The 60,948-nt window shown below is 40.4% G+C and overlaps 1 protein-coding gene across 1 annotated transcript; it reads right to left on the bottom strand.

The window, feature by feature from the left end:
- Nucleotides 1-744: 744 nt before the first annotated feature.
- On the bottom strand, nucleotides 745-27,991 carry kcnk5a (potassium channel, subfamily K, member 5a). Its single transcript, XM_061968502.1, has 5 exons — nucleotides 27,350-27,991; nucleotides 7,990-8,101; nucleotides 4,249-4,415; nucleotides 4,009-4,177; nucleotides 745-3,547 (listed from the first exon to the last, which is right to left on the bottom strand). The coding sequence occupies exons 1-5, from the start codon at nucleotides 27,533-27,535 to the stop codon at nucleotides 2,616-2,618; spliced, it is 1,566 nt and encodes a 521-aa protein (XP_061824486.1). The 5' UTR covers nucleotides 27,536-27,991; the 3' UTR covers nucleotides 745-2,615.
- Between the last annotated feature and the right edge of the window lie 32,957 nt (nucleotides 27,992-60,948).

The raw sequence follows: 60,948 nt of genomic DNA, 5'->3' as shown, positions 1-60,948 counted from the left end.
TGAGATGTATCTTTCTATTGTCACTTTCTAAAATTTGATCTTTTTTTAAATGTCAGTCTATTTTAGGTTATAATATTTTTTTTATTTTTACAAATCTGTTTTCAATGTTGTTTGGTTGAATGTTTCTGTGCTTTATACATTTTTTAGAATACTGTACTCTACCAGTTCAATAGATTTCAATAATTTGAATATTGGGTTTGTGGGTTCCTTGTATCCACTTCCACCAATGACTATTACAGCATATTTTCTGTAAAAGCAATACTGGATATAAATATGTTAAATGTCAACTACGATCAATTAAAATTAATCAAAATGATAATTTATCTGATTTAAAAAATGTATCGTTTGACAGAACCAAAACGAGTGCTAAACTATGACAGTACAGTAGTTTGATTACAAAACCAAAAGGGTCATGAGATGTGCTGCGATACTTGAGGTGACACTTCTTTTTAGACTGAAGACATTTCATTGTATTAGGTTTTTATCCAATCCATCTTCAACCTACATGTCTATTCACGTATGCGTGAAATGGCGGCATCTGTGGGGATGAAAGTACAGCACACATTCGGTCTTTGTAAAGAATGTTGCCTGCAAAAGGGGATCCGCAGTAAAAATTAGTTAGACAGCAAAACACAGGAAAGAAACAGCAAAAGCCTACATGGTCCAAGGAGAAGATCTCAAGACTTTGTTAGACAACACAAATGTTTGCATAACTAGTTCTTACTAGGAGTTAAATCATCAAGCCAAGTTTCAATAATGTTTATTTTACACAAAGAATACAATCATATACAAACATTAATAATTTAATCATAAAAAAGTCAACCACACATACCGGTAAATAGCCACAGTGGAGTTCTTACACAAAGGAGCGAGGGAAAATGTAGAAATGGGTTTAACCTTTAGGAAGTAAATCATCTTAGTATATGTTGACAAGCACTAGGAAAGCATCACAATCCACCAGAGAAATGCACATTAAATGTGACCCAGAAATGTCAGCGGAGGGAAAAAAACCTAAAATATTACACACCTTGGTCCTTCAGTGAAAGATTTTACAACTTACGTGATTTACTATAAAGTTGCACTGTATATCGTTTCCTCTAATTTAAGACAGTGTAAGGCAGAAGGTGATCCATGTGACACAACAACTTCAAACATCACCAGATATTTACATTACATTGACTTGAAATGATTCTGAGACTTCAAAATTGACAACAACCCTGCTGTGTGGCACTGGGATCTCATAACTTGCCGTTCACAGCAACACCGTTTCAAGTTTTCTAAGGCGTGTGCAAAAGGCAGGAGGAGAGCAAGTAAAGGCTATGGACAGGAATTCTTAACTGCTTCCCTCAAACTGTTTCAAATAACGTGAACAGAGAGGAAGATTTCTGCTGACTTTGGCACATGACTGAAACACACACACACACGTCACCAGATCATTGATCTGCTCCGTGTTAACCTCGCTGGGTGTCATTAGCATTACTACAGTCATTTCTGTCAGTGCAAGCCCCCAAAGGCAAATAGTAGCAAGGCCATGTCATCAGAAGAGGTGTGTTTGTGGCTCCTGATGGGCTTTTGGCCAATATTTACAAGATAAATACAACGCAATGAAGTGGGGCTGGGTGGGGAAAAAAAGTGTACCTTAGTAGGTAAATATCAAATGTCATATCATATTCCCAAAATAAAAAGGGCAACACAAATTGTATTTGATGCGGTCAGATAACAAAATATATATATACAATCAAAATTGTATACAATAATAATAATATATGTATACAATAATACAGTGTGTGTTTACTTCAGGAATAAAGTGACTATATTCTCAGAGTGTTTTGGGGGTGGGGGGGTTTACAAGAAAACACTTGCTAATAATATATATTGTGATTTCCTCGCATGGCTATTTCCAATAACCAGCAATGCTTTTCAGCTCATAATGTTTGTTTTTCCTTTAAAAATTAACCTTGGGTTAGCTGTGAGTTTTTTTAAGTCACCAGTGCAGACTTGATGACCTTAGTGCAGCCACAAGTCTGTTGCGTACAGTCAAAACAAAAAGCAATCTCAGAATAGACACCTTTCATCAAGGACTGAGGAACGAAACGGAAAGAAAAACGTTCTCTTTGGACAACAGTTTAACTTGGGTTGGAAAAAAAACAACTTAATCTGCCCTACAATGGACTTTGTCTGTCCTCATTTGGTGGAATTGTGCAATGAGAGACACATAAACCCATTTGACTATACAGACTACTGCTATGCCCACCTTTTGAAATACTCTAAAAACACCAATATGGTGTATGTAAAAACTAATATGTTCAAACATATACATTTTCTAAATGGACAACGCACAGAAGAAAACAGTTGATTTGATCATGATTGAGATATGAATAAGACATTTGGCAGACATTACATAAATAGAGCTGATGGCAACAGGATCACAGGAAGCTCAAATACTCTGGATTTTCATTTGTAAGAAAAAGAAAACATTCATTTGGCTCGGTGGTTTATCCTTTTCCTACCCTGAAAGCGCAATGGGGTGTCCAATCTTTTTTTTTTTTTTAAACAGTTCACATTAGAAAAACTTCAATACCGTCACAGTTCATAAAACACAGTTCTTTGTTCTTTCAAGGTTCTGTATTGTTCTCCTTTGAATATTCCTCGACAAGCGTCTCATAAGAGTGGCTGTGTTCAGATACATCGCTGCTAAAAACACAGAAGTCTGACACTGAACTCTGCTCCTCTTTGGAGTTGCTTTCAATGTTCTCATCACAAGTTGTTATAGATAATTTCGCTTTGGAATCGTCGTTATCCTCCTCCTCCAGATTGCTCAGAAAGTTTTCCTCATCGATGAAAGTAATATTTGCATTTTGGAACGTAAGGGAATGGTAGTCTTTTGAATCCCACCTCCTTCGACTACTTCCACAATCTCCCAATCCTGGATTCTCCAAGTCCACATCTTTGTCAAGCTGGTTCTCATATATTTGGTCTTGGTCAAGTTCGGCATCCCTGTCGACATGATCCTCCGTTAGCAGCAAACCGCTGTCAGAGCCCAGGAGGTAGTTCTTGGACTTTGAGAAAGCAACAGTGACACGGTCACTGAAGCTGTATCGTCTCTTGTGCCGTGGTGAACGCTCTAAACTAAGAATCGTGTGGCCGTTAAACATAGGGGCGTCATTGCAGCTCTTAGATCTAGACATGTCTTTGGCATCGCTGTTGGCGTTCCCTGGGCTACTATTGTCTCGCTCATCACTTTTTGTGCCAATTTGTTTGATTAGGTCATTGTAACCTTCTTGCTTCTTAGACAGGAATCCAAAGATGTTGACATCCTTAGGAGTGGGTGGCAGGCGAAGTGCGGCCTTGTGAGACTCTTTGTAAAGCCGTAGCTCATCGAGAGATAGCTTGCGTAGCTTGCGTCGTTTCTTCAGTGCTTTGTGGGCTTCGACCACCATTCGTACTTTCCAGTTGAAGAACAAGGAAAGCCAGGCCAGCCCAAGATAAATCCACACTTCCACAAAGTAACGATACAGCGTTGGGTAATCTTTGGTGGGTTCCACACCTGACAAGACAATACAATGCAGGTTATTGTTGCTGTCCGATGACAAGGATTTTTCATCATTATTCAAGTATTTTAAAACATACCGAAGTGACTATTTTTTAGACAGATAAAGAACAGGAAAATTAACCTGTTAGGACAGTCAAAATCAATCCAGATTAATCAAATTGCATTATTGATTTAATCAAAATTGCAATGCATGCGCAGCCTAGTGACTCATATCCCCACAATTCCAATCACTGGTGGGCCAAATGCTATCTGACGGCAGAACCAACTTGATCAATAAGGGGAATTGAAACTGAATAACTTCCCTCTCAATAGGAAGTCTACAGTAAAAGTAAACAGTACAGTTTTAACAGAACATGCAAGATAAAGTCAAAGTCAAAAGTATATAAAATGGATTTATGAGATTATCATAAGAAGTGATTATGTTTAGTAAGGTAAGTTTAAAGGTGGAACCTTACCTGCTACCAAGTCACCAAAACCAATCGTCGTCAAGGTGACAAAGGAAAAGTACAAGCCTTCAATATATGTCCAACCCTCCTGGGACATGAAAACAAAAGGTGGAAGGACCAAATGGATCAGCAACCCCCAGAGAAGAAAAATAGCTGTGCAGGTAAACTGAGCCTTTCTCTGGAATAGAGCGAACAAAACAGTTCAGATGACTTTTTGTTCACGAGATGTACAAGCCAATATCAAATTACCAGTGAAAATCCTTTCTTGGTTAGATATTGGCCAAAGTGCTTGGCTCGTCCACCAAAGAACTTCCCGAGCTCGCTGATCCAGGTAAGACACAAAGGCACACCAAAGAGCCCATAGAAGATACAAAATACACGTCCAGTTGAAGTTTTTGGGGCAATGTTTCCATATCCTTAAAGAGAACAGTGAATGAAAGTGAACAAACAATTTACCTCAACAAGACAATTTCAATTTATTTTCAAAGTCTTTACTAAAACAAAATATCGATATGGCCATTTATCACAATATTGCAATTCATGTTTTGATTATTGATGCGCTCTTGCGGCATATTGTTTTTTTTGGTGCTTTAAACTTCTTTCATCGTTCCTTCCGAGTGAGACGAGTCACCGTTTTACATGTCATCCAGGACCTGATACAAATAATTTGGTACCGGTACCAAAATGTATATCGATACTTTTTGATAATTTTCCAAATAAAGGGAACTACAAAAAATGTCAATATTGGAATTATTTTAACAGAAAATCTTACAATACATTAAACATATATTTTCTATTGCACTCAAATAACAATTTTACAAGGTTAAACTATAAATTAAGGGGCATTAAACGCATTGTGTTTTTCTTGTTGCACTCAAAAAACAATTTACAATTTTTCTATAGTACATACAGCCAGCCATAATCAAGAAATAGGTTAGAGTAGAATGAAAAGCTTTATTGACATTACATTAAATGCTTCATGATTTATGGTTGCCACATGGTCTGTGCTTTAAGAAAAGCCCCTCGACCCCAAAAGGGACAAGCGGTAGAAAATGGATGGATGGATGGATAGTAAGAACAAGTAAGTAAGTAAAAACAAAACTATGGCTAAATGTACACAGATAAGCCATGTAGCAGGTAAAACCCATTTGTTAAAGGGGAACATTGTCACAATTTCAGAATGGTTAAAACCATTAAAAATCAGTTCCCAGTGGCTTATTATATTTTTCGAAGTTTTTTTCAAAATTTTACCCATCACGCAATATCCCTAAAAAAAGCTTCAAAGTGCCTGATTTTAACCATCGTTATAAACACCCGTCCATTTTCCTGTGATGTCACATAGTGAAGCCAACACAAACAAACATGGCGGAAAGAACAGCAAGCTATAGCGACTTTAGCTCGGATTCAGACTCGGATTTCAGCGGCTTAAGCGATTCAACAGATTACGCATGTATTGAAACGGATGGTTGTAGTGGGGAGGCAGGTAGCGATAACGAAATTGAAGAAGAAACTGAAGCTATTGAGCCATATCGGTTTGAACCGTATGCAAGCGAAACCGACGAAAACGACACGACAGCCAGCGACACGGGAGAAAGCGAGGACAAATTCGGCGATCGCCTTCTAACCAACGATTGGTATGTGTTTGTTTGGTATTAAAGGAAACTAACAACTATGAACTAGGTTTACAGCATATGAAATACATTTGGCAACAACATGCACTTTGAGAGTGCAGACAGCCAATTTTCATCAATTAATATATTCTGTAGACATACCCTCATCCGCGCTCTTTTCCTGAAAGCTGATCTGTCCAGTTTTGGAGTTGATGTCAGCAGGCCAGGGAAGCTAGGGTCGATAGGGGGTTTAGCTTGCTCGTCTGCGGGAACAAACTGCCGCCATTGCTTGCCGTGCTACCGAGGTCTTTTGTCCCTGAATTGCTCATACACTCCGGCAGATTCAATGGGGGTCTGGCGGCAGATTTCTTTGACTTTATCGTTGGAAATGCATCTGCTTTGAGTGTCGCAGGATATCCACACATTCTTGCCATCTCTGTCGTGGCATAGCTTTCGTCGGTAAAGTGTGCGGAACAAACGTCCAATTTCTTGCCACTTTCGCATCTTTGGGCCACTGGTGCAACTTTAATCCGTCCCTGTTCGTGTTGTTACACCCTCCGACAACACACCGACGAGGCATGATGTCTCCAAGGTACGGAAAACAGTCGAAAAAACGGAAAATAACAGAGCTGATTTGACTCGGTGTTTGAGAAAATGGCGGATTGCTTCCCGATGTGACGCCACGTTGTGACGTCATCGCTCCGAGAGCGAATATTAGAAAGGCGTTTAATTCGCCAAAATTCACCCATTTAGAGTTCGGAAATCGGTTAAAAAAATATATGGTCTTTTTTCTGCAACATCAAGGTATATATTGACGCTTACATAGGTCTGGTGATAATGTTCCCCTTTAAAGATAAAACACAAATTGTTGGAATTTGTTACAAAATCCAATTATTTCACTTGCATTAGTTGACATGGGCAGTTTTAACTCCGCTAATATTTGCCATTAAGCCAAGCAGCTGTGTGAGCATCTACATATCTACATGTGCACAGCAGGGGAGCTGGTTAACTTATGAGAGTATCGTATGTGTTTGCGAGAATGGCAACGTGTTGTCTGAGTGACGTCAGTGAGTGAGTGGGCAAGTAAAGCGAGAGAGAAGGACCGCTTGCAGTGCGCAGTAGAAGGATGTGACCTGCAAAACTATTAATAAAGCAACCAGATTGTCACGACTCAGCGGCCTCGTCATTCTGACCCAAAAGCGGAGCTTAGCAGACCATTTGCCGGGTAAAGTGAAGAGTGTTACGCCGACGAAAACATCGACCCTAGAAGGAACGTCTGCCATGTGATCCTTGACTACGGTCTGCACCGGAGCCGAACAGCAGGACAAGTGTAACAACTACATTGTTACCTGTCACTCTTTATAACTCCTAGTGCACATCTGAATGCTTATTATTCAAAAGTTTACCTAAGTTTGAAGCAACGGTGGTAATACTAATCGGCACATTTGGCGAGGCGTGTTTTAGAGCAGAAATTGCAGCGCGGCGCCTCCCTGTTTAAAGTTAGTTAGTTAGTTTTGAAGCCCAAAAAACTCCATATTGTGCTTTAAGCACCCTCTTTATTAACCAGTACAAATTAGGTTTTTTGCCACTCTTTTGCCATGTTATTGCTTGTATGCCCATTGTGTGTGCGTTTTGACACACTCAACATCATGCGTCTCGGCTCTGTAGTCACCGATTAATCGCGGTACTTTATTAGTACCGGTATACCGTACAACTCTAATGCGCACATACATACGTCTTTCACACACACATATTGCACAACCATACATACACAAAAATACATACACTCAAGCTCTGTCTTGTCCCCCTCTTGTCCTCACAATTTCCCCCTCATCTCAGAAAGTAAAAATTGAAAGACACTAAAGTGAACATTATTGTTTTACACCAGGTGTTAACATTGTCACTTTAAAGAGATACAGGTGTAGTTTTTTAATTATATTTTCTTGAAACAGTGGATGTCCCTGAACAATTATTTGCACTTAAAAATAGTAATATATATGCTTAGAACATTTTAGAATTATGCTTGTCTTCAATTATAGTAAGTGTTTTATCCGAAACATTCCTGTCACTTCATTTTTCATTTTTTTGGACATACCACAATGATATCGTATCATGGCCTTAATTCCATAATATCGTACGGTTAGATCCTTAGTTTGAACTACTGCAGATTGTAATCTTGTTAAATAATGCTGTAAAGTAAAAAGTATACATTTTTGTTTGTTTTTGTTCGACCATAAAAGCACACGGCTTTAATGTAGGGTATTAGAAACAATATATCAATAATCGTAGTATCGCCATATCGAGATATAATTGTTATTGTGAGCCTTGTTTGTCGTATTGTATTGTGAGGTAGCATGACATTCCCAGGCCTAGTACTTACCTATAGTAGTTATGACAGTGGCGGCAAAGATGACAGCGTTGGGCCAGTTCCAGTTGTTGAAAGTCTTGTTGCCAGTTATAGTAACCCCTTGGTCAGCAGCATCGGAGACTATCTGAAGACAATCGAGATAGACTTAGACTTAGACTTCCTTTTTATTGTCATTCAAATTTGAACTTCACAGCACAGATAGGAACACAATTTCGTTACATAAGCTCATGGTAGTGCAGGATAAAAAAGCAATAAGGTGCATATATAAATAAATAAATATATATAAATAATATATAAATATATATATAAAATAAATAAATATATATAAATAAATAAATGGATTACTGTACAGATAAATATATTGCACTTTTTCACATGCGTCCACGTTTATGGATGCATGTTATATTTTATTTTTTATTCCAGGGAGTTAATCCATTGAGGGGGGGAGTTGAGGGGATAATTTAATTATGATGCGTTCAAGAGTCTTACGGCCTGAGGGAAGAAGCTGTTACAGAACCTGGAGCTAAGTGAATTTAGAACATTCTAAAATATCACTTTGTGTTAATTGTCTAGGCTTAAATTACCTCCCCAACATCCTCCCTGTGAAAATGGTGATGGTATCTAGTAGCACAGCCGATAAACTGAATTAATGGTATGGCACATTAAACTCCAGATCTTTATCGTTCTAACCACTGCTTACACACAGGAAGGCAAGTATTACTGTACATCTCCTTGAAGATCTGTTTGATTCCAAAGCAACATGGAATGTGTACATCAGTAAAAAAAAACAAAAAAACATTTGCATTACTTCGTTCTATTACCCCTATCTCATGCTACACTGAACTTATTTAGGGTTTGGCAGGTGTATTACTATAACTTTTCTGACTCTGTGAATTATTTTGAATCAAGCTCTTTATATTGTGCAAGGTTGAGATTATTATTTATGTGCAAAATGATTGATCTCATTATTTGTACATGTCCAGGTTTTGTGCTGCATGTGCTTCCTTATGAGCAACTGCGGCAAGTTCTGGCTAAACTTTTTTCTACCAAACTGGGGCCAGGGAAGCGCATTGTGCTTGAAGCACAGATCATCCAACAAAGCAGACTTCAAGTGTCAAGTGTACCCAACCAAAGTACACATTGCCTAGTGTAAGTGTGCGCAAAAAAACAGAATTACCCAATTTAAAGAAAGACGGTGCAGTACGTAGCTACAATCTTGCTAAAGAAAGACGGTGCAGTACGTAGCTACAATCTTGTTAAATGTTTGATGAATTTTTGATTCTTAATATACTGCCTGAGACACATTACACTTACATTAGGTAACATAAGGTGAAGTACTTCAGTAATTATAAGGTGAATTCCCTGGTCAAAAGAAAATACAGTAAATAAAGAACCAACTGTATAATAAAATACGTTTTTAATTTGGCCGATTCATCGATTTGTTAGAAAAAAGCATACTGTATTTTTCAGACTGTAAAGGCACACTTAAAATACTTTCATTTTTTTTTTAAATTACAGTAAGCCTTTTAACCCGGTGCGCCTTGTGTATGAATTACTTATAGTTGTGATGACTTCGAACCAGTTTTACATGGTGTAATGACAAGTGTGACCAGTATATAGCAGTCACACATAGGAAATAAGTGTGGACTGCAGGTTGAATGAAGCCATTTAAATAAATGACTTGAGCTAGCAGTGGTAAGACCAAACCTTTGATGTTTGATTGAGAATATAGAACATTACAAACGGCGCAAAACGTTTGATGCACATTTTAAACGAGTTGTTTGGCGGAAATGTGAAGGAAGGCAAGAATATCATAAATATACTGCCTGAGACACATTACACTTACATTAGGTAACGTAAGGCGTAGTACTTCAGTATTTATAAGGTGAATTATGGACTGGACTTTCACAATACTGTCAGACCCACTCGACATCCATTGCTTTCGGTCTCCCCTAGAAGGGGGGCGGGGGGGTTACCCACATATCCGGTCCTCTCCAAGGTTTCTCATAGTCATTCACATCGACGTCCCACTGGGGTGAGTTTTCCTTGCCCTTATGTGGGCTCTGTACCGAGGATGTCGTTGTGGCTTGTGCAGCCCTTTGAGACACTTGTGATTTAGGGCTATATAAATAAACATTGATTGATTGATTGAAATATCTCCACAATACCTCCACGGTTTGATTTAACATTTTTGGGACTTATGCAGATCCCAAATACGCAACAGCAGGTACCAATAGATAAGAAAAGTTGGTTTTGCATAATAGGGCCCTAAAATACTGAGATGGGGGGGTTAAACAGATTTATGATGGGTCTAACGCTCCACCTAAACCCGGTGTAGCGCAGTCCCTGCATCCTGTACACATGGGTGCGGCCATTTCCAAGGGCTTTGAAAGCAAGTGGCACCTCTGAAGTGTTTATTTCCAAATTTGTCGTATCTTGCGCTGGTCAGAGCTGTGCCAGCCTGTCTTAGAGATCACTTTGTGTGATCAGAAACGCTTTAAATGTATCCAAAGTCTCGTAGTCTCACTGTATAGTTTGAGCTAGTGTTTTAGCTAGTTAGCCTTCAGCTTGTGGCACCTTCAATTGAGGATTTTATCAGATCCACAGCAAGTCTTTAATTGTGATGAGACCGAAAAAGATGCAGCACCTGACATTTATTACAGCGGAAGAGAAGGCACTACCGGCACACAAGCCGATGAAGCATCACCTCACACTGATAGTATGTGCTAACACTAGCGGTGACAACGTGAAGCCACTGCTTGTTTCCTACAGTGTTCAAGAATGGCACACATTTGCAGACGCAAGGTAAAATGATTTTCTTTTTTTTGTTTTTTATTGTAGCAACATGGTGGTTAAGGTTTTGGAGTGCACCAACAAGACTTTTGTTTGTGTCTGCGTGTTGACATTTAAGCTTGCTGTAATGTTGTGTTGTTTGGACAAAAAAATAGATTGTTGAGCAATTACGATTACAATTAAGGTTCCGCTGTATTGTAATTGGAAGTTGAATAACTTTGTTATCCTAAGTAAACAAAACATGTACTCTCAATTCTGTATGTAAAACATTTAATTAAAGGATTATTGAACATCTTAAAGTGTATTTATTCACATGTGAAAAAACTAGGTTAGACCATGTCTTTTTGTTTGTTGCTATCACGTGATCACTTAATTTTCGCTCATTTGTCCGTGTTGATGGGTTTATATTGCCTATCCGGTTTGAAGCTGAAAAATTCCCGCAAAGGGACATTTGGCTTTGTAATCATATTTTTTTCCCTCTTAATTTTTGTTACTTTGCAGAACTTCTTACTAGCGAGTCGCAAGGCTCTCTGTACATGCTTCCTGTGTGTGTAAAGCTGGCGGTCTCGGTCTCAGCCCACCGAGACAAAGATTGTGGATGACTGAAAAGAGGGCTCACTGCGTTTAATTCTACAGTTAAATAAACACGCTCAGGTGTTTGAGTGAGAGTGAGATCTCTTCCTGTCTGTTTGAAGCGAGGAAGAAAAACCTTGAGGCTCAACAATTCTGATTGGCGAACAGGTCTCATTCAAATTCAAGATTCAAGATTGTTTATTGTCATATGCACAGTTAAACAGACAGTTAAACAGACAGTTTGACGTACAATGAAAATCGTACTTTGCTAGTCCACCCTTCAACAAGTCACAAGGTACTTAGCTAAAATAAAATGCCGGTGAAGAAACAAAAAAAACTGCCACCTCTGGCGGTTACATTATCGTAAGTAATAAAAGTTATAAAAACGTTGATGTTGATTTGATGTCAATTAGTCTGGTTTTTAACTTGTGAAGCAAATACTGTAAAGGCTAAACCCCAAAAACTAAAGGAACTAAAGTTTCCAGGAACTTAAAGTTCCCGAAGTTTTGGTGAAAAAAGGCCAATAGCCAGACTGCAAAACTCTGAACAAAGAGGCATCCAAAACTGTGTGCAAGCTCATGCCAAAATGCATGAACCTTATGTTATGATGCTCTGGTATTGTTTAAAAAGATTAACTAACATTGCAACAACATTTAGGAATCAGAAAATATGAAATGTATCATGTATTTCCTGCTTTTGCACTACAAAAGCGACTTGTTATTTAAAAACAAACTCACTCACTGATTGTGTTGTTCTAATTCTTAATCAGAGAGCCTTTCTGTTTAATTTGGTTCTTCATTTACTACCTGGTTTTAGGCTACACTGTTTTTTTTATTGTTTTTTTTTTTAAATACTTTAAAACGTATTTTTATCTCACTCATTTTTATACACTTCATATCGATGCTCTTATGGTAAAGGGTTCGTATTATGCAAAACCAACTTTTCTTACCTGTTGGTACCTGTTTTTGTGTATTTGGGAACCCAATAAGTCCCGAAAATTTGAAATCAAACCATGGAGGTATGGTGGTGATATTTATAAAACAATCTTGCCTTCTTTAAAACATTCTCTAAATGACCTGGTTTTGAATTTGAGACATGGGTGAAGTATTTTGCCTAAGCTCCATATATGGTTTAGATTTACCCAAAAAGCTTTCTGTGAGTCTGCCATTTGTATCCAGTTGTAGTCCAAAGTTGTCAATAAGTTCCTCCGTTTGTTTTATCCTCTTGTTGTAGGGCAGACTGGCTCGTACATGCGCGTGCAGGCAATAAATCCTCTGCTGTTGCCACTTCTGATAAAATGCAGTGTATAGTTCTGACATTTATCTGTCAGTAGACTCGATAAGAAAGCGCTAAAAACTACGACATGGCTGTTGGGGTGGGGGTAGCAGTCGAAGGGGGCTTGTGGAGGAGTGCTTCAACACCTAAACAAGACCATCCACAAACAGCACATCCTGGACAGACAAGTCAGAAAGCGGCTTTAAGATGGTCTATAAAACAAAATCGAAGCAAAATGTTGACCAAAGCCCCACTATTACATGTTACATAGACCACAAGGAAGTGTTGTAAATGTAAAAAAGAAATGATGATTTAGAAAAGTGAAATATCGCTTTTTTTCCCTATAATAATTGATTGATAGATTACTCAATCAATAAAATAATCCATAGCTGAAGCCCTAAACTGAATTAGGAACGTTTGAAAGATGAGGTTAATGATACTATGAACAAAGTGACAACCTTCAGTTTCCCAGGGAAGATGTGAATAGCATATAAAAAGGGCTGAATTTCATGAAAAGACAAAACGCTGACTCAGAGGAAAACAATAGGGGTAGAGTACAAGCAAAATCATGGGAGTAGGTATTGATCGCTAAATGTCAGTGCAAAAACATGATAAATGGCAAAACCTTATTTTAAAATGATAGAAGATAAAGTAAAACATGATAAAAGATTGATGATTTTGACCATCACATTCTACAGTAAGCTTTCTATAAGATCGCGATAAACATAAACCGGTGAATGGCTGAGTGTTTAGACTTTGCGATGTGAAAGGTCTTTAAAAGCTTAGAGTCAGACGCAGGTCGACTCATGATGACACAAATGACCCTGAGAGCAAGGCAAAAACGCAAGCACAGTTAAGCATATGGTAACAGACATTTTGTGACAAACTTACAAGGGGAGTTGCTGAACTGGCTTGTCTAAGGCGTTTTCACAAACTAAATAGTTGGAGAACTGGATTTTCTAATTAAAACAAGTAGTATGGATGCGCTAACAGTAAACTGGATCATTTAGAATGGCTCAAGATCAGTTTGCCAATTCACACACATACACACTATAGCCACTGAAAAATTTCAGATGGATTTATTGAAATCCATTCGACATTTTAATTAACATAAATCTTTGAATTAAATTTACAATTTAATTCAAAGAATGGTCAAAAGTAGCCAGTAGTGAAACACATGATTGGGACACCTTTAAAACAACAATAATGTTACAATTGACTGTTGTGTGCCACATCCATATAACACCTCTCAGGTCACCCAAGAACTGTCCATGAAGCATCATCATGCATATATGTTCAACCTATAAAGCTTTCCTTGATGCTCCTTCTACTTACTTTACAGACTGATGCTTATTCATCTACAAATATCTCATTTAAAAAAATTATATTTGGTTAATAATGTACAAAGGGTTCTTCATTAGAGCCAACAGTAATTACTGCTAATGAGAGATCGACTGATTACCGGCCGAATTGACATATCTCGGCATCAGCCTTTTTTTTTCTTTTTTTATCTGTAGTGTTTTTTGTTTTTGTTTTTTTATCTTCCATCTATCCATCCATCCATCTTCTTCCGCTTATCCGAGGTTGGGTCGCGGGGGCAGCAGCCTAAACAGGGAAGCCCAGACTTTCCTCTCCCTAGCCACTTCGTCCAGCTCTTCCCGGGGGATCCCGAGGCGTTCCCAGGCCAGCTGGGAGACATAGTCTTCCCAACGTGTCCTGGGTCTTCCCCGTGGCCTCCTACCAGTCGGACGTGCCCTAAACACCTCCCTAGGGAGGCGTCCGGGTGGCATCCTGACCAGATGCCCGAACCACCTCATCTGGCTCCTCTCGATGGATATCTTCCATCTATCCATCCATTATTGATAATAATTAGTCATATTTACCCTCTATTACCACCATTACTATCATGTATTTTATTGTTTTATTATATTTTATTGTTTTATTATATCTTATTTATGTGTTTTATTTGATCCTATTATTAATTGTTTGTTTATTGATGACTTGTTTCATTTTAAATGCTTGTAATTTGATTACTTTTATTGTTTCTTTTTTATGTGCAGCACACTGGAGACAGTTTTGTTGTTAATAGTGCTCCATAAATAAAGGGGATTGGATTGGATTTTAAATGTAACCATTATCAAACAAGCGTCTACTAGAGGTGTAACGGTACGTGTATTTGTATTGAACCGTTTCGGTACGGGGGTTCCGGTTCGGTTCGGAGGTGTACCGAACGAGTTTCCACATGAACATACTAAGTAGCGTAATGTACGTTGTGTAAACAATGTACACTGAGGCACAACACACGGCATGCTAGCAGCTAACGGGCTACAATAGACTGACCATACGTCCTCTTTTCACCGGACATGTCCTCTTTAGCGGAGCTGTCAGGGCGGAGTTTCTTAAATGCCTCAAATGTCCGGCATTTTGAGTTAGGGTTGCGTGTATTTTCAATGTACGTTCAGGGTTAAGAAGGGGTTAAAAACAAAACAAATTGTGCGTGCAGCAGCATTCGTGAGACAGAGAGAGCGAGAGAGTTATGATAAACGCGCATGCGTCGCCAGGCTCTGCTTTCTATCCATAGATTTATCAGATTTAATTTTTTATTATCTATAGCAGGGGTGTCAAAAGTGTGCCCCGGAGGCCATTTGCGGCCCACAGCTAATGTTTTAAAGGCCCACGGCGCATTCTCAGAATACTACTAAAATAAACAAAAACATAACAAAAGTGAAATAAAAAAGCTTAAAGGTTAAATGTAATTTAGAAAAAGTTGCAATTTTGACTAATACAACAAAGCTGTTTTCTTTTCTTTCGAACTGTCATTGCTCAAAACATAATATTGAATCAAAATCAATGTTATTATGAATTATTGACCTATCCAAGGTTCCGATTACTTCACATCAAATATTCCACTAAGAAAAATATTTTTGGTGAAAGATTTTGCAAATGTGGTAAATAAATAACCCCAAAATTTACATTTTGTTGTTTTCTTACTGTACCGAAAATGAACCGAACCGTGACCTCTAAACCGAGGTACGTACCGAACCTAAATTGTTGTGCACCGTTACACCCCTAGCGTCTCCCTTTTTTCTATTTCGACGGGCCCATTTAAAACTGGTCAGTTTGGCACAGATGTAATCGCGCCTTTTTCTGTCTGCAGCATTGTCCCGCCCACGGTGACATGTGATTGTTTATGCAAACCACGCACGACTAAGCGGCAGAGCCAATCAGAAGCCGAGGTATTTTGCGTTGAAGCCGAGGTTTTTGCAGGCTCGTCAAACTCAGGGCGAAGTAAGTGTAGTCAATGCGGTGGGTGCACACGTAAAACCAGAAAACTCATGAAATTATAATACACATCCCAGCCCTCTGCATATCAAAATAACATAAGCGTCAGCTCTGCTAACTCATAGTACTTAACGTGTCTGTGAATCACTTGAAAACAAAGCTGCTGATATTATCGATATGGAAACAATATGTTAGAGGACTCAAACTAAGAACTCAAACTAAAAATGCAGTCTAGTTTTATTGCAGGGACACACGAAAAGGATGGATCCCCACATCTGCGGTCCCCTCCAAGGTTTCTCATTGTCATACCATTGGGTTGAGTTCTTTATTGCCCTGATGTGGGATCTGAGACGAGGATGTCGTTGTGGCTTGTGCAGCCCTTTGAGACACCAGTGATTTAGGGCTATACAAGTAATCTTTGATTGATTGATTGATTTGTTTCAGGGATGCAAAACTTCAGGGAGCTACTGTATTTATTTATTCAATTTGTATTTATATTTACTGAATACGAGACGCTACTGTGCCAAGGAACTCCCTGCTCTTTTTGTTTGTTTTTACTAACTTGTTGTTTTAACAGACATATTTCATGCATTTAAAAAAAGTTAAGAGTTAAAGTTTATAATATCATTATTCTAAATGTTGACACCAATATGTCACTTTTACTGTACATGACTATCGGCTCCAAATATTGATTATCGACCTCCTTCAGTACTAATAATTTGTAATGGCCCTGAAAAAACCATGTCGGTCAATCTCTATTACTAATCATGAGACAAAATCGTGATAATTAATTTACAAACTCTACATTCATAAAAATTAGGACTGTCAAGTGATAAAAAAAAATGTTTATCAGATGAATCACATTCTTAAACTTGGCTTGCTTTAATAAAATGTGCTTAAGAAAATACCCCAATATTTGGATACAATTGCGATTTGTGAGTCGGAATGTCATAGAGGAACACTTTTTTTAACGTTTTACTGAACTGCAAGTCATTGATTTGCTTACAATTCGGTGACAGTAACTATAGTAAGAATTAAGTAAACATTTTGAAAGTCTCTGCGATAATGTAGCAAACATCCATAAACAACTTTACATGGTGCAACATTTACATCTGCATTTACTCTTTAGTTTAACCAGTTGTTTAAACAAATGTAAGCCATTTTCATTTTGTTGGCAATGTTGGACCGAATGTGACATGTTGCGCTATTATTGTGAAGCCGAAAGTGTGTGTGTGTGTGTGTGTGTGAGAGAGAAAAGTGTGTTGACGAGAGACGCGATAATTGTCAATAGGTCAAACGTGCCTCTCGATTCCCTCGTTACGGTCTGTCTTTTCTGCTGGGTTTCATATAATTACAAAACCTCGATTACACAAACTGCTTATATTCTTTTTCAGATGACAGCGCGGATCTCTTTTTTGTACAAACTACCTCCAGTTTGTACGACGTGAGTTGGCGACATGAACGACATCATGCAGCACTTGGTCCTCACAGATGTTTAGTGTCATGTGCTGTGGCTGTCCATTTCGCTAATACAATTAATTTATCTGTGGTAAATGCAAATAAACTCAGCCAGAATAGGTTGTTGTCCTCTGTTTGCTGTCCATGTAGCATTCATGCTCGCAACATCCTCATGTTCAAGTTTCGCTTTAAGATGCTATTTTATACTTGATGTGCGCCGATGATAAAGCTGCAATACTAACTAATTACTCAGTTGTATGTAAAGTTTCGTCGGAGTTTGTTTTGAATGGGGCTGAGTATGGCTGGACAATTCATTTAAATTTTATTTCGATTTCGATTATGGCGTCTCACGATTATGAAAACATAATAGTCGAAAAAACAACAACAAATGGGCGGCGCAATGTGCATATAAATTCCAGAGTTTGTGATGGTGAAACAAATGAGAAGCAAATGAGTTAAAAAAAACACCACGACTACTAGAAGTTTGGGATGTCACCATGGTTGCTACTTTTTATTCGCCACAAGGCTAATATGCCTCATCATTAATCACTACACTCAACAAAAAAGTAAGGCATACGATTTCTGTGTTAACTTAACTGCGGACAGTCACATAATTGGCCAATAAAACGGAATCCGCTGTTAAATGCAGAATATCAGGGAATTTGAAATGAATGTGAGTGAAATGTTGTCATTGTGTGGGAAAATAATGTGTCCGGTAGCGCTCATTTATCCCCAAAACAGTCAACAGTACTGTGCTGAACTAAACAATGTCAAGGCCGTCACTTGATACAGCGATTAAACTACGAAGCTAAAGCTTGAAAGAACAATCCATACACCCACAGCAGAACTCATCTGCTTCACCCTCCACAATAACAGCACGGTGCCCCACATCCAGTCTGACTGGGCTAACTAAATAAAGGTTTCAAAAAAGTACCTTACACAAGCATAATAAACTTAAAGCACTTAATACATTTACAAAAGTATTATGCTTTGACATAAAATACTCCTCAAAATTGTTCAAAGATGTATTGCACCAATAAATGTGAGGATTTTTGCATTTAATTAATAAACATTTTATTACATTTTATTTTACACAAAAAGCACACACTGTATGGTGGTAAAATAAGGTAAAATAAAAACCAAATAACAATAAAAATGGAAAAACTTAATTTTATAGTTTTTTTACAATGCTATTTAAATTTATTGTTATTGCAATTATTATTATTATTTAACTTGTTGTGGTTTATTTGTTACTAATTTATATCCAGTTTTTTTTTAAACTGTATTTAAAGTGGAGTTTTGGTGGTACAATAAATACTCCATCCATCCATGTTCTACCACTTGTCCCTTTCGAGGGTTGCGGGGGTGCTGGAGCCTATCCCAGCTGCATTCGGGCGGAAGGGGGGGTACACCCTGGACAAGTCACCACCTCATCACAGGGCCAATACAGATAGACAGACAACTTTCACACTCACATTCACACACTAGGGCCAATTTAGTGTTGCCAATCAGCCTACCCCCCAGGTGCATGTCTTTGGACGTGGGAGGAAGCCGAAGGACCCGGAGAGAACCCATGCACTCAAATTTTCAAATTAATGAATAATCGTGATTACAATATCAATCAAAAATTATTGTGATCATTATTTTTGCCATAATCGTCCAGCCCTAGCGCAGAGCACATCACTCTATCATCACACCGGCGTGTGACGTGATCACTGCCCGTGCAATGCGCACTGCCTTCCGGAGGTAAAAACAAACAGTGATTAATCATCTTTCATTCATTGTAACACAATACTTTTCTTTTATTAATCATATGCGTCAACATTGACAGCCCTATAAAAAATACAAAAAAATGCACATGGTGTGTTATTAGTATTTTGCGCCAAAAATAAAAGAGCAAAAACTGTGCCATAACCAAAAATTGCAAAGAAAATATTTCTTCTTTCTTTGAAAAAGCGAAAACAAATTGCGTGCTTAGCAGTCTCTCATTATGGCTTTGATAACCAGAGAACTGTAATAACCACAATGACTAACTCCAACTGTTATCTGGAGAGCTGGCGACTGAGCATGCTGCTCCATTCTGAGGTATTTTTCCACTTGCAGCACTTGAGCACGACATAGCCAAACAGCTGCAATGTGGGTAATTTAAGAACATGCAAAGTCACTCATGTTCTTGTTTTGTGTTGACTACTGGAACAGAAGTGAATGGATTGCAAACAATGTAAAGAGCGAGATTATCTTGTGTGATGATTATCTTGTGTGATGACTGTATTATGATGATAGTATATATATGATAGTATATATCTGTATCATGAATCAATTTAAGTGGACCCCGACTTAAACAAGTTGAAAAACTTATTCGGGTGTTACCATTTAGTGGTCAATTGTACAGAATATGTACTTCACTGTGGAACCTACTAATAAAAGTGTCAATCAATCAAGGTGTCTGTCTGTGAAAATACTGCCAGACCAAAATGTGGTTAAAACAAATATCTAGGAGATGGAAAATTCTTGAGCGTTGTGGACATGTGCCGTTTAATTTATTCCAAAACATCAGCAAGTTTTTTAGGCAACTATAAAAAGAACGTATTGCTACTAGGATAAGAAGGAGCAGACAATATGATCATATTTACTGCTTTGTTTGTATATTTGGTAAAATCATTAAAAAAAAGGGATAGGCAGTTTAAAAAGAGGCAGAACATAGGACAATGTTAAGATGTTTGCAAGTGGTTACTTTAAAGTTCCTTGTTAACATTCCATGAGATAACAAGATTTGTCTAATTTAGACCACATACAAAGTAGCTTTTCTTCTTGTTAAACCTTTGATAGGTTGATTAACATTTCAATACTGAAAATTTAGCTCCCAGCTGGCTAGACCCCCTCCCAAACTGACTGGACCACCACCAACAGCTGTGCTATAGCCTATGACTCCTGTGCAGTTGTATATCTTATCCCCATGTTTATAATTTAACTGTCAATGTTGTGTTTTTAACAAACACAGGGGATGGCTATATAATAGTGGATTGCTTACGGATAATCATTATAAAAAATTACCCAGTCATTAAATATGGGATTAGTGCAATTAAGCAAAGGTTATGTTGTGTAGTAGATTATATATATCATATGTACTGTAGGTAGCAATCAGCGAGGAGCACTATGAATTTGGGCCTAACCAGTTTGCTGCCTCAAAGGGCTGCGTTGCAAATTCGTTGACAGGATGCATTTGCATTGTATCCTCTTTGAATGTGACGATAGCCTCTCGCTTCATATGGTAAATAACTATACCATTACCCATAACTTAGGCCTGGGCAATATATAGATTTTATTGATATATTCAAGATTTTTGTTGCAGACAATCTAAAAAATATATATATATTTTTTCCTCTTTTTTGCCCCTCAGATGGTTCCGTCACTTTCTCCGCGGCACACCTATTGTAACAAACCATGGCTAATTTTAACGAGAGCGAGATGTTTGTTCCAGAGAAAAGTGCTATCAGTACTTTGGTTTTACAGTAACAGGGGTAGAATAAATGACTGCGCAGTGCAAAGTTTATTTAAAAAAAGGTAGCAGCGCAACAAACTTATTCCTGCATTTGAAACTGAAGCCTCCAGTAAAGTGAAGGAAATACAACTGTTTACGACACGAACAAGACTGTAACAAACAAACTATAGGCTAAAAATCAGCCTACTGTGATGGAATCATTTACACCAGGTATGATGATACCATGTATGATGAGAAAGATGCACAGGGGAGAATAATCACTAAAGCAGTCGCTCTGCACACCGTCAAGATGTGTGTGAATGAAAAAGCTTGCGTTTATCTACTAACTGAAAAAAACAACAATAGTCCTTTCAATGTTTTACTTGATTATTTATTTGCATACAATGTACAATACTACATTTTACAGAAGTACTTTATTCAAGACAGAAGTTTTATGTTTTCCCTTTGTTAAATCAGCACGGTGGTAGAGGGGTTAGTGTGTCTGTCTCACAATACGAAGGTCCTGAGTAGTCGTGAGTTCAATCCCGGCCTCTGGATCTTTCTGTGTGGAGTTTGCATGTTCTCCCCGTGACTGCGTGGGTACCCTCCGGGTATTCCGGCTTCCTCCCACCTCCAAAGACATGCACCCGGGATAGGTTGATTGGCAACACTAAATTGGCCCTAGTGTGTGAATGTGAGTGTGAATGTGAGTGTGAATGTTGTCTGTCTATCTGTGTTGGCCCTGCGATGAGGTGGCGACTTGGCCAGGGTGTACCCCGCCTTCCGCCCGATTGTAGCTGAGATAGGCTCCAGCGCCCCCCGCGACCCCGAAGGGAATAAGCGGTAGAAAATGGATGGATGGATGGATGGATGGAATCTCATTATTGGAGCTAAATTTGTATTTGCATTCAATGTGCAATGCTACATTTTTGTTAACAGAAGTATTTTATTTAAGACAGAAGTATTGGTATGCAGAGGAAGCTCTTAATTTAGTTCTTTGAAAATTATTCCATAAAAAGTGAAATTTTTATCTGGTTTTAAAAAGAAAAACATTCAAATTTGCATTTTGCTAAAAGTAAGTAAGATGCAGTGTATGCAGTGTCATTTCAATCTACCGGTACTAGTTTTTGATTAAATAAACAAAACACATGTTTTGAATTATCTTTGTCATTTGTATTCAATGGTTTCTTTAAAAAGTAGGGGGAAAAAAAAATCGGAGAAAATCGTAAATCAAATTTTATGTGAAAAAAAATCAGAGATTTTATTTTTAGGCCGTATCGCCAAGGCCTACCATGACTATACTAATACCTGCTCTTAATGTCGCATTTAGGTACAGTGGTTCCTACATTTTCAAACGTAATTGGTTCTTGAACATGATTTGTAAACCGAAAAGTTTGCATAGTATAGCAGAGTTCCCTGTAAAGTAAAAAAAACAGCACATTTTGAAGACACCAATTATATTATATATATATATATATATATATATATATATACATATATATATATATATATATATACACACACACACACACTCACACACACACACACACAGACAGAGGGCTTAAATTTAACCATGGCAATTTAACCAAATGCCACGACCGCCCTTGACTTTTTACTTGTTAATGGACTAGGGAAGTAAATGGTATAATGATAATTTGCGATAAAATTCCAGACCGTTAGTAATACCGTCTAATTTTTTTATTACTGAAAAAAGGCCATTTATTAATGCATTTTAGGCAACACAAAGTCAGGCACATGCGCACTAGTGTTGTTTGGCTTAATAATCATGGCGGATAAATTACACAGACTTTCCTTCGCTTCCGGCGCGCGTTTAATAGCGCACTGATGTTAGATGGCGACGGGTGTGGACAATATTGGAGACAGACGCACTTGTCCCCACACTAAAAGCATACAGCGAAGGAGAAAAACTATTTGATGTTACTTTTATTTTCTCAATACAGCGTCCATCAGCTGCTGCGACTGAGAGTTAATCACCTGATGAAACATGCAGCAGTGATTAAAGTCTTTTTAGGGGTCAAGTTTTCGGTACATCACTCGTCAATAGTCGATCAATCAATCAATGTTTATTTATATAGCCCTAAATAGTGCTCAAATAATAGGCTATATCTATCAATTCATACTGTAACGACCAGCTAATGTTATTATTTTATGTGGTTTGGATTTGATGTCAGTTTTTCCATGTTCCCATGGCGCTGCATGTCTCAAAACAAAAAAAAATATTTGCAAAGAGTGAAAGGAGAAAATCTACACATTTACTCCTAACAAAATTCTGTTGCTATTTATGATACTTAGGAGAAGTACAGAGAGCGGAAACAGAGATGGACTTAGCGGCTACTAATGCATGAAAAAAGGAAGAAAGAAAGTGATTGCAAGTCATTCTTTGCTTTTTTAAGCTATGTAGACTGAACTGTACACTCAGCACATGACCAAAGTTAACTCGCACAGAAAACAGTGTTCCATTTACTTTGATGGAGGGGTTTGATTCTGACCAGGGGCCACGCTTCAGTATGATAGCATTAATAAACACATCTCTTGTGTTTTCAGATCCTTCACTTGGCCATGCAAACGGGACCAGACAGTCACATGCAACACGCCCACCTGCAAGCACTTTTAAGGTCACACTGAAAATGTTGGAAAAAGTCACTGTTTGGTACAAATGCTTAAAATAAAACAGAATCTCTGAAACACAGTTTACTCTATACTGTCACTAAGCAATTCATTATTGGTGGAAGATTCTCAAACTCTTGCAAAATCAGTTCAAATGCCACACACATATCTTCCCTTTTTCTAGAAACATACTTCTCCATTTTATACGGATATGGTTCCCAATCCATATAGTTACTAATCTCTGTCATAAACAGCTGCAAAGTATGCGCAGAAGTATGCCATCTGTTGCTGTGTAATGCATGTGGCCCTTATAGTCTGAATTTCATGCTCCCACTGATAAACACTGGCCCCATTGTTGTGATTCCCAAATCATTGCTTAGATGTATTCCATTTAAATATGTTGCTTGTTAAATATACGGTAAAAGGAATTTCAATATTTTACTGGCTGTAAAAAAAATGATTGACATAATAAGTGTGCTTTCAGTTTCTTTTGAATTTTGGAGGCTGAACTGCACCAACCCAGATGATTGAACAATGCAATGTTATTGGCAAGACAGATAATGATGATCCTTACCCGAGCCTTGCTAGATTTTTATGACACCTCAAGTGTGTCTACATCGACGGGCCATAAAAAAAAATCTATAAACGGTGACCACTTCAAGGAAACAATAGTTAATAATAAACTTGTAGTTAATAAAAAAAGAAAACTAACTTTTACAAGTAGTGCCGTCTCTTGTAAAACATATGAAGCGTTACAATGCTGAAAGACAAACTTGATATATTAATCATAAGGAGTATTCTGTCCTTTTTATCAGATTCCAAAAAGGTGTCTTTGCAGAAGAAGAAACAAGACTACAGGTTTAAGTCTAAATGTTGTTAAGAGGTATAATATCACCTGGATACTCCACAAACTGTGCTAAAAGAGCTTTGCTGCTATTTCCAATGCCACTTTGTAAGCAAACATAAATATAACTGTTAACTGCTTATTCAGCTGTTGCAGGCAAGCCTTAAATTACAATTCTGAAATGTCTATAACGTTAATATCCTCATTGAAAATGAGGCCATTGTGAGGCTTTTGCTGTTACAAATGTGCAACGAATGGGGGAGGTTCATGAGCATATCCTTTTCAGTCCCCCAAACACAGAAAGGAGAAGCAAAGAAAAGAGGGGGGGAAGGAAGGGTAATAAATAGTGATGTGGGCCCAAAATGGGGGACACGTTAAGACATGCCTCCTGTCTGCCTTAAAAGTGGAAAAAGTTAAATAAAGTAGAACACAAAAGTCAATGTGGAATAAGACGGGGGTTATGCTTCATACACAATGTTAAATAGAAATATAAACAGATATTTCCTAATGGAGTATGAAAGAGGGCCCACACTTAAAGGAATGGAAAAAAATAAAGAAGTGGAAAAGTATTATGGAAAAAACACCTGTGGAATAGGAATGTTACCCTTATTATGTACTCATTGGAGGGAGGCGGAGAAACCACAGGTTACCGGTTCTCGCTTCGCCAGAAAAGCGGTTTTGGGCACTGCCAACTTTTGACATAGCAATAGAACACCATGTACTGCAGCATTTTAACACTGAGATTACAGAGGGCAACTTCCTCCACTGCCACTATCACATCTGCTGACCCATGCTTTTTATACAGACGCGCAGGTTGACGATAGCAGAGAGTGGAAATAAAACAACTCATGGACACAGATGATTATGGAATATTGTTAAAGGATGATAAGCCATGTATGGCTGTATATCAGTGATTATCAAACTCTGGTACGGGTACCACTAGTGGTACGTGGGCTTCATCTAGTGATACGCCAGAAATCCCTTGATTAAAAGTACAGTGTTTTATTTTTCTATATTCAAACACAAAGTTACTATTCCAACTGTGTATATAATGTTACAGTGGAAAAAAATATTACACATACTTGCTTAATAAAACCTCTGCCCTGTTTTGAATGAATACTTAGGCCTACGCAACTGTATTTTAATGTTGGTCATTATAGTGATACTTGGATAGCCAAGTCTTTTCTGAGGTGGTACTTGGTGAAAAAAGTTTAAAAATCACTGTTCTATATAGTATGTGTAAAGCAAAGGTTCTTAAACGTTACTCAGCGAGGTACCGCCCTGTGGAATATAAAAGTGGAATATAATCTGATTTATTACCGCCCCAAACGGTGCTCATCTGTAGTAATCTTGTTTGTAACGCATACATATGCTTACCATCCTTCATTAGCAATATTTCATATCATCTGTGCATGCTGGCATTTGTGCACATATAAAAAATGATCAACCTAAAAGTGACCTCTTTTGGGAAGATATTAAATATGTCCTCTTAGATGCATATTCTTAAATGCAGCTGCCAGACTCTTGACCGGTGCACCCAGAACAGTCCATATCACCCCCGTTTTATCCAGTCTTCATTGGCTTCCAGTTAAATTCCGCATTGAGTTTAAGATTTTAGTCCTGACATTCTGTGCGTTGCATGGTGGGGCCCCTCAGTACATCACTGACTTGCTATACCCCTACTCTTCAGGGCGCAGCCTTTGGTCTTCAGGCCAGGGTCTTCTAAAGATCCCCAAAACTCGTTTTAAAACCCGTGGAGACCTGGCATTCCAGGCTAAAGCTCCCAGACTCTGGAACAATTTGCACCAGTCCCTCCGTGATCTTGACTGTGTTGACACTTTTAAGAAACATTTGAAAACTTCTCTTTTTAGTAAAGCTTTTAGTTAATGCACTTTTTAACTATGATTTTTAATCCACTGTGTCTCCTTTTATAATGTTGCCCCTGCTCAGTGGCTTAGTTGTCAGAGTGTACGACCTGAGATCGGTAGGTCGTGAGTTCAAACCCTGACCGAGTCATACCATCCATCCATTCATTTTCTACCTCTTATTCCCTTCGGGGTCGCGGGGGGCGCTGGAACCTATCTCAGCTACAATCGGGCGGAAGGCGGGGTACACCCTGGACAAGTCGCCACCTCATCGCAGGGCCAACACAGATAGACAGACAACATTCACACTCACATTCACACACTAGGGCCAATTTTAGTGTTGCCAATCAACCTATCCCCAGGTGCATGTCTTTGGAGGTGGGAGGAAGCCGGAGTACCCGGAGGGAACCCACGCAGTCACGGGGAGGACATGCAAACTCCACACAGAAAGATCCCCAGGCCGCAATTGAACTCACGACTACTCAGGACCTTCGTATTGTGAGGCAGACGCACTAACCCCTCTGCCACCAAAGACTATAAAAATGGGACCCATTACCTCCCTGCTTGGCACTCAGCATCAAGGGTTGGAATTGGGGGTTAAGTCACCAAAATGATTCACCGCTGCTGCTCACTGCTCCCCTCACCTCCCAGGGGGTGAGGGTGATGGGTCAAATGCAGAGGATAATCACACTACACCTAGTGTGTGTGTGTGTGTGTGTGTGTGTGTGACAATCATTGGTACTTTAACTTTTGTTTGAAAAATTGGACTGTTGTTTTACTTCACCTATGTGAAGTAGCACTTTGTGATTTTATCTGTGAAAAGCGCTTTATGAATAAAATGTACTTACTCACTTACTATAGACTTTAGTTTATTCTATATTTTTTTTACATTTGATCTTTTTCAGTTTAAATAAAACTATGACTATTCACATCTTTGTTAGGGGGTAAACTTAAAAAAATAGCTGGGATCAAATATTTATTTCCACACTGTATATACAGTAGTTGTGTTATTTTAGGTACTCCAAGGTGTGCCTTGAAGTACCCCTGGGGTGATTGAAGAAGTATAGGCAGTATTTGTAATGAGTGTTGACTCAACGTTGAGACAACTGACATGGCAGCTCATTCCTCAGCAGCTGAAGCTCCCACCAAAAACGATGAGTGACACATCCATACCTGTAATATTTTGTCCAAATCATCTTTCGTCAGACAGGGATAGTCCTTCAGTATTTTCTCCTTCTGTTGTTTGTAGTGCTTTGCAGCCAGCTTCCAATTGGGCTCCTCCAGGACTTGAAAAATGGCTGCCCCAATGGACAGGTAGAAAATAATTGCAGATGTCAACAAGGGGCCTTTATCTACCATAATGGTGTGCGCGGACTCAAATTGGAGAGAGCGGGATTAGGGGGGGAAGAAAGAGAAGGGTGAGGCTGACACAAGAGCGGAGCTCAAGCGGGAGTCATGGTCGGAGAATGTTGGAGTTTGTCCCTCGTTGGTCGCTTCGCACCACAGGTGTCCGCGTTAGTCGTCGCGTCATAGCCGAGAAGCTCCGGGCAAAGAGGCGTTAAGACCGCAACAACCGCTCTTCTCGTGGCTCCACGTGCACAGCCGGAGAAATATAGTGTGAACGTGGGAGTAGTGCAAGAGTTCACAAGATACGCCCAGAGACTTTGGGGGGAGGAAGAAACTCTAGTAGACGACCACAACATAGAGGAGGAGGAGGAGGAGAGGGGGAGTCGAGTCTGTCGACTTCTGCTCGGCGTGTTTACCCGCTGGTGCTTGACGGCAGGTGTGCAGCGCATACTAGGGGTTACATTTTTCACCAGGGGAGGGCGATGCTGTATCTTCTGGTGTCGAACCGATACCAAGTAAATAGAGTGCCACTAGTGCCGATACTTTGAATTGAAACTTGTCAATACGAAGGTCCTGAGTTCAATCCATTCTTACTATGAATTGATTAACGTGGACCTCGACATAAACAAGTTGAAAAACTTGTTCGGGTGTTACCATTTCGTGGTCAATTGTACGGAATATGTACTGCACTGTGCAATCTACTAATAAAAGTTTCAATCAATCAATCAAAAAATTATGTGTGGAGTTTGCATGTTCTCCCCGTGACTGCGTGGTAGGGTTGTGGGAAAAAATCGATTCGAATTCGAATCGCGATTTTCACGTTGTGCGATTCAGAATCGATTCTCGCTTTTAAAAAATCGATATTTAAAAAAAAAGAATTTAATATTTAATTTTTTTTTTAATCAATCAATCTAACAAAACAATACACAGCAATACCATAACAATGCAATTCAATTCCAAAACCAAACCCGACCCAGCAACACTCACATGCAATAAACAGAGCAATTGAGAGAACTCACAAACACGACACAGAACAAACCGAAGGTAGCGAAACAAAAATTAATATTATCAACAACAGTATCAATATTAGTTACAATTTCAACATAGCAGTGATTTAAAATCCCTCATTGACATTATCATTAGACATTTATAAAAAATAAAAAAAATGAACAATAGTGTCACAATGGCTTACACTTGCATCGCATCTCATAAGCTTGACAACACACTGTGTCCAATATTTTCACAAAGATAAAATAAGTCATATTTTTGGTTCATTTAATAGTTAAAACAAATGTACATTATTGCAATCAGTTGATAAAACATTGTCTTTTACAATTATAAAAGCTTTTTACAAAAATCTACTACTCTGCTTGCATGTCAGCAGACTGGGGTAGATCCTGCTGAAATCCTATGTATTGAATGAATAGAGAATCGTTTTGAATCGGGAAAAATCGTTTTTGAATCGAGAATCGTGTTGAATTGAAAAAAAATAAATAAATCGATTTTGAATCGAATCGTGACCCCAAGAATTGATATCGAATCGAATCGTGGGACACCCAAAGATTCACAGCCCTACTGCGTGGGTTCCCTTTCGGGTACTCCGGTTTCCTCCCACCTCCAAAGACATACACCTGGAGATAGGTTGATTGGCAACACTAAACTTGGCCCTAGTGTGTGAATGTGAGTGGGAATGTTGTCTGTCTATCTGTGTTGGCCCTGTGATGAGGTGGCGACTTGTTTAGGGTGTACCCCGCCTACCGCCTGAATGCAGCTGAGATAGGCTCCAGCAGCCCCCGCGACCCCAAAAGGGACAAGCAGTAAAAAATGGATGGATGGAAGATCCTTATGTGATTTTTGCCTCGAAGATGTTTACAGTTTTTTCCATTTGCTTACAGACAATTTTACTAACAGTGTGTCTTTTTTCAAAATATATACACACTTTTCCAAACACCAAATTAAATTTTCTTAATTCCTAGATTATTTGCAAAATGACACACTTTGGTCAAAACATATGCCCATTCATCAAAATAAAGCAATAATTTGTAAAAATGCAGTTTTATTTTCATCTCACTCACACAGACTTCAAATGATAAGACACTATTGGAGTGAGTTACCCAGAACAGTGATAAATCAGAATCAGAATCAGAATAGTTGTATTGACATTGTTTAAAAACGGGTTCACAAACTAGGAATTTTTCTTGGTGCAATCGTGCAACATAAAACACATATAACACACAATAGGTAATAAAAATGAGCTGTAACTGAGCTATCAGATCTTGTTATTGTTCATGTGCCTGATGGCCAAGGGGATAAAACTGTTCAGGTGGCGGGAGGTGTGGGTCTGGACGGACCGTGGTCTACTGCCTGAGGGGAGAAGGGAGAATAGTTTGTGTCCAGGGTGAGAAGAGTCAGCTGTGATCCGACCCACACGCCTCCTGGTCCTGGAGGAGAACAGGTCCTGGAGGGATGGGAGCCTGCAGCCAATGGCCTTCTCAGAAGCACGTACGATGCGCTGCAGTCGATGCTTGTCCCGGATTGTGGCGCCGGGAACCACACGGTGATGGAGGAGGTGAGGATGGACTCGATGATGGCCGAGTAGAACTGCACCAGCATCTCGGTCGGCACCTTAAGTTTCCTCAGCTGCCGCAGGAAGTACATCTTCTGCTAGGCCTTCTTGATGAGGGAGCTGATGGTCGGCTCCCACTTGAGGTCCTGGGTGATGGTGGTGCCCAAGAAACGGAAGGAGTCCACGATGGAGACGGGGGTGGTAGAGTCCATCAGGGTGAGGGGGGATGGTGGGGCTGTGACATTCCTGAAGTCCATGATCATCTCCACTGTCTTCTGGGCATTCAGCTCCAGGTTGTTGAGGCTGCACCAGGACGCCAGCTGGTCCACCTCTCTCCTGTAAGCGGACTCATCGCCATCCAAGATACAAAACATATTTGTAAAAAACCCTATTTTACTATAAGAAATCACATGTTTGGGGCATATTGCCTGACCTTTTAAGCATATGTGATGAATGATTACTGTAACTTGACAAAAATGTATTGGCAAATCCATAGAAGTCGTCATTATTTACTTTGAAGTGGGCCTATACGTAAGGACCTAAAGAGAAATTAAAAATATCCTGCAATCTTTTCAAGAACTGCTCATTGATGATGCTGCAAACTGAAAATATTTATTTTTACCACAGTCGGGTAAAGTAACATATCACAGTTGTCAACAATGACTTGCAGTACAAATTAAAATCTGGGACAAATAAAAAGGTTTGAAAAAAAATCTGGAGATAAATAAAAATGACACCATCAAGTATAGGCTACATGTGCAGACTTAGGCAACAACTACTCGATGAAAGAACGTACTCAAACGCCTCAGTTATTGATTCTAATCAACCCCTGCCCGTCTAGCTGGATCAGGCGATAGTATCTCATCCACATCACATGTGTATGTGCAAGATGGGAAGGTGTGTGTAAAGCATTGTGTGTAATATTTGGCAAAAACTGTGAAGCAGAGTCTATGCCTAATATTAGGCAAATCTCCACAGTGGTTTTGCTTACTGTGTGTAGACTTTGTTAACTGTGTAAAAATAAAACATTTAGTGTGTAAGCCATTGGAAAAAACTGTATTTGAAAGGATCCTCATTAGCTGATGCCATGGCAGTAAGCTCGTCTTATATATATATATATATATATATATATATATATATATATATATATATATATATATGTGTGTTTGTATATGTATACACGGTACGGTATATGTGCATTTGCATATGTATGTTATTTTCAATTTATTAGATGTTTTTTATGTACAGTATGTATTTATTCATACAAACGTACTTGTTTATTTATTTTTTCAATGTGCAAACGTTTGTAGTATTTGTTTAAATTGTTTTTTTTTTTACTTTTATTTTATTTATTTATTTTTCCTGCTTTGTTTGTCTGTTTGTTGTGTGTATGTGTCGCTGCCCCGGCGTGCATTGCCCTTTGCAGCGGTGGGTCTTCTGGGGTGCCATGGCGTGCCGGCTGTATGGCCTTTTGCTGGATAGGATGCCTGGTAGGTGGTGGGTGGGGGGTCTGGACATGTGGGAAGGATTGTTGGGGTTTGGTGGTGCTCGGCACTGGTGGCAACCAGGCCTCGGTTTTTTTTATTTTTTTATTTAAAGGAGTTGGTAGAGTGGACGTAGGCGGGATCTACAGGCATGTTTGGGGACGGTCGGACTGGTGGCGGATTGGCTTGGGTGCCTGCTGCGTCCACTGCACAAGACGTTGGTTCACAGAAGGTAATGAATGGTGGCGTTTGGATGTTTAAATGCGGTTTGAAAATGTTGTTTAACATTTTTAACTGTCCAGCCTTTGTTTGGTTAATTGAATAGTGAATACCCTAGAGTTGTTTGTAACATCTACATTGTGTCAGCACTGGGATTGACAGCTAGAAATTCTAAATTACCACTGTAATGCAAACATGCAGTTATTCGACTACATACTGTATTCTAAGGTATATGTACCACTTTGTTCCAAATTGTGCAAAGATCATCGATTTTTTTTCGTATTTTTTGTACGGTGTTGTTTTTATTTAATCACGTGACTTATTCCCATAAGTGAAAACCAGTGGTGGTCAACCAAGCCAACATGGTTGTTGTACAGCAAGCAGCGTGCAAATTATCTGAGTATTCAAAAGAGGCTTAAGTCTTCCTGCAAAAAATCTAACTATGCAATGGAATAGATCCCTATACTTTATCAAAAAAGATTTGTCGAGTGATATCAAGGATTATCCGTCGGTCGCATTCCCAAACATGTTGAACTAACTGGTGCTCCAGACGTCATTCTACATGACAAAACAGATGGAAACTTAGAAAAGCATGGAGGTCTACAACTTCTTTGTGTGTGGCTGTGTCAAGGAAATTGGTATCAAGACTCTCCCGGAAAAGTAAGCATTGTTTCTGTTCGAGTAAGTTTGCATTTCATGATTTAACTTCGCGTCTACAGCCATTTTTGATGCTGTTGCATGCACCATTTACGAGTAGCGTGTTTTCCCCGTCTTTATCAAAATATAACTATAGATGTCAACATTGTGTATGTGCTGAAAACATAATTTACAATTGTTGCCTTTGGTAAAAAAGCTTAACTGTTTTAGGTTTTACTCACATTTGTCATGATCCGTGGTTGGATCATGTTTTGTTTAGTTATGTTTGGTTAGTTTTGGACTCCTTTAGTTATTGCTTGTGCACCTGTGAGTTTGTTTCGTCACCATGGTTACTTATTATTTTCACCTGCCGCTTGTGTTCTCGACGCGCACCTGTTTTTCATCACTGACACTATTTAAGCCTGCCTTTCTGTTCACTCGTCCTGTGCTCCTTGTTTGCGGTAAGCTACATCACGTTGGTTTGTTTTTTCATGTCCAGAGTCCTGTGCTAAGTTTAAACTTTAGCTTCCCGTGCGTTCGGCACGTTTTTCTTTTGCTTGTTTTCTGTTTGCCATGATTTATGTAAATAAATCATATCTTACCCTCACGTCTTTGTCCGGAGTGTCCGTGTTGCACGGAAGGAACGATCCCGCATAAATATGCGACCCCCACGTGACAGAAGGAGCACAGCAGACAGTTCCTTCGCCCCGGGCTTCGAAAAGATGGAGACGCACTGGCGAGGACGGAAGCCAGCCAAAAAGCTTTTTCGCCGCCAAAATGCGTCGCTCCCCCAAACTCCTCCTCCGAACAGCAAGTCACCACAAACGGCTCAGTCTTCCTCCCCTCAGTTGTTTGGTAATCCAGTTACTCATTTTGCTAAACAATTTTTAGATTGGGCTGCAAGCCAAATTACCATGAACTCTGACAACAACATAACGCCATCCATTTTGAATGACGTCACTCCGCCCACTTCCGATGACGTCACTGAAACGGCGCGCGGCGATGACATCATTCCACCGACGTCAAGGGAAGATTCTGATCTGGATTTTTTTTTTCTTCCGTCTGTCTCCCTTTATCAGCCACCTCCTAATGACCCTACAGAGAGTTCCAGACCGCAGGGAGCGCGTCTGGTATCCGCCCCTTGAGGGGGGGGCTGGGGTCGGGAGCTGTGTTGGTGGGGTGGCTCGGCATCACCATGCCAAGCCACAGTCTCCCTCACGGCCGCCACCACCAGTCTACCGACCTGTCAAGCCACAGCCTCCAGCACGACCGCCCTCACCAGTCTACCGACCCGTCAAGCCACAGCCTCCAGCACGACCGCCCTCACCAGTCTTCCGACCTGCCAAGCCGCAACCCCCAGCTAGGCCACCTCCACCTGCACCAAGACTAGCACCAGCTCCACCACGCCAAGTTCCTCGCCAAGCTCCGGTACCAGCTCCACGACGCCAAGCTCCGGTACCAGCTCCACGACGCCAAGCTCCGGTACCAGGCCCACGACGCCAAGCTCCGGTACCAGCCCCACGACGCCAAGCTCCGGTACCAGCTCCACGACGCCAAGCTCCGGTACCAGCTCCACGACGCCAAGTTCCGGTACCAGCTCCACGACGCCAAGCTCCGGTACCAGCTCCACGACGTCAAGCTCCGGTACCAGCTCCACGACGCCAAGCTCCGGTACCAGCTCCACGACGCCAAGTTCCGGTACCAGCTCCACGACGCCAAGCTCCGGTACCAGCTCCACGACGCCAAGCTCCGGTACCAGCTCCACAAGTCCAAGACCAAGACCCTCCACGCCAAGACCAAGACCAAGACCCACACAAAGACCAAGACCCACACCAAGACCAAGACACACCATGCCAAGACCAAGACACGCCATGCCAAGACCAAGACCAAGACCCGCCATGCCAAGACCAAGACCAAGACCCGCCATGCCAAGACCAAGACCAAGACCCGCCATGCCAAGACCAAGACCCGCCATGCCAAGACCAAGACCAAGACCCGCCATGCCAAGACCAAGACCCGTCATGCCAAGACCAAGACCAAGACCCGCCATGCCAAGACCAAGACCAAGACCCGCCATGCCAAGACCAAGACCCACGCCTAGACCAAGACCAAGACCTACGCCGAGCTTCGCCGCCGGACGCGCCACGCCAAGCTTCGCCGCCTGACTTGCCACGCCGAGCTGCCACGCCTGCCAAGTTGACGACGCGCCTGTCTCCTCGTCGGCCACGGATATGGCCGCTACCTGGTCGTCCGCCACGCCAAGTGCGCCCACCTCCCAGTCGGCCACGAATGTGGCCAATCCCTGGGCGCCCGCTTCCCCTGCTGCAGCGGCGTTCCACTCGCCGCCGCCACTTGACTTTGCCTCGGTGGATTCGGGGCCACTTGGGCTGGCGACCCACCGCCATGTCCCCCTCCCGCCCTCCCATGACTATTGATCTTTGTTTTTTTTTAGGACATCTAGAATCTGTCCTTAAGGGGGGGGCTCTGTCATGATCCGTGGTCGGATCATGTTTTGTTTAGTTATGTTTGGTTAGTTTTGGACTCCTTTAGTTATTGCTTGTGCACCTGTGAGTTTGTTTCGTCACCATGGTTACTTATTATTTTCACCTGCCGCTTGTGTTCTCGACGCGCACCTGTTTTTCATCACTGACACTATTTAAGCCTGCCTTTCTGTTCACTCGTCCTGTGCTCCTTGTTTGCGGTAAGCTACATCACGTTGGTTTGTTTTTTCATGTCCAGAGTCCTGTGCTAAGTTTAAACTTTAGCTTCCCGTGCGTTCGGCACGTTTTTCTTTTGCTTGTTTTCTGTTTGCCATGATTTATGTAAATAAATCATATCTTACCCTCACGTCTTTGTCCGGAGTGTCCGTGTTGCACGGAAGGAACGATCCCGCATAAATATGCGACCCCCACGTGACAACATTTGCTTTCTTTTGTTTAGACGCGCCTCATAGCTAACATGTGTTCAAGAAATACAAATGATATCAACATAATACTTAAATGGGAAATAATAAACTTTATACAATTATCAAACAAAACTTTAACAGAGTGATCACTGCAAACTCGTGCATTCTTTGACTCTGTTCCCTTGGACTGTAGTGTGAGCTGCATGCTTTTCTTGTAGTTGTTTCATAAAATCTTGCACTCTCTCACCCTTTTTGATTACTTCTCGAGGAACTCTGAAGAAACGTTTATCCTTTTTGCTATTTGAACGATTTGTACAGCCGAAAACAACACAATTATCGGGCATTTTTTCTTCCAGAAAGTCTACATGGCGCCAAGTACCAATTGTGAATAGCTTGAGCACCACTTTATTGACCTCACGTCCAGCTCACGTCCCACCCATAATGGGCGCGACGTGAGCTGGACGTGAGGTCAATAAAATCCAAGCAATAATACAAAACCCAAAACCAGTGACGTTGGCACATTGTGTAAATCGTAAATAAAAACAGAATACAATGATTTGCAAATCCTTTTCAACTTATATTCAATTGAATAGACTGCAAAGACAAGATATTTAATGTTCGAACTGAGAAACATATTTTTTTTGCAAATCATTAATTTAGATTTAATGGCACCAACACATTGCAAAAAAGTTGGCACAGGGGCATTTTTACCACTGTGATACACGGCCTTTCCTTTTAACAACACTCAGTAAACGTTTGGGAACTGAGGAGACCAATTGTTGAAGGTTTTCAGGTGAAATTCTTTCCAATTCTTGCTTGATGTACAGCTTAAGTCGTTCAACAGTACGAGGTCTCCCTTTTTACTACAACGCTGCCATGTCTGTTGATCATGTTTTGTTTAAGTTATGTTCTGTTTGGTTTTTGGACTCTTTTTTTCGTTCCTGTTTTCACTCCCTTGCTTTGTTACCATGTCAACCCATTAGTTGCACCTGTTTTCACGTTTGGACTCACACACCTGTCATCAATCATGTCACTATTATTTAAGCCTGTCCTTTTCAGTTAGTCTGGTTGGCGACATTCTTTCATAACGTGGACTGTGGGATGGTTGGTTTTCCCGGAATGCAAGGGAATTGGATCGGACATGGGATGAAGGTAAATACATATTTTATTTTAACACTAACAAAAGGTACAAATTAAAGGCGCGCACAAGGCAGAGAACAAACTATGGTAGCATGGGTAACATGGGTAGCAGAAGTCACAGGTAACAGAGTTAATGTCGCCAGCCAGACGAACTGAAAAGGACAGGCTTAAATACTAGTGACATGATTGATGACAGGTGTGTGAGTCCGAACGTGAAAACAGGTGCAACTAATGCGTTGACATGGTAACAAAGCAAGGGAGTGTAAACAGGAACTAAAAAGAGTCCAAAAACCGAACATAACTTAAACAAAACATGATCAACAGACATGACAAAAGCCACGCTGTTGTAACACGTGGCTTGGCATTGTCTTGCTGAAATAAGCAGGGGTGTCCATGATATCGTTGTTTGGATGGCAACATGTGTTGCTCCAAAACCTGTATGTACCTTTCAGCATTAATGGTGCCTTCACATATGTGTAAGTTACCAATGCCTTGGGCACTAATACACCCCCATACACTCACAGATTATGTTTTTTTAACTTTGCGCCTTGAACAATCCGGATGGTTCTTTTCCTCTTTGGTCCAGAGGGCACGACGTCCACAGTTTCCAAAAACAATTTGAAATTTGGACTCGTCAGACCACAGAAGACTTTTACACTTTGCATCAGTCCATCTTAGATGAGCTCGTGCCCAGCGAAGCCGGGGGCGTTTCTGGGTGTTGTTGATAAATGGCTTTGGCTTTGCATAGTAGAGTTTTAACTTGCACTTACAGATGTAGCGACCAACTGTAGTTACTGACAGTGGTTTTCTAAAGTGTTCCTGAACCCACGTGGTGATATTCTTTACACACTGATGTCGGTTTTTAATGCAGTTCCGCCTGAGGGATCGAAGGTCACGAGCAGTGATTTCTCCAGATTCTGTGAGCGTTTTGACGATATTACAGACGGTAGATGGTGAAATCCCTAAATTCCTTGCAATAGCTGGTTGAGAAATGTTGTTCTTAAACTGTTCGACAATTTTCTCACGCGTTTGTTCACAAAGTGGTGACTCTCGCCCCATCCTTGTTTGTGAATGACTAAGCACTTCATGGAAGCTGCTTTTATACCCAATCATGGCACCCACCTGTTCCCAATTAGCCTGTTCACCTGTGGAATGTTTCAAATAAGTGTTTAATGAGCATTCCTCAACTTTCTCAGTCTTTTTTGCCACTTGTGCCAGTCTTTTTGAAAGATGTTGCAGGCATCCAATTCCAAATGAGCTAATATTTGCTAAAAATAACAAAGTTTTCCAGTTTGTTTGATTCCAGTTAAGTATCTTGTCTTTGCAGTCTATTCAATTGAATATAGGTTGAAAAGGATTACCAAACCATTGTATTCTGTTTTTATTTACGATTTTCACAACGTGCCAACTTCACTGGTTTTGGGTTTTGTAAACTTTATCACTATATGGTGTTTAAGACCATTAATGGTTAGTCTTAAAATATTGCATTTTTATTAAAATATTGCATTTTTACAACATGCTTGTGTCATTTGTGCATTATGAACACTAAAAGGCAGACACACTTCCAATTTGGAGAGATTTCTGTTGAGTCATAATCCCATGATCATTGCTGTCACAAGACTTCAATTTTGCTGTGATTACGCAAGTGAACGTCTCTGTCGTAATTCACAGCATGCAAGGCTCACAGACATCCACTCACTTGTCCCTTCCGGGGTCACGGGGTGCTGGAGCCTATCCCAGCTGCTATGGGCGGAAGGCGGGGTACACCCTGGACAAGTCCTCTTCAAGGTTTCTCATTGTCCCATTGGGTTGAGTTTTTCCTTGCCCTGATGTGGGATCTGAACCGAGGATGTCGTTGTGGCTTGTGCAGCCCTTTGAGACACTCAAGATTTAGGGCTATATAAATAAACATTGATTGATTGATTGATTGATTGATATACACATGCCAGAGTGACCAGTGATGTTGATAGGCAGTCAATGTAGTGAGTCCTCAGGCATTATACCATATATTACATACAGCTTTTAGCACATAATGCCATAACTACACTCATACTTAACATGTGCACACACATTGGCTTTGTGTGTTGCTCTCTAATGATCTAACATTAGCTATCATTTAATATATTTTATCATAACAGCAACATGATTGCAAATTGTTAGTTGATTCTCTTGGACTGTTTTTGTATGTGTGTACACGCTCCCTCTGTGTACGAGTGTACGAGACAGTGTTGATTGACAAGCATGAAGGCCAAAATAGATCCCTCAGACCGATGAGCAATTTTTATTCAATATAATTAGTAATTTTTAATAATATAGACACTACAAAAATTGTTCCAGTAAACCACTAATGGTAACATAATCTAGCCTGTGGTGTTCTTTTTTTGGGTCGAAAATTTAACTGAGAGGAAGTTGCAAACAACTGAGCCCCTTTAAAGTTATAAAAAAAAAATTCTAGTTCCTTTATACTTATTTTTCTAAAAATGTTGTATTGAATTCCTATGGTGGTGTTATGATATGATATGGTTATAATTAGGGATGTCCGATAATGGCTTTTTGCCGATATCCCGATATTGTCCAACTCTTTAATTACCGATACCGATATCAACCGATACCGATACCAACCAATATATACAGTCGTGGAATTAACACATTATTATGCCTAATTTGGACAACCAGGTACAGTGAAGATAAGGTACTTTTAAAAAAATGTTATAAAATAAAATAAGATAAATAAATCAAAAACATTTTCTTGAATAAAAAAGAAAGTAAAACAATATAAAAACAGTTACACAGAAATGAGTAATTAATGAAAATTAGTAAAATTAACTGTTAAAGGTTAGTACTATTAATGGACCAGCAGTACGCACAATCATGTGTGCTTACGGACTGTATCCCTGCAGACTGTATTGATATATATTGATATATAATGTAGGAACCAGAATATTAATAAGAGAAAGAAACAACCCTTTTGTGTGAATGAGTGTGAATGAGTGTAAATGGTGGAGGGAGGGTTTTTGGGTTGGTGCACTAATTGTAAGTGTATCTTGTGTTTTTTATGTTGATTTAATAGAAAAATGTTTTAAAAAACCAAAAAAAAACCAAAAAACGATACCGATAATAAAAAAAACGATACTGATAATTTCCGATATTACATTTTAACGCATTTATCGGTCGATAATATCAGCAGGCCGATATTATCGGACATCTCTAGTTATAATAACAGATGTATTGGTATATGTTGAAAATGTATCTGGAATTATACAAAACTATCACAATCACAATCACAATCAAAATTGTTTTGCTGCCAACAACATGAACGGGTGCACAAACTTGGAATTCTTCTTGGTACAATCGTGCGACATAAAACACATATAACAAGGGCATGAAATACATCATTCTAATAAAATGGCATTTTTTAACAACATAATTACTACCTAAACATTTTTGTAAAATTCAAATGAAAACGACTAGTACCAAAAATATCAATGGAAGTGCAGATTTTAGCACACACAAAAAATCATACCTGCAATTGATGTGCCTGTTTTGTTGAGAGTAGTGGAAATGTTTAAGTAAACAAAATTGTCACGTGAAAAGTGCAGACATGTTTATTTGTTTATCAGCCACCGCTTGACAAAAGAAGGCACATAGACCGAAGTTTGTACAGGCGACCTTGAAATACTATCGCTAGTCTGATCATTAGCAGTGGAGGCACAAAATATAGCTGCAATTGTATGCTGGCCAGCGATAATAGCTTTTATCTTTTTCTTTAGTTGCATTTTTGCAACTCATCAGATGCAACATGTATGCGCAGACGCCGTCTGAGCAACAGAGAAACTCAGAAAGACGTTCAAAGTATTTTTCATGCCCGCTAACCAACTATGTTTGCCTATTTCATTACCGCACGTCCCCTTAAAATTCAAACACCATCAACATGAACAAGCACAACATCGAACAGTGGAAACGTAGGTTTATTTACTGTGAAGTTCATATCAATAGTGGCTGAACTGGCTGGCTATTTTTTTGGTAGCTCTAAGCAGATGCGCACAGGTTTGCTATGGCGTTTGTATGTTCTGTGAAACTGTACAGGGGAGAAGAAGACGACACAGAGGCTGGAACGTCGTTTAGCCTTTGGCGTATTTATCATCAAGATGAAAAGATGTGTATTTAAACAAAAGACTTAGTGTGAGACTATGTGATGCGTCTAACTGGAGAGTGTTACCGGCAAGTGTTGAATGTGCGTGTTGAGAGGAATGCGGAAGTCCGAAGAGGGCAAGGCTGGCTTGGAAGTCGGTGGGCAGGCGAGAGGTGGAGGGCAGGAGAGGGACGTCAGGGTCCGTGGGCAGGCGAGAGGTCAAGATCCAGGGAAGCAGCAAGAGGTCCAGGGGAAGTCTAGGGAGACGAGACACACAGCTTGAATCCAGGGAACAGAGGGATATTGCAGGGCGACGAAACAGGACGCAACACAATGAGCACAGAGGAGGGGAAGCAAAGAGAGCTAGAATGCACATGAAGAGGAGCTACAGACGTGTGGGCTTAAAGTACGATACAGATGGCTACGTTCTGGCACTGGAACGCAGGACGCGCTGGTTTAAGTAGTGTGCGGCGTCCTCTTCACCGTCAGATGTGTTGATTGATGAGTGAGGGGGCGCGGCCGCGGCTGGAGAGGAACGCACGTTGACGTGTCTACAGGCGCACTCAGAGGAGCGCACTAAAGAATGTGCAGCGGAAAGCACTCGAGCCGTAACAGTTGGTTGACAACAATGTATCTTTTCCCCAAATCCACTTTTTATGGATTTATTTTAGGAGCAAAATGACAATGAAAGGGTTGAAATCCATTTCCATACTAGTGCTACTTTTAAAAAAAATTATATTTGCTATTTTTAGTCGCAAATGCGTGTGAATTTGTTGCACCATACACACCTGCTGCTGACTATCAGACAATGTAATATAATTCCTGCTTTTTAATTTGCATGTGGTGCAGTTTAATACACGCATGTACTGTATGTTAAGTACTTCTAATTGCGTATTATACTCAATGGTTAACTGGACATCTTTATGTGCTCGACGCCTCAATCATTGGTATGTTTTCATCTACAAAACCATTCTGGGTATCACTCCATCTTATCTGTCTTGTCTTTTAACAAAGAAACAAGGAAGTCACAATCTTCGTTCAATGAATGTTCTGCAATTTGTCTTCCCCAAAGTAAGAACTGAACTGGGCAAGAAAGCATTTAGGTTTTCAGCACCGAAGGCTTGGAATAACCTACAATCGAATATTAAACTTCAAACCCTTGTTACATTGAATGAGTTTAAAGCTTCTGTGAAAGGACTGCAGTCTACCTTGTCTGTATGCACATGTGTCATATGAGCAAGTTTTAATGTTGTAAATGTGATGTTTTATGTGTTTACTGTTTTTTAATGTAACCTTGCTGCTGCCCTCTTGGCCAGCTCTCCCTTGGAAAAGAGATCCTTGATCTCAATGGGATTTTTTACCTGGTTAAATAAAGGCTAAATAAAAAAATAAAAATAAAATAAAATAATGAGTTTTCTTTAGAAGAAATCGTACTCTGACAGGTTATTTATGATCTAAATTACTGCAGCTCTCTCTGTAGCTCTCTTTTTACTAAGAGTTTATGTTTTGTTTAAGCTCTCCGATAGCCAAAAGCATGTTTGGCACACATTTCTTTGCAAGTCCGATGGCACACACCCACAGTTTTGGGAAGATGTAAAATGAAGGTCACATATAATAGACCCATGGTTGGATTTAATCCTCTTTGTTTTGTTTTGATAATCAGCAACACAGCTGTTTGGGTAACAAACACAGCAAGGACAAAGTTCACAGTCAGCAGAAGCAGCATTAAGCACAAATACATTTAAGCAAACAACTCTGGGTGATATAGATATTAAAAGCAAAGGAGTTCCAATTCTGGGTCCTCATTTCGATTCCGTGGTCCTCCTTTAATAGGTAGGGTCAAAACAAAAATTGTCAGGGTCAAAACAAATCTTAATCAAAATAAACTAAGTCTATAGTACACAATAACTCAAGTTGTTTCTGAGATGGCGCCTCGTTAATGGCTGCTAGTTGCAGGAGCTCTGCGCTCTTGTCTGTCCCCCTTTTTTCTTGATGTTTCCCTCTTGTTTTAATGTTTTTTTTGCCTTTTGGTTCGAATCCTTTTGGGACTGCACAAAAAGGGGAGGGACTTTTGTGACTTTTGCAGTGCTTTTTGGTGCTTTTTTGTGAACTTTTGGATCTGCCTGGGAAAGCCTTGACCATGGCCGAGAGAGGGCTGTGGCCATGTTTGCAACGGAGACCAACTGCTGGCTCTCTGCCACACCAGAGTTTGCATAGAAAGACCGGTGGAAATGCGGACGAAAAGACAGGGTTGAGGAGTTAACGTTGAGCGTCGGGATGGACGAGTTTCACAGAGCTGAATGAGCACATATGGACATTTTGGTCTCCCTGGACAAATTATTTCTCATCCTCACGGACTGTACATTGGCTGGGGGCTAGTGGGCAGCCTAAGATGGAGTCCTCTCTTAGTTGCTTTGTTTGGTCTGTTCCTGTCTCTGCCCCCTCACCCCAGCAGACGAAGGCGTGGAGCACTGCAGAGGCCACCGCGGTGTAAAGTATATGGGTGTTGAAATGGTGTTTTTGTTTTGTTTTGTCGTTTTTCAATGCTTGATGCAATTATGTGCGCAATATGTATTATTTATTGCATATTTTTGTTTGTTGTTTCATTGTTTTAATTTGAACTTTACGTAGAAATGGCGCCATTGATGTGGCAGCTGGTTGCATCAGCTCTATGCTTTTTTAATGTATTGTTTGTCCTTAATGATCAATGATGTTTCCTTCTTGTTTTTAATGTGTTTTTACCTTTTTTTGTGGACTTGCACTGCAACTACATAATTTTCCCGTTGTGGTATGAATAAAGTCGATCCAAAGTCTATTCTAGTGTTCTGTATATTCCCCTAATCAACACTAACAATTTATGACCGTCTTCAACTTATGAGTATTCCTGGCAGTGGTTGCTAGACAGCAACAGAGCAGCTCAAAGGTTATTGTATTATCCTTTCTCGACTCTTATTATCTACTTGTTGATTTCCTGTTAATACCTGCTTATTTTCTGCTGTAACGTGGTTCCATCTACAATTCCTAAAGATTACCAAGCACTTACAGTATTTCTTGTGTTGTTTCAAACCAGTTTAGATGCTAGCTTAGCTATTAGCTTGCCTGCTCCTCACATGGTGGCCGAGAAAGGTCACAACAAACTAGGGTGACCATTTCCATGACACCAAAAAGGAGGACATTATGCGCCATATCAATAAATTACTATGGTGTACATAGGACTCTGGTATACTCTTATTTATAGTACAATTTTGAGTGGTTTAAAGATTATGTTTGTGTGGCTGAATAGGAAAAAATATTAAAGTCAAGTGTTTGTTAACAGTATTTGTATTTATTCAATACATTGTGGTGTTCAAAAAGTGACCACTGAGATGAATCTTTTCAAGTGCAGAGTACCACAAAGCATAACATGTGTGGACTTAAATGTAGTTGACATATATAATTAAAAAAAAATGCCACAAAAATTTTTCCACATCAACATCAAGGCTGCTTGCTGCATATCTGGTTGCGTTATGCAGAATATGGGCCAAACAGTTTGCAGGGAGCACATCTTTTTGGCTCAGTTTCAACTTCTAATACACACTGTTATGTTTGCCACAATTGACACTGGCATTGTCTGCTGCATATGCAGACATGTTTTTCACCTCTAAGCCAGACATCTAAAGTTTTGCCAGCAGCTGGTTTGTTATGGCTTCTGACGTTTCGTTGCTGTCACTATAAAAATCCAACAGGACATGTTGGATGCCTTCATCAAAGTGAAAATACCTTACCACAATGGAAAAGCACTTGTTTGTTCCTTTATTTGAGGCGTCGGTTGCCACGGAAAAGGGTAGGTTGTTTTCTTTTATGTAGTCGGTATGTTCCTGTACCGAATAGTGAGCGATGACGTTCTCGCACAATGCCTTGGCTTTTGTTCGGCCACAGGCCATCCCTTTAGCTGTGGGATAGTCACTGAAAATCTCCCGGTCCACTTTCATGCCGCAGTCTAAACTTCTGTAGGACTGGTGATGCTTTACAGCAGTGGTTCTCAACCTTTTTTCAGTGATGTACCCCGTGTGAACATTTTTTTTAATTCAAGTACCCTCTAATCAGAGCAAAGCATTTTTGGTTGAAAAAAAGAGATAAAGAAGTAAAATATAGCACTATGTCATCAGTTTCTGATTTATTAAATTGTATAACAGTGCAAAATATTGCTAATTTGTAGTGGTCTTTCTTGAACTATTTGGAAAAAAATATATAAAATAACTAAAAACGTGTTGAAAAATAAACAAGTGATTCAATTATAAATAAAGATTTCTACACATAGAAGTAATCATCAACTTAAAGTGCCCTCTTTGGGGATTGTAATAGAGATCCACCTGGATTTAGGAACTTAATTCTAAACATTTCTTCACAAAAAAAGAAATCTTTAACATCAATATTTATGGAACATGTCTACAAAAAATCTAGCTGTCAACACTGAATATTGCATTGTTGCATTTCTTTTCACAGTTCTTTTTGACAGAGTAAGTGAGGGTCAAACCATCATGGCATGGGGGAAACTCTGGGTTTATGGTAATGAATGGAATAGCCGACTTGATTTGATGTTCAGTTTATGAACTTACATTACATTACATACCCCCAGGTTACCATTTGAGAACCACTGCTTTACAGCATGGTACACCTTGCACAGCTCGCAGCGGTTATCTAGTCATCCAGGGGCGACGAAACTTCACGAAAAAATGTCCTCATTGAAGAGGTGCCACGCGTTTATTACTTTTATGTTTATCCGTACCCGTATGCCGTTCAATTGCAGCTTTCCCCTGACTACTTACGTCGACATCACATCGACAAAGTGTGCAGAAGCCATGGAATGAGTCTCGACTGCTTTTCGTTATAAATTCGTGCTCTTTTGTCCATTCAGAATTACACGAGGTCTTGCGTTTTGGCATGATGTCAGCAGCACATGAACCCTTGTTTACTTTTTTAACCAATGATAAGCAGATTTGTATCCGACACCGCTCTTAGCCAATCATTTGATATGTTACTGCGTTGGGGGCATTTTTTACGGTCTTTGATTGGCTATCGCGCTGCAGCCCAGCAAAGATGAAAAAACTCCGCTCTTCAAGCCTAGTGCCTCAAAAAGGAGGACAAATACATGTCCGGCTTGATGCTGCGCCGGACGCCGGACAGGGCATAAAAAATCCGGACTGTCCGGCCTAAATCCGGACACCTGGTCACCCTACAACAAACGCAAATACCACAACAAACAGCACAACAACATGAAGCCACACCAGGTTTAGATAGTTTGGAACTGATCGATATTCTTAGACTTTTTCTGCTTTGGGATCCACACACCCAAAGCCTGACTCCACTGGTCTGCTACCTTGCACCTCCTCTCCCAGAGCCTGTGTAGTAGCTTTGGGTAGTTCTTGTACACCTTGTAATGTACTCTACAGGGCCCCGGAGCAGAGCTTGCTCTTGCCCTTTTATCTACTTCCTGGATTTCCTTCCAACAGGGACACGCGGTAGAAAATGGATGGCTCGTTGACCTTCACGACTGGGGCAGGTAAAGTAATCAGAGACCTGAAGGGGCCTAGGTCTTGCTCTCTGCATTCATCGCTGTAGGTCTTCTTGAAGTGGTGGTGGACCTCTGTTTTGGAGCAGTCAAGTTGACCGCTACACTTCTGTCCTAGCACCTGTTTTGTGAACCCAAATGGTTTTGCTAGGAAGGTAGCTCGCCTCCGAGACCTCTCTTTCCTCCTCCTTCTATGCCAGTCAGCTCTCCTCAACCTCTTGCGGAATATGCTGCGCAACTCCGCAAGAGGTCCTCTCTACTCTTTGATTGCAACTTTGAACTGCTGCCTCAAGCGTTTCAGTTTCTGTCTGAGCTGATGGATCTTGCTAGCTTTGTCGTTCATGGTGTAGGGGTGCTTCACTGCTTGCTTTTCCTCTAGCCTGAACCTCTCTGCAGTCAGGCTGATGATGATCGTCTCAAGGCATAATTCAGCTCCTTTTTTGGCAGTTGCCTTCAAAATGGTGTCAGGGTCTTCAACAAAATGAAGCCACTTTTCCCATTACGAGCTTGGGTTCACTTCACCCGACAATGCTATGATGTCCAGCGTGCATCAGGTGCTTGCATGACCTGGCGTTTCTGGGCTTTGTGGGGTGACTCCGGGCCAGGCTCCTCCTACGTTCACCAGGCGTAGTTCCTGTGCGCTGTGTCTACACCACCTTCTGCATACACTTCATCTTGGCCTGGTGGATCCGCAGGCCCAGTCGGTTCTTGCATATCTTGCCACATATGCATTCCATAGTCATCATCGTGTTTCCATGTGGCTTTATGGTGTTGTGTTGTGGCGTTTGTATTTGTTGTGGCTTTTTCAATTGTGCTGAAGCTGAAAGTTGTCGTGTTGTGGCTTTATAGTGTTGTGTTGTGGCATTTGCATTTGTTGTGACCTTATTCAGCCACTGTATCTTTTTCTGTGAATAACATTCTACCTCATCCTCCAGTGATAATAGTACATATGAACTGCAGTTATTCGCCACAATGAAGGATTATTGACTTAGAGGAGCAGCTCCATACAGTGGATGGCAATACAGTTAGCTGCTAGCCGCCCCTGTGGCAGCTAATTATTTCGGTTGGTGGAAAGGGCGTTGAAAATAGGAATCAACTTTTAAAAATGTGGACATTTCCGGGAGAATCTGAATGTAAGTCCTGATGCCCAACACTCGATGCCCTTCCTTATTTGCAGCCGCAACAAGAGTGCTTTCACATAATAGTCTGAACAATTCCCAGCGAACCAAAATGGGTCATAAGAAACCACATGACAGTGCTCTCTTCTCCAATTAGTCAAATATGTCAAACATGTCAAACATGTAATGACATGGCATTAGTGTTGCGAAAAAATAGAAACACCTTACAAGGCCGGATTTTTTTTTTTTGTGCCTTTTTATATATATATATATATATATATATATATATATATATATATACATATATATATATATATATATATATATATATATATATATATATATATACACAGTGTGTATATATATATATATATATATATATATATATATATATATATATATATATATATATATATATGAGCTGAGCTGTTACCTTATCGTGGTAGAGGAGTTTGTGTCTCCCAATGATCATAGGAGCTATGTTGTCCGGGGCTTCTATACCCCTACTAGGGTCTCCCATGATGCTAGGTGACAAAGAGGTTCCCCCCCCCTATAGATCCCAGGCTGGATTACCATCACAGCAGGCACTGGTCATTGGGCCTGGCCAGGCACAGACCGAAGAGGCCATTTTGGTTTCCCCCTTCAGTGAGCTCACTGCCCATAGGAGGGACCATAAAAGTTGGGAGCTTTGTGAGCTGGGCGGGAGTTGAAAGCAGGACCCTTGGCGGTCCAATTCTCAGCTTCAGAAGCTAGCTCTTGGGACGTGGAACATTACCTCGCTGGGGTAGAAGGAGCCTGAGCTGGTGCGCGAGGTAGAGAAGTTCCGGCTGGATCTAAAAGGTCTCACTTCGACGCACAGCAAGGGCTCTGGAAACAGTCTTCTTGAGAGGGACTGGACTCTCTTCCACTCTGGTGTTGCCAGCAGTAAGAGGCGATGGGCGGCGGTGGCTATACTTGTTGCCCCGCGGCTCAGAGTCTGTATGTTGGAGTATAACCTGGTAGATGAGAGGGTAGCTTTAGTCCGCCTTCGTGTGGGGGACAGGTCCTGACTGCTACTTACGCACCAAACAGTAGTTCAGAGTACCCGCCCTTTTTGGAGTCCCTACAATGAGTACTAGAGAGTACTCCCTCAGGTGATTCCCTTGTACTGGGGGACTTCAACGCTCACTTTGGCAACGACAAGGATAGAGAGGCGTGATTGGGAGAAATGGCCGCCCTGATCTGAACCAGAGTGGTGTTTTTTATTGGACTTTTGTGCTTGTCACAGATTGTCAATAACAAACATGTTCAAACATAAGGATGTCCATATGTTGGCACCAGGACACTATAGTCTGCAGTTTGATGATCGACTTTGTGGTTATTTCATCGGATTTGCAGTCTCATGTTTTGGACACTTGGGTGAAAAGAGGGGCACAGTTTTCAACCGATCACCACCTGCTGGTGACTCGGCTCCGATGGTGGGGGAGGATGCCAGACAAACCTGGCATGCCCAAACTCATTGTGAGGGTCCGTTGGGAACGTTTGGCAGAGTCTCCGGTCAGAGAGAGTTTCAATACCCACCCACCTTCAGAAGAACTTCGAACATGTTACCAGGAAAGCGCTGTACATTGAGTCCCAGTGGACTTTGTTCCGTGCCTCTATTGTTGAGACAACCGATCGGAGCCGCAAGGTCGTCAGTGCCTGCTGTGACGCTTATCCTAGAAACCGCTGTTGTACATCAGCGGTGAGGGATGCTGTCAAGTTGAAGAAGGAGTCGTGTTGGGTCTTTTTGGCCCATTGGATTCCGGTGGCGGCGGACAAGTACCGACAGGCCAAGTTTGCCGGTTGTAGAGGAAAAACCCCTGACATTGGAGGTGTTCAGAGAAGCCATGTAGAACGAATTACGGACAGCTTTGAAGTGATTCTGGACCACCATCGGGCCGATCCATTTCGAGTGAGGGTTGGACTCCGCCAGGGCTGCCCTTTGTCACCGATTCTGTTCACAACTTTAAGGACAGAATTTCGAGGCACAGTCAGGGTGGATCCGGTTTGGTGTTTGTCTCTGCCTCTTTGAGATAATGTGGTCTTGCTGGCTTCATCTGGACAAGAGCTGGATCAGTTAGCAGCTGAGAATGAAGCGACTGGGATGAAAATCAGCACTTCCAAGTCCGAGTCCATGGTTCTCGCTCGGAAAAGTGTGGAGTGCCATCTCCGTGTTGAGTAGGAGATCCTGCCCCAAGTGGAGAAGTTCAAGTACCTAGGGGTCTTGTACATGAGTGAGGGAAGAATGGATCGTGGGATTGACAGGTGGAACGGTGCGGCATCTGCAGTGATGCGAACCCTGCATCGATCCGTCGTGGTGAAAAAGAAACTGAGTTGAGCGCTCAATTTACCGGTTGATCTACGTCCCTATCCTCACCTATGATCATTAGCTTTGGGTTATGACTGAAAGGACAAGATCACGGGTAAAAGCGGCCAAAATGAGATTCCTGTGTCGGGTGGCGGGGCTCTCCCTTAAAAATAGGGTGAGAAGCTCTGTCATTCTGAAGGAGCTCAGAGTAAAACCGTTGCTCCTTCACATCATGATGAGCCAGATGAGGTGGTCCGGGCATCTGGTCAGAATGCCCTCCGAATGCCTCCCTGGGGAAGTGTTTTGGGTGCTCCCAACCAGTAGGAGACCACGGGGAAGAACACGGTGGAGAGACAATGTCTCCCAGCTGGCCTGGGAACATTTCGGGATCCCCACGGTAAGAGCTAGACGATGTAGCTGGGGAGAGGGAAGTCTGGGCTTCTCTTCTTAGGCTGCTGCCCGCCTTGTGTGTCGGCGTGTCTGTGATCTCCTCCTTTCCTTTCTTATTTTTTTTCTCTCTCTTTCTCAAGGGGAGGTTGCTGGATGTTCCATCTCCATCTTTGGGGTCCCTGCAGATGGGGCGAGTGGTTCCCATGGCCCCGTGCTGGGTGGTCCTACTGTGGCCGTTGTGTGCTCTCCTGGATGGGGGTGGGGGGTCATGGATGCCCGGTTGCTTTGGGGGTGTCCCTTGGGGTTGGGTATCCCGTGTTTCTGCCCACGTGGGTTATGGTCCCCCGGTGGCTTGGGGGATGGCTGTCTCCCTGCATTTTTCCAGTGCCCCGTCCTCTGCCGAGCGCATCCATTTACGGCCTGCTGCTGGTCTGTCCGGCGGCGGGATGGGCCCGGTTTTGGGGGTCCTGTCGTTGGCCGGCTTGCTTGTGTGAGCCAGTAGTCCCTTGTTCACTGGGTACCACACTTGCTGTTTTGGGTTCGGCTGTCTGGGTGGCTGGGGCCGTACTTTGGCTACTGCACATACTCGGAAACAGATATATTGTACATACAAACACACACAATTATTCATACATGTATACATTAATTCACACATACATACACCCACACACACATACATACGCACGGACATAGGTACATACGCACATACATACATACACAAATACAATACATACATACAGTACACAGACATGGTACATACATCCACTCGCACATTCACTGTAGAAACATATATATACACATAATGTACATATAAAAGCACATATGCATACAAACACTCATGCATATAATCACGTTTCATCAAACATATGTTAACGTTGTCCCCCCAGGGGAAACTGGGTAAAACACGGCACACTGATAGAAGATTAACTTATTCGTACTAAACCAATCTCCAAGGTTAATATAGTATGCTTGTCTCTCTTACCTTCCACTGTCTGTTTTTTTTTTCTTTTCTCCTCTGCTCCCCTCTCCCTTGTGGAGGGGGAGGGGGGACACAGGTCCGGTGGCCATGGATGAAGTGCTGGCTGTCCAGAGTCGGGACCGGGGGTGGACCGCTCGCCTGTGCATCGGTTGGGAACATCTCTGCGCTGCTGACCCGTCTCCGCTCGGGATGGTTTCCTGCTGGCCCCACTATGGACTGGACTCTTACTATTATGTTGGATCCACTATGGACTGGACTCTCACAATATTATGTCAGACCCACTCAACATCCATTGCATTTGGTCTCCCCTAGAGGGTGGGTTACCCACATATGCGGTCCTCTCCAAGGTTTCTCATAGTCATTCACATCAACGTCCCACTGGGGTGAGTTTTTCCTTGCCCTTATGTGGGCTCTGTACCGAGGATGTCGTTGTGGCTTGTGCAGCCCTTTGAGACACTTGTGATTTAGGGCTATATAAATAAACATTGATTGATTGATTGATTGATTGATTTTGTAATTCAAGTTTCCATTTCATTTATGTATTGTTGCATTTGAAACAATTGTATTGTTGATAATAATAAAAGTAATTATTATTATTTTTATTCAATATCAATATTGCTATTTCTATTGGGGACGGCGTGGCGAAGTTGGTAGAGTGGCCGTGTCAGCAATCGGAGTGTTGCTGGTTACTGGGGTTCAATCCCCACCTTCTACCATCCTAGCCACGTCCGTTGTGTCCTTGGGCTAGACACTTCACCCCTTGCTCCCAATGGCTGCTGGTTAGCGCCTTGCATGGCAGCTCCCGCCATCAGTGTGTGAATGTGTGTGTGAATGGGTGAATGTGGTAATACTGTCAAAGCGCTTTGAGTACCTTGAAGGTAGAAAAGCACTATACAAGTATAACCCATTTATTTATTGGTATTTTTATTGCTCCATTTGTAGTGCAATAATGTTCATTGTCATTTCTTTGTTATTACTATCTACTTCACTAGCTGGTTCTTTGCTATATTTTTCGTATCATATTTGTACATATCGAATTTCCTGATGTTGTTCTGTTGTCGTTGTTTTTGTTGTCTCGCTGTCTTATCTCTCTCTTGTCCCCACAATTCCCCCTCTGTCTTCCTTTTTTTCTTCTTTCGATCCCCTCCTGCTCAGGTCCGTCAAATACAAATAGGGCAACAAGAGAAGTATCCCACACTTCTGTTTTGTTAAGTAAATATGTACAGCAGATTACATTTGGGCATCTACATCAACAATGTAATTTGCCTGAGTGGCTTGACAGGACTCAGAAAAAAGAAAGAAAAAAAAGGCTTCTGCTCCCACGACTCGACTATATATATATATATATATATATATATATATATATATATATATATATATATACGCACACACACACACACACACACACACACACACACACACACACACACACACACACACACACACACACACACACACACACACACACACACACACACCCGCAAACCCAACCTGAAAAGTGTAGATGAACACAGTCCTGATACAGTGATCGTTTATTGTGGTCACCCTGAGGCCCATCTATTCAAGTGGTCTCGGTCTGCGTGCAAACAAACTCTGGTGTTGTTTGGGTCAGTTGAGTGGAAATATGAATCCTACACAGACCAGAAACAGGGACGAGTATTAAAATGAGAACATAAGAAGAAGAATATAAACACAATATAGGTATGGACGATATGGCCTAAAATATATATTGCGATATATATTGCAGCCTCCTGCGATGACGATATATATCACTGTTAGAATAATTGTTTGTAAGTTATCACAAAAAACTTTGTGTTGAAATGTGTTCCAGGCAAAAGGACAGGGGCTGTCTTTGAGGCCTACCAAGAGTAAGGCTCGTAAAACTCCACTGTGTAAGGGGGAGAGCCACATGAAGGGTTTTCTGTTTTCTCTCATGTGTGGTAATCAACAGAAGGATGTTCTTCTGGCCCAAGGACTTCAAAGCGGAGAGATGACAGGATCTGCCCAATTTCCAGACTAACTCTTTTTGAAGTATTTTACGAACGTCTTTTTGAACTATTTTATGGACCTCTTTTTGAACTATTTTACGAACTCTTTTTGAACTGACCTTTCCTGTGAATTGTTTACGACCTTTTCTGTGAACTTTTTACGACCTTTGTCCTTTGGAAACAGCCGTGGCCATGTGGTCGGGGAGGATGCAAAATAAAAGAAGGAGGTATACAATCTTTTGGCAGAGCGTGCTGGAGATTGTAGAAGGATACAATGTCCAGGCGACTCTCCTCAATATATTGAGTCCAAATTGAATTCTGTCTCTGTTTAATTCTTTGCCTCTTGTCTTGTTTAATAGATGTCATCAGTGTTTGAACCTGACAATCACAATATATTATTTGGTATTTAATTGTTAATATAATCATTTCAAAATTGATTACAAAGGGTCTTAATATGGTTACTGACATATGCAGTAACATATATTACGAAATTTCCAGTATTTTTATATTCTCAATACTATTATTGTACTTGATATTTTACTGTTAATAGTTGGTTATTTTCTGTTGTAACATGGTTCTTTCTACTTTTCTGTTAAAATGTACTGATCACATATTCTTTTGTTGTTAAGCAAATTTACATTAGCTTTAGGCGATATATATATATATATATATATATATATATCAATCCAATACCAAGTAGTTACAGAGGTAGTCATGGTCATGCTGATAATGATACTTAATATTTTCATTAAAAGATTAAATTTTTATCGCAATTATTATCAGACAAAAGCACAGGATGGCGGTGTAACAATATCATTTATCATTTTAAATGATTTCATTATTATTGGCTCTGAGTGGAATCCTCTAGTTTTTGACCCAAAGCCCCCCTGTGTCCTGGGACTTTTTTCCTGAGTTTGTAAACAAAAACAAAAACAACAAAAGACATGTTGATAGTAAAATATATCGATCTAATCACTGTGGTATCGATCTGATACTACAAACCCCGTTTCCATATGAGTTGGGAATTTGTGTTAGATGTAAATATAAACAGAATACAATGATTTGCAAATCATTTTCAACCCATATTCAGTTGAATATGAATATTTGATGTTCAAACTGATAAACATATTTTTTTTTGCAAATAATCATTAACCTTAGAATTTGATGCCAGCAACACTTGACAAAGACGTTGGGAAAGGTGGCAATAAATACTGATACAGTTGAGGAATTCTCATCAAACACTTTTTTGGAACATCCCACAGGTGAACAGGTAAATTGGGAACAGGTGGGTGCCATGATTGGGTATAAAAGTAGATTCCATGAAATGCTCAGTCATTCACAAACAAGGATGGGGCGAGGGTCACCACTTTGTCAACAAATGCGTGAGCAAATTGTTGAACAGTTTAAGAAAAACCTTTCTCAACCAGCTATTGCAAGGAATTTAGGGATTTCACCATCTACGGTCCGTAATATCATCAAAGGGTTCAGAGAATCTGGAGAAATAGCTGCACGTAAGCAGCTAAGCCCGTGACCTTCCATCCCTCAGGCTGTACTGCATCAATAAGCGACATCAGTGTGTAAAGGATATCACCACATGGGCTCAGGAACACTTCAGAAACCCACTGTCAGTAACTACAGTTGGTCGCTACATCTGTAAGTGCAAGTTAAAACTCTTCTATGCAAGGCGAAAACCGTTTATCAACAACACCCAGAAACGCCGTCGGCTTCGCTGGGCCTGAGCTCATCTAAGATGGACTGATACAAAGTGGAAAAGTGTTCTGTGGTCTGACAAGTCCACATTTCAAATTGTTTTTGGAAACTGTGGACGTCGTGTCCTCCGGACCAAAGAGGAAAAGAACCATCCGGATTGTTATAGGTGCAAAGTGTAAAAGCCAGCATCTGTGATGGTATTGGGGTGTATTAGTGCCCAAGACATTGGTAACTTACACATCTGTAAAGGCGCCATTAATGCTGAAAGGTACATACAGCTTTTGGAGCAACATATGTTGCCATCCAACCAACGTTACCATGGACGCCGCTGCTTATTTCAGCAAGACAATGCCAAGCCACGTGTTAAATCAGCATGGCTTCATAGTAAAAGAGTGCGGGTACTAGACTGGCCTGCCTGTAGTCCAGAACTGTCTCCCATTGAAAATATGTGGCGCATTATGAAGCCTAAAATACCACAACGGAGACCCCCGGACTGTTGAACAACTTAAGCTGTACATTAAGCAAGAATGGGAAAGAATTCCACCTGAGAAGCTTAAAAAATGTGTCTCCTCAGTTCCCCAACGTTTACTGAGTGTTGTTGAAAGGAAAGGCCATGTAACACAGTGGTGAACATGCCCTTTCCCAACTACTTTGGCACGTGTTGCAGCCATGAAATTCTAAATTAATTATTATTTGCAAAAAAAAATAAAAAATTATGAGTTTGAACATCAAATATCTTGTCTTTGTAGTGCATTTAATTGAATATGGGTTGAAAAGGATTTGCAAATCATTGTATTCCGTTTATATTTACATCTAACACAATTTCCCAACTCATATGGAAACAGGGTTTGTATATACTACATGGTGTCGTTACTGTCAATATTTGTTTCAATCCGCCCATCCTTGTTTACCTTCAAGAGCTCTAATTTACAGTTGGCAGTTAGCATATCCTCCTACAGTGTGTAGTGTAGCATATGTTTAATTATTCCTTGTCCTCCAGGGATGGTACTTTGAAGAAATTTAGTTTATTTGCCACCCTGGAGGCGAGGATTATTGACTTAGTAGCTTTACATTTTTGAGGGAGATTAGCTGCTAGCCTCACTGACTAGAATGCTACGTCAAATTTGCGGTACAAAGCTAGAATGTTTCATCAACATGCATTATCACGATATGACAATTTACAGATTTACAATTGACAAAATACAGATTTACTGTATATTATTTAAATTGTATATTATCAATCGTAGCAATCTCAAGATTTTTTTTATTTGACAGTTTATGTGCTCCTTGCTCCTGCCTTTTAAAAGACACTAAGCAAAAAAAGCAGCAGGTTTTATGGGGCAATGGGGTCATAGAGGTGATAGAGTTGCAGCAAGACATGTGTATATAATAAACAAGGTGATTTTACACGTTCTGTATGTTCTTTCATAACTGTATCTGCATGGTGAATCTTGCACACATTCTCGGCGAGAGTCACAGGAGTCTCATGGCTTTTATAAAACATGTTGAGTCATCAAACACATGCATTCTACATACCAGGATTAATTACTACAGCACTTTTTACTGTTTGAGTCTTGCAGCGGCAACAATGTCTATGGAATTCAGCATCAAACGTCATTATAGGAAAGTCAGCAGAATTCCTTCTCGCGTGACTTTGTGTATACCGTTGCCAGGTAGAGTTTGATGGTGCGTAGAAAAACACTTCAGCACAAACGGTAGAATATGGCCCTATGTGATGTTTCTTTTGCACCTTGGTGGCTCCTCTACCCCATGCAGCAGAGATGGACATTACTTTGGGACAAGTTAAGTTAAGTTTAAGTTAACTGTAAAAAAACAGAGATAGAGTATATTACTTAAAATATGTGTCACGCTGCAGTCCGGCCTTGACTTGAACCAGGGTCCACACACCTCCACTAATTGAGAGTTATTAGAGCAGTGCCAGCCATTGAGCTAAGAGCTATGAGCTGTCAACTCATAATCTAGCACATTACAAGGCATAAGTCAGCAAGGTTTACATAACGTCATACAGTCACATCAGCTGGCATTCGTTACATATGCAAAACAATCTACCAATAGAACAATTACATTTGACTTGGAAAACAAAGTTGTATTTGTTTTAAGTGCTTTGAAAATCTAAAGGAGGCGATGAAAGATGACTGTAATAGCTAAATTCGTAATAACATTTTTCGAAACATAAAAATTGCTTAAATATAAAGACACTCTTACAAAAAATTCACACGTGAATTTTGTGTCCTCCTGGGATACCACATGCTGCTTCATCTGTTACCTACTTGCCAACCCTCCTGAATTTTCCGGGAGACTCCCGAATTTCAGTGCCTCTCCCGAAAATCTCCCGGGACAACCATTCTCCCGAAAATCTCCCGATTTCCAGCTGGACAACTATATTGGTGGCGTGCCTTAAAGGCACTGCCTTTAGCGTCGTCTCTCACCTGAAAAGGAGACTATTACATATGTCTCCGTTATCCATAGGTTTATCTATAACCCATAAAGTAGGCAGGCACATTCCAGCTGGCACGTTAATACTGTAGCAGTGGTTCTCAAATGGGGGTAGCGTACCCCTGGGGGTACTTGAAGGTATGCCAAGGGGTACGTGAGATTTTCTTTTAAATATTCTAAAAATAGCTCAAATTCAAAAATCCTTTATAAATATATTTATTGAATAATACTTCAACAAAATATTAATGTAATTTCATAAACTGAACATCAAATTAAGTAGGCTATTCCATTCATTACCATAAACCCAGAGTTTCCCCCATGCCGTGATGGTTTGACCCTACCTGGCGGTGCCACACGGCACCAACTGTCAATCAACTATCGATGTAGAAAACTATGGAGGCTTGGTTAAAGCGTAGCAGTAATGCAGCTGAAAACAAGGAGGAACATGTGCCAAAAAAGGCCAAACCAGAGCCGGCAAAATTAAGACAGTATTCCGAAGAATATGTGTTAATGGCATTTACGGTTTAGGATTAGGGGGTACTTGAATTTAAAAAATGTTCACAGGGGGTACATCACTGAAAAAAGGTTGAGAACCACTGCTGTAGCGGCTGGCTCCGGGGTGTTAGCCAATGACTGTGGCTGGGGGGCGGGACTTCCGGGAGAGATAGGGAAGTGACGTTGTTAATAAGAAGTGGGTGTTCGAGTTTTGCCGGGAAAAGGGATAGACACACATTGGAGCTGTTGTGTGATTGAATTACATCTTGTGCAATAAAGACAAGACAAACAAATAAGTTGTATGAGCCTACATTCCTGGGATTATTACAATACACTGACACACAACATCTGGATTCTCATCATTCCGTTCTCATTTGCTGATGTTTTCAACAAATCCGTGAAGGATATGTTTCGGGATTCAGAGATCGCTCACCAGTACTCAAATGGCAGAACAAAAGCTACTCAAATAGTGAAAGGTAAGTGTTAATTTTTTTTTAAAGTAAGCAGCAAGTACAGTACAGTTAGTAGAACAACTGTGTTTTCATTACTGTTAACTGTACTACACACACACACACACACATATATATATATATATATATATATATATATATATATATATATATATATATATATATATGTATAAGAAATACTTTAATTTCAGTGAATTCTGGCTATAAATATACTCCTCCTCCTTAACCCCCGTCCCCCCCCGCCCCCAACCCCTCCCATCCCCCCCAATGTCCCGAATTCGGAGGTCTCAAGGTTGGCAAGTATGTACATTACAAACATTACAGTTTGTGTGCAGGGGCAGATGGCCAAGGGGGGTGGCCTTGGGATGAGGGAGTTTTTCCCCCCATCCCTAAAGAAATATCAACAAACCTCAACACCCCCACCCAGAGCCATAACTAGGATTTGACAAATACCGAAGTCAAAAATTGGTGTTCCAAGAGGAGCTTTGAAAGGCTGAAATCATGTGTATCCACCATATAAATAATATTACCTTGAGCAACACAATGATTTTCCAGAACGACAATAGCTGTCATCGAAGTAGAACTATCACGTGTTATATTTTCTAACATCTTTGACAATCAGCATGATTTTGTAGCAGTCCACTTTTTTAATAACATGCTGAAGTTTAGCATATTCAACAATTAAAACACAAATCAAAAACCTTACCATATTTTCAATTTTATGCGGAAACCGATCCCACATCTTTCAGCTTGGCAAGTGGGTATTATTGACCGGCACCACGAGAGCTACCAAAAGTTTTAATGGGAAATTTGTTACCATATTCTCATCAGTGACAGAGCACAATGTGGTGAGGAGTACGCTTGGGCTAATATTTTATATGACGCGCGATGTCATCCAATAATGTACAATTTAATGTGCTTTTTTTGCGCAAAGCGCCCCTCCCCATGGATCCCAAAGACCTACGCACGGCTAAGTTTAGGGCAGGTGGGTTTAATCTCTGTCAGCAGAACTTGGCTGACATGACAGCTGTATCTGCTCTTTACATCAATTTCATTCATCCATTGCATTTGGTCTCCCCTAGAGGGGGGGGTTACCCACATATGCGGTCCTCTCCAAGGTTTCTCATAGTCATTCACATCAACGTCCCACTGGGGTGAGTTTTTCCTTGCCCTTATGTGGGCTCTGTACCGAGGATGTCATTGTGGCTTGTGCAGCCCTTTGAGACACTTGTGATTTAGGGCTATATAAATAAACATTGATTGATTGGTTGATTCAGGTGAAACCAACATTAGTTACGTCAGTACAATTTAATGTTAACGTTATGTTGAGAGCGCATTTCGGATCAGATGATGTTTATAGAAAAAGTGCACTTGGGGCGGTATAGCTCGGCTGGTAGAGTGGCCGTGCCAGCAACTTGAGGGTTCCAGGTTCGATCCCTGCTTCTGCCATCCTAGTCACTACCGTTGTGTACTTGGGCAAGACACTTTACCCACCTGCTCCCAGTGCCACCCACACTGGTTTAAAATGTAACTTAGATATGTAAAGCGCTTTGAGTCACTAGAGAAAAGCGCTATATAAATATAATTCACTTCACTTCATTGTGTTATGTTGCTGGAGTTGTAGCAGGTGTTGTTCATGACCAAAGATCATATATTGTGAGAGGGTGGTCTACCGCATGGTGATGTACAGGCACTGTACAGCAGAGGTGGGTAGAGTAGCCAGAAATTGTATTCAAGTAAGAGTACTGTTACTTTAGAGATTTATTACTCAAGTAAAAGTAAGGAGTAGTCACCCAAATATTTACTTGAGTAAAAAAGTATGTTGTAAAAAAACTACTCAAGTACTGAGTAACTGATGAGTAACATACACACACATATCATATATATATATATATATATATATATATATATATATATATATATATATATATATATATACACACACACATATATACATATATATATATATATATATACACACACACACATATATATATATATATATATATATATATATATATATATATATATATATATATATATATATATATATATATATATGTATGTATATATATATATATATATATATATATATATATATATATATATATATATATATACATAGATATATACATTATATAATTTATATATATATTTTTTGCCGTTTTTGTTTACATGTTAATAGTGTTTTAATGAATATACATGCATGTTTAACACATATAGATTCCTTTCTTTCATGAAGACAAGAATATAAGTTGGTGTATTACCTGATTCTGATGACTTGCATTGATTGGAATCAGACAGTAGTGATGACAAACGTCCAGGTTTTCAAATGGAGGAGAAAAAAAGTTCCTCCTTTCTGTCTAATACCACATGAAAGTGGTTGGTTTTTGGCATCTTATATGTCCAGCTTCCATATTCGTTTTTATACACTTTACAAGAAATACATTGGCGGCAAACTCCGTAGCTTGCTAGCTTGTTTGCGCAGGCTTTCGGAGACTCTTATTTTGAAAGCGCAGGCGCGATGGAGCGGCACTTTTATTGTGAAGACAGGAACTGTGCAGTCAGTCTTTAGGCTTTTGACGGGGTGTACGGTTGAAATAAAAAATGGTCTTTTTTCCTTCACACTTTTGATTGATTGATTGGAACTTGTATTAGTAGATTGCACAGTACAGTACATATTCCGTACAATTGACCACTAAATGGTAACACCCCAATAAGTTTTTCAACTTGTTTAAGTCAGGTCATGTGACCCCTGGCTCTGTTTGATTGGTCCAACGTCACCAGTGACTGCATCTGATTGGTGGAACGGAGTGAACGTCACCAGTGACTGTATTTGTTGAAACGCAGGCACTA

This window comes from Nerophis lumbriciformis, linkage group LG08 (genome assembly GCF_033978685.3).
Source record: "Nerophis lumbriciformis linkage group LG08, RoL_Nlum_v2.1, whole genome shotgun sequence".
Taxonomy (NCBI): domain Eukaryota; kingdom Metazoa; phylum Chordata; class Actinopteri; order Syngnathiformes; family Syngnathidae; genus Nerophis; species Nerophis lumbriciformis.
This window is presented reverse-complemented; position numbering and strand designations above follow the sequence as displayed.

What these genes read in the sequence shown, in the direction of transcription:
- kcnk5a (XM_061968502.1), bottom strand. Translation starts at nt 27,535, where the DNA reads ATGGTAGATAAAGGCCCCTTGTTGACATCTGCAATTATTTTCTACCTG. An exon ending in CACTGTCATAACTACTATAG is followed by an intron (nt 4,416 to 7,989) that starts GTAAGTACTAGG and finishes GTTCTCTTTAAG; the next exon opens with GATATGGAAACATTGCCCCA. An exon ending in CCAAGAAAGGATTTTCACTG is followed by an intron (nt 4,178 to 4,248) that starts GTAATTTGATAT and finishes GCTCTATTCCAG; the next exon opens with AGAAAGGCTCAGTTTACCTG.